Source organism: Orcinus orca, unplaced genomic scaffold (genome assembly GCF_937001465.1).
Source record: "Orcinus orca unplaced genomic scaffold, mOrcOrc1.1 scaffold_184, whole genome shotgun sequence".
NCBI classification, from domain to species: domain Eukaryota; kingdom Metazoa; phylum Chordata; class Mammalia; order Artiodactyla; family Delphinidae; genus Orcinus; species Orcinus orca.
Window position 1 is genome coordinate 143,371 of NW_026044100.1, and position 72,089 is coordinate 215,459.

Below are 72,089 nucleotides of genomic sequence, written 5' to 3' on the forward strand. Positions count from 1 at the left end.
CGTCCCTGTCCCCTAACCCTAACCGTAGCCCGAACCCTAACCCTAACACTTCCCCGAAGCCTGACCCTCACCCGTCCCCTAATCCTAAAGCGTACGCTAACCCTAACCCACGCCCTCACACTTACGCTCCCCCTAAAGCATTGTCGTACCCTCACCAGGACCCTAAACCGTCCCAGTCCCCTAACCCTAACCCTAGCCCGAACCCTAACCCTAACCCTTCCCCAAAGCCTGACCCTCACCCGTCCCCTAATCCTAACCCGTACGGTAACACTAACCCTCGCCCTCACACGTATGCTCACCCTAAAGCGTTGTCGTACCCTCACCCGGACCCTAAACCGTCCCCGTCCCCTAACCCTAACCCTAGCCTGAACCCTAACCCTAACCCTTCCCCGAAGACTGACCCTCAACCGACCCCTAATCCTAACCCGTACGCTAACACTAACCCGCCCCCTCACACATATGCTCCCCCTAAAGCGTTGTCGTACCCTCGCCCGGAACCTAAACCATCCCCGTTCCCTAACCATAAACCTAGCCCGAACCCTAACCCTAACCCTTCCCCGAAGCTTGACCCTCACCCGTCCCCTAATCCTAAACTGTACGCTAACACTAACCCGCGGCCTAACACGTACGCTCCCCCTAAAGCGTTTTCGTACCCTCACCTGGACCCTAAACCGTCCCCATCCCCTAACCCTAACCGTAGCCCGAACCCTAAACATTCCCCGAAGCCTGACCCTCACCCGTCCCCTAATCCTAACCCGTACGCAACACTAACCCGCACCCTGACACGTACGCTCCCCCTAAAGTGTTGTCGTACCCTCGCCCGGAACCTAAACCATCCCCGTCCCCTAACCCTAATACTAGCCCGAACCCTAACCCTAACACTTCCCAGAAGCCTGACACTCACCCGGCCCCTAATCCTAACCCGTACGCTATAACTAACACCCGCCCTCACACGTACGCTCCCCCTAAAGCTTCGTCGTACCCTAACCCGGAGCCTAAACCGTCCCCGTCCCCTAACCCTATCCGTAGCCCAAACCCTAACACTAACACTTCCCCGAAGCCTGACCCTCATCCGTCCCCTCATACTAACCCATACACTAACACTAACCCGCGCCCTCACACGTGCGCTCCCCCTAAAGTGTTGTCGTACCCTCACCCGGACCCTAAACCGTCCCCATCCCCAAACCCTAACCCTAGCCCGAACCCTAACCCTAACACTTCCCCGAAGCCTGACCCCTCACCCGTCCCCTAATCCTAACACGTACGCTAACACTAACCCGCGCCCTCACACGTTCGCTCCCCCTAAAGCGTTGTCGTACCCTCACCCGGACCGTAAACAGGCCCCGTCCCCTAAACCTAACCCTAGCCCGAACCCTAACCCTAACCCTTCCCCGAAGCCTGACTCTCACACGTCCCCTCATCCTAACCCGTACGCTAACACTAAACCGCGCCCTCACACGTACGCTCCCCCTAAAGCGTTGTCGTACCCTCGCCCGGACCCTAAACCGTCCCCGTCCCCTAACCCTAACCCTAGACCGAACCCTAAACCTAACCCTTCCCCGAAGCCTGACCCTCACCCTTCCCATAATCCTAACCCGTAGGCTAACACTAACCCGCGCCCTCACATGTACGCTCCCCCTAAAGCGTTGTCGTACCCTCACCGGGAACCTAAACCGTCCCCAACCCCTAAAACTAACCCTAGCCTGAACCCTAACCCTAACCCTTCCCCGAAGACTGACCCTCACCCGTCCCCTAATCCTAACCCGTACGCTAACACTAACCCGCACTCTCACACGTACGCTCCCCTAAAGCGTTGTCATACACTCGCCCGGACCCTAAACCGTCCCCGTCCCCTAAACCTAACCCTAGCCCGAATCCTAACCCTAACCCTTCCCCGAAGCCTGACGCACACCCGTCCCCTAATCCTAACCGGTACGCTAACACTAACCCGCTCCCTCACACATACGCTTCCCCTAAAGCGTTGTCGTACCCTCACCGGACCCTAAACAGTCCCCGACCCCTAACCCTAACCCTAGACCGAATCCTAACTCTAATCATTCCCCGAAGCCTGACCCTCACCCGTCCCCTAATCCTAACCCGTACGCTAACACTAACCCAGGGCCTCACACGTACGCTCCTCCTAAAGCGTTGTTGTACCATCGTCCGGACCCTAAACCGTCCCCGTCCCCTAACACTAACCCTAGCCCAAACCTAACCCTAACCCTTCCCCGAAGCCTGACCCTCACCCATCCCCTAATCCTAACCTGTACGCTAACACTAACCCACGTCCTCACACGTACGCTCCCCCTAAAGTGTTGTTGTACCCTCACCCGGACCCTAAACCGTCCCCGTCCCCTAACAGTAACCCTAGCCCGAACCCTAACCCTAACCCTTCCCCGAAGCCTGACCCTCACCCGTCCCCTAATCCTAACCCGGACGCTAAAACTAACCCACGCCCTCACACGTACACACCCCGTAAAGAGTTGTCGTACCCTCACCCGGACCCTAAACCGTACCCGTCCCGTAACCCTAACCCTAGCCCGAACCCTAACCTTAACCCTTCCCCGAAGCCTGAATCTCACCCTTCCCTTATCCTAACCCATACGCTAACACTCACCCGCGCCCTCACATGTATGCACCCCTTAAAGCTTTCTCGTACCCTCACCCGGACCCTAAACCATCCCCGTCACCTAACCCTAACCCTAGCCCGAACCCTAACCCTAATGCTTCCCCAAAGCCTGACCCTCACCCATTCCCTAATCCTAACCCGTACGCTAACACTAACCCTCACCCTCACATGTACGCTCCCCCTAAAGGGTTGTCGTATGCTCACCCGGACGCTAAACGGACCACGTCCCCTAACCCTAACCCTAACCCTAACCCTAACCCTAACCCTAAACCTAATCCTTCCCCGAAGCCTGACCCTCACCCATTCCCTAATCCTAACCCACACGCTAACACTAACCTGCGCCCTCACACGTACGCTTCCCCTAAAGCGTTGTCGTACCCTCGCCCGGACCCTAAACCGTCACCGTCCCCTAACACTAATCTTAGCCCGAACCCTAACCCTAACACTTCCCCGAAGCCTGACCCTCACCTGTCCCCTAATCCTAACCCGTACGCTAACACTAACCCTCACACTCACATGTACGCTCCCCCTAAAGCGTTGTCGTATGCTCACCCGGACCCTAAACCATCCCCGTGCCCTAACCCTAACCCTAGCCCGAACCCTAACCCTAACGCTTCCCCGAAGCCTGACCCTCACCCGTCCCCTAATCCTAACCCGTACGCTAATAATAACCCGCGCCCTCACACGTACGATTCCCCTAAAGCGTTGTCGTACCCTCACCCGGACCCTAAACCGTCCCCGACCCCTAACCCTAACCCTAGCCCGAACCCTAACCCTAACCCTTCCCCGAAGCCTTCCCCTCACCCGTCCCCTAATCCTAACCCGTACGCTAACAGTAACACGCACCCTCACACGTACGCTCCCCCTAAAGGTTTGTCGTACACTCGACCGGACCCTAAACCGTCCCTGTCCCGTAACCCTAACCCTACCCCGAACCCTAACCCTAAGCCTTCCCCGAAGCCTAACCCTCACCCGTCTCCTAATCCTAACCCGTACGCTAACACTAACCCGCTCCCTCACACGCAGGCTCCCCCTAAAACCTTGTCGTACCCTCAGCTGGATCCTAAACCGTCCCCGTCCCCTAACCCTAACCTAGCCCGAATCCTAACCCTAACCCTTACCCGAAGCCTGACCCTCACCCATCCCCTAATCCTAACCCGTACGCTAACACTAACCCGCGCCCTCACACGTACGCTCCCCCTAAAGCGTTGTCGTACCCTCGCCCGGAACCTCAACCGTCCCCATCCCCTAACACTAACCCTAGCCTGAACCCTAACCCTAACCCTTCCCCGAAGCCTGACCCTCACCCGTCCCCTAATCCTAACCCGGACGCTAACACTAACCCACGCCCTCACACGTACGCTCCCCCTAAAGTGTTGTCGTACCCTCACCCGTACCCTAAACCGTCCCCGTCCCCTAACCCTAACCCTAACCCGAACCCAAACCCTAACCCTTCCCAGAAGCCTGACCCTCAACCGTCCCCTAATCCTAACCGGTACGCTAACACTAACCCGCTCCCTCACACATACGCTCCCCCTAAAGCATTGTCGTACCCTCACCCGGACCCTAAACCGTCCCCGTCCCCTAACCCTAACCCTAGCCTGAACCATAACCCTAACGCTTCCCCGAAACCTGACCCTCAACCGTCCCCTAATCCTAACCCGTACGCTAACACTAACCTGCGCCCTCACCCGTACGCTCCCCCTAAAGCGTTGTCGTACCCTCGCCCGGACCCTAAACCGTCCCCGTCCCCTAACCATAACCCTAGCCCAAACCCTAATCCTAACCCTTCTCCGAAATCTGACTCTCACCCATCCTCTAATCCTAACCCGTACGCTAACACTAACCCGCGTCTTCACCCGTACCCTCCGCCTAAAGCGTTGTCGTACCCTCACACGGACCCTAAACAGTCCCCGACCCCTAACCCTAATCCTAGACCGAATCCTAACTCTAATCATTCCCCGAAGCCTGACCCTCACCAGTCCCCTAATCCTAACCCGTACGCTAACACTAACCCGGGCCCTCACACGTACGCTCCCCCTAAAGCGTTGTTGTACCATCGTCCGGACCCTAAACCGTCCCCGTCCCCTAACCCTAACCCTAGCCCGAGCCCTAACCCTAACCCTTCCCCGAAGCCTTCCCCTCACCCGTACCCTAATCCTAAGCCGTACGCTAACACTAACCCGTGCCCTCACACGTACGATCCCCCTAAAGCCTTGTTGTACCCTCACCCGGACCCTAAACCGTCCCCGTCCCCTAACCCTAACCCTAGCCCGAACCCTAACCCTAACCCTTCCCCGAAGCCTGACCCTCACCCGTCCCATAATCCTAACACGTACGCTAACACTAACCCGCGCCCTCACACGTACGCTCCCCCTAAAGCGTTGTCGTACACTCGCCCGGACCCTAAACCGTCCCCGTCCCCTAACACTAACCCTAGCCCGAACCCTAACCCTAACCCATCCCCGAAGCCTGACCCTCACCAGTCCCCTAATCCTAACCCGTACGCTAACACTAAGCTGCGCCCTCACACGTACGCTCCCCCTAAAGCGTTGTCGTACCCTCACCCGGACCCTTAACCTTCCCCGTCCCCTAACCCTAACCCTAGCCCGAACCCTAACCCTAACCCTTCGCCGAAGCCTGACGCTCACCCGTCCCCTAATCCTAACCCGTACGCTAACACTAACCCGCGCCCTCACACGTACGCTCCCCCTAAAGCGTTGTCGTACCCTCACCCAGACCCTAAACCGTCCCCATCACCTAACCCTAACCCTAGCCCAAACCGTAACCCTAACACTTCTCCGAAGCATGACCCTCACCCGTCCCCTAATACTAACCCGTACGCTAACACTAACCCGCGCCCTCACACGTTCGTTCCACCTAAAGCATTGTCGTACCCTCACCCGGACCCTAAACCGTCCCCGTTCCCTAACCCTAACCCTAGCCCGAACCCTAACCCTAACCCTTCCCCGAAGCCTGACCCTCACCCGTCCCCTAATCCTAACCCGGACGCTAAAACTAACCCACGCCCTCACACGTACACTCCCCCTAAAGCGTTGTCGTACCCTCACCCGGACCCTAAACCGTACCCGTCCCGTAACCCTAACCCTAGCCCGAACCCTAACCGTAACACTTCCCCGAAGCCTGAACCTCACCCGTCCCCTAATCCTAACCCATACGCTAACACTAACCCGCGCCCTCACACGTACGCACCCCTTAAAGCTTTCTCGTACCCTCACCCGGACCCTAAACCGTCCCCATCACCTAACCCAAACCCTAGCCCGAACCTTAACCCTAATGCTTCCCCGAAGCCTGACCCTCACCCATTCCCTAATCCTAACCCGTACATTAACACTAACCCGCGCCCTCACACGTACGCACCCCTTAAAGCTTTCTCGTACCCTCACCCGGATCCGAAACCGTCCCCGTCCCCTAACCCTAACCCTAGCCCGAACCCTAACAGTAACACTTCCCCGAAGCCTGACCCTCACCCATTCCCTAATCCTAACCCGTACATTAACACTACCCCGCGCCCTCACACGTACGCTGCCCCTAAAGCGTTGTCGTACACTCACCCGGACCCTAAACCGTCCCCGTCCCCTAACCCAAACCCTAGCCCGAACCCTAACCCTAACACTTCCCCGAAGTCTTCCCCTCACCCGTACCCTAATCCTAACACATACGCTAACACCAACGCGGGCCCTCACACGTACGCTCCCCCTAAAGCGTTGTCGTACCCTCACCCGGACCCTAAACCTTCCCCGTCCCCTAACCCTAACCCTAGCCCGTACCCTAACCCTAACACTTCCCCGAAGACTGACCCTCACCCGTCCCCTAATCCTAACCCGTAAGCTAACACAAATCCGCGCCCTCACACGTACGCTCCCCTTAAAGCGTTGTCGTACCATCAACCGGCCCCTAAACCGTCCCCGTCCCCTAACCCTAACCCTATCCCGAACCTAACCCTAAGCCTTCCCCGAAGCCTGACCCTCACCCGTCCCCTAACCCTAACCCGTACGCTAACACTAACCCACACCGTCGCACGTATGCTCCAACTAAAGCATTGTCGTACCCTCACCCGGACCCTAATCCGTCCCTGTCTCCTAACCGTTACCCTAGCTGAACCCTAAACCTAACACTTCCCCGAAGCCTGACCCTCACCCGTCCCCTAATCCTAACCTGTACGCTGACACTAACACGCGCCCTCACACGTACGCTCCCCCTATAGCGTTGTAGCACCCTCGCCGGACCGTAAACCGTCCCCGTCCCGTAACACTAACCCTAGCCCGAACCCCAACCCTAATCCTTCCCCGAAGCCTGAACCTCACCCGTCCCCTAATCCTAACCCGTACGCTAACACTAACCTGTGCCCTCACACGTACGCTCCCCCTAAAGCGTTGTCGCACCCTCGCCCGGACCGTAAACCGTCCCCGTCCCGTAACACTAACCCTAGCCCGAACCCCAACCCTAAGCCGTCCCCGAAGCCTGACCCTCACCCGTCCCCTAATCCTAACCCGTACGCTAACACTAACCCGTGCCCTCACACGTACGCTCCCCCTAAAGCGTTGTCGTACCCTAACCCGGACCCTAAACCGTCCCCGTCCCCTAACCCTAACCCTAACCCTAACCCTTACCCTTCCCCGAAGCCTGCCCTCACCCGTCCCCTAATCCTAACCGTACGCTAACACTAACCCGCGCCCTCACACGTACTCTCCCCCTAAAGCGTTGTCGTACCCTCACCCGGACCCTAAACCGTCCCCGTGCCCTACCCCTAGCACTAGCCCGAACCCTAACCCTAACAGTTCCCCGAAGCCTGACCCTCACCCGTCCCCTAATCCTAACACGTAGACTAACACTAACCTGCGCCCTCACACGTATGCTCCCCCTAAAGCGTTGTCGTACCCTCACCCGGACCCCAAACCGTCCCAGTCCCCTAACCCTAACCCTAACCCGAACCCTAACCCTAACACTTCCCGAAAGCCTGACCCTCACCCGTGCCCTAATCCTAACCCGTACGCTAACACTAAGCCACGCCCTAACATGTACGCTCCCCTTAAAGCGATGTCGTGCCCTCACCCGGACCGTAAACTGTCCTGGTCCCCTAACCCTAACCCTAGCCCGAACACTAACCCTAACTCTAACCCTTCCCCGAAGCTTGACCCTCACCCGTCCCCTAATCCTAACCCGTACGCTAACACTAACCCGCGCCCTCACACGTACGCTCCCGCTAAAGCGTTGTGGTACCCTCACCCGGACCCTAAACCGTCCTCATCCCCTAACCCTAACCCTAGCCCGAACCCTAACCCTAACCCTTCCCCGAAGCCTGACCCTCACCCGTCCCCTAATCCTAACCCGTACGCTAACACTAACATGCTCCGTCACACGTACGCTCCGCCTAAAGCGTTGTCGCACCCTCGCCCGGCCCGTAAACCGTCCCCGTCCCGTGACACTAACCCTAGCCCGAACCCCAACCCTAAGCCTTCCCCGAAGCCTGACCCTCACCCGTCCCCTAATCGTAAGCCGTACGCTAACACTAACCCGTGCCCTCACACGTACGCTCCCCCTAAAGCATTGTGGTACCCTCACCCGGACCCTAAACCGTCCTCATCCCCTAACCCTAACCCTAGCACGAACCCTAACCCTAACCCTTCCCCGAAGCCTGACCCTCACCCGTCCCCTAATCCTAAACCATACGCTAACACTAACCCGCGCCCTCACACGTACGCTCCCCCTAAAGCGTTGTCGTACCCTCGCCCGGACCCTAAACCACCCCCGTTCCCTAAACCTAAACCTAGCCCGAACCCTAACCCTAACACTTTCCCGAAGCCTGACCCTCACCCGTCCGCTCATCCTAACCCGTACGCTAACACTAACCCACGCTCTCACACGTACACTCCCCCTAAAGCGTTGTCATACAGTCACCCGGACCCTAAACCGTCCCCGTCCCCTAACCCTAAATCTAGCCCAAACCCTAACCCTAACACTTCTCCGAAGCCTGACCCTCACCCGTCCCCTAATCCTAACACGTACACTAACACTAACCCGCGCCCTCACACGTACGCTCCCCCTAAAGCGTTGTCATACGCTCGCCTGGACCCTAAATCGTCCCCGTCCCCTAACACTAACCCGAGCCCGAAACCTAAACCTAACGCTTCCCCGAAGCCTGACCCTCACCCGTCCCCTAATCTTAACGCATACGCTAACACTAACCCGCGTCCTCACACGTACGCTCCCCATAAAGCATTGTCGTACCCTCACCCGGACCCGAAACCGTCACCGTCCCCGTCCCCTAACCCTAACCCTAACCCTAACCCCCACCCGGACCCTAAACTGTCCCCGTGCGGTAACCCTAACCCTAGCCCGAACACTAACAATAACCCTTCCCCGAAACCTGACCCTCACCCGTCCCCTAATCGTAACCCGTACAGTAACACTAACCCGCGCCCTCACACGTACGCTCCCCCTAAAGCGTTGTCGTACCCTCACCCGGACCCTAAACCATCCCCATCCCCTAACCCTAACCCTAGCCCGAACCCTAACACTAACCCTTCCCCGAAGCCTGACCCTCACCCGTCCCCTAATCCTAACCCGTACGCTAACACCAACCCACGCCCTCACACGTACCCTCTCCCTAAAGCGTTGTCGTACACACACCCGGATCCTAAACCGTCACCATACCGTAACCCTAACCCTAGCCCGAACCGTAACCCTAACTCTTCCCCGAAGCCTGACCCTCACCCGTCCCTTAATCCTAACACGTACGCTAACACTAACCCGCGCCCTCACACGTACACTCCCCCTAAAGCGTTGTCATACCCTCGACCGGACCCTAAACCGTCCCCATCCCCTAACCCAAACCCTAGCCCGAACCCTAACCCTAACCCTTCCCCGAAGCCTGACCCTCACCTGTCCCCTAATCCTAACCCGTACGCTAACACAAACCCACGCCCTCACACGTACGCTCCCCCTAAAGCGTTGTCGTACACTCAACACGACCCTAAACCGTCCCCGTCCCCTAACCCCAACCCTAGCCTGAACCCCAACCCTAACACTTCCCCGAAGCCTGACCCTAACCGGTCCCCTAATCCTAACACGTACGCTAACACTAACCCGCGCCCTCACACGTACACTCCCCCTAAAGCGTTGTCGTACCCTCACCCGGAAATTAAACCGTCCCCGTCCCCTAACCCTAACCCTAGCCCGTACCCTAACCCTAACTTCCCCGAAGCCTGACACTCACCCGTCCCCTAATCCTAACCCGTACGCTAACACTACAACGCGCCCTCACACGTACGCTCCCCCTAAAGCGTTGTCGCACCCTCACCCGGACCCTAAACCGTCCCCGTCCCCTAACCCTAACCCTATCCCGAACCCTAACCCTTCCCCGAAGCCTGACAATCACCCGACCCCTAATCCTAACCCGTACGCAAACACTAACCCGCGCCCTCACACGTACGCTCCCCCTAAAGCGTTGTGGTACCCTCACCCGGACCCTAAACCGTCCTCATCCCCTAACCCTAAACCTAGCCTGAACCCTAACCCTAACCCTTCCCCGAAGCCTGACCCTCACCCGTCCCCTAATCCTAACCCGTACGCTAACACTAACCTGCGCCCTCACACGTACGCTCCCCCTAAAGCGTTGTCGTATCCTCACCCGGACCCTAAACCGTCGCCGTCCCCTAACCCTAACCCTAGCCCGAACCCTAATCCTAACACTTCCCCGAAGCCTGACACTCACCGGTCCCCTAATCCTTACCCGTACGCTGACACTAACCCACGCCTTCATACGTACGCTCCCCCTAAAGCGTTGTCGTACCCTCACCCCGACCCTAAACCGTCCCCGTCCCCTAACCCTAACCCTAGCCCGAACCCTAACCCTAACTCTTCCCCGGAGCCTGACCCTCAACCGTCCCATAATCCTAACACGTACGCTAACACTAACCCGCGCCCTCACACGTACGCTCCCCTTAAAGCGTTGTCGTACTCTCACCCAGACATTAAACCGTCCCCGTACCCTTACCCTAACCGTAGTCCGAACCCTAACCCTAACCCTTCCCCGAAGCCTGACCCTCACCAATCCGCTAATCCTAACCCGTACGCTAACACTAACCCACGACCTCACACGTACGCTCCCCCTAAAGCATTGTCCTACCCTCACCCGGACACTAAACCGTCCCCGTCCCCTAACCCTTACACTAGCCCGAACCCTAACACTAACCCTTCCCCGAAGACTGACCCTCAACCGGCCCCTAATCCTAACCCGTACGCTAACACCAACCCGCGCCATCCAACACGTACGCTCCCCCTAAAGCGTTGTCGTACCCTCACCCGGATCCGAAACCGTCCCCGTCCCCTAACCCTAACACTAGCCCGAACCCTAACCGTAACACTTCCCCGAAGCCTGACACTCACCCGGCCCCTAATCCTAAACCGTACGCTAACACTAACCCGCACCCTCACACGTACGCTGCCCCTAAAGCATTGTCGTACCCTCACCCGGACCCTAAACCGTCCCCGTCCCCTAAACCAAACCCTAGCCCGAACCCTAACCCTAACCCTTCCCCGAAGTCCTCCCCTCACCCGTACCCTAGTCCTAACACATACGCTAACACCAACGCGCGCCCTCACACGTACGCTCCCCCTAAAGCGTTGTCGTACCCTCACCCGGACCCTAAACCTTCCCCGTCCCCTAACCCTAACCCTAGCCCGTACCCTAACCCTAACACTCCCCGAAGACTGACACTCACCCTTCCCCTAATCCTAACCCGTACGCTAACACTAATCCGCGCCCTCCCACGTACGCTCCCCCTAAAGTGTTGTCGTACCCTCACCCGGACCCTAAACCGTCCCCGTCCCCTAAACCTAACCCTAGCCCGAACCCTAACCCTAACCCTTCCCAGAAGCCTGACCCTCACCCGTCCCCTAATCCTATTCCGTACGCTAACAGTAACCCACGCCCTCACACGTACGCTCCCCCTAAAGCGTTGTCGTACCCTCACCCGGACCCTAAACCGTCCCCGTCCCTTAACCCTAACCCTAGCCCGAACCCTAACCCTAACCCTTCCCCGAAGCCTTCCCCTCACCCGTCCCCTAATCCTAACCCGTACGCTAACACTAACCTGCGCCCTCACACGTACGCTCCCCCTAAAGCGTTGTCGTACCCTCGCCCGGACGGTAAACCGTCCCCGTCCCGTAACACTAACCCTAGCCCGAACCCCAACCCTAAGCCGTCCCCGAAGCCTGACCCTCACCCGTCCCCTAATCCTAACCCGTACGCTAACACTAACCCGTGCCCTCACACGTACGCTCCCCCTAAAGCGTTGTCGTACCCTAACCCGGACCCTAAACCGTCCCCGTCCCCTAACCCTAACCCTAACCCTAAGCCTTCCCCGAAGAATGCCCTCACCCGTCACATAATCCTAACCCGTACGCTAACACTAACCCGCACCCTCACACGTACGCTCCCCCTAAAGCGTTGTCATACCCTCACCTGGACCCTAAACCGTCCCCGTGCCCTAACCCTCACACTAGCCCGAACCCTAACCCTAACACTTCCCCGAAGCCTGACCCTCACCCGTCCCCTAATCCTAACACGTACGCTCACACTAACCTGCGCCCTCAAACGTATGCTCCCCCTAAAGCGTTGTCGTACCCTCACCCGGACCCTAAACCGTCCCCGTCCCCTAACCCTAACCCTAGCCCGAACCCTAACCCTAACACTTCCACAAAGCCTGACCCTCACCCGTGCCCTAATCCTAACCCGTACGCTAACACTAAGCCACGCCCTAACACGTACGCTCCCCCTAAAGCGATGTCGTACCCTCACCCGGACCCTAAACCGTCCCGGTCCCCTAACCCTAACCCTAGCCCGAACACTAACCCTAACTCTAACACTTCCCCGAAGCTTGACCCTCACCCGTCCCCTAATCCTAACCCGTACGCTAACACTAACCCGCGCCCTCACACGTACGCTCTCCCTAAAGCGTTGTGGTACCCTCACCCGGACCCTAAACCGTCCTCATCCCCTAACCCTAACCCTAGCCCGAACCCTAACCCTAACCCTTCCCCGAAGCCTGACCCTCACCCATCCCCTAATCCTAACCCGTACGCTAACACTAACATGCGCCCTCACACGTACGCTCCCCCTAAAGCGTTGTCGCACCCTCGCCCGGACCGTAAACCGTCCCCGTCCCGTAACACTAACTCTAGCCCGAACCCCAACCCTAAGCCTTCCCCGAAGCCTGACCCTCACCCGTCCCCTAATCGTAACCCGTACGCTAACACTAACCCGTGCCCTCACACGTACGCTCCCCTTAAAGCGTTGTCGCACCCTCGCCCGGACCCTAAACCGTCCCCGTGCCCTAACCCTAACACTAGCCCGAACCCTAACCCTAACACTTCCCCAAAGCCTGACCCTCACTCGTCCCCTAATCCTAACACGTACGTTAACACTAACCTGTGCCTTCAAACGTATGCTCCCCCTAAAGCGTTGTCGTACCCTCACCCGGACCGTAAACCGTCCCCGTCCCCTAACCCTAACCCTAGCCCGAACCCTAACCCTAACACTTCCCCAAAGCCTGACCCTCACCCGTGCCCTAATCCTAACCCGTACGCTAACACTAAGCCACGCCCTCACACGTACGCTCCCCCTAAAGCGTTGTTGTACCCTCACCCAGACCCTAAACCGTCCCCGTCCTGTAACCTTAACCCTAGCCCGAACACTAACCCTAACCCTTCCCCGAAACCTGACCCTCACCCGTCCCTTAATCCTAACCCGTACAGTAACACTAACCCGCGCCCTCACACGTACGCTCCCCCTAAAGCGTTGTCGTACCCTCACCCGGATCCTAAACCGTCCCCGTCTCGTAACCCTAACCCTAGCCCGAACCCTAACCCTAACCCTAACCCATCCCCGAAGCCTGACCCTCACCCGTCCCATAATCCTAACCCGTACGCTAACAGTAACCCACGCCCTCACACGTACGCTTCCCCTAAAGCGTTGTCGTACCCTCACCCGGACCCTAAACCGTCCCCGTCCCCTAAACCTAACCCTAGCCCGAACCCTAACCCTAACCCTTCCCCGAAGCCTGACCCTCACCCGTCCCCTAATCCTAACCCGTATGCTAACACTAACCCACGCCCTCACACGTACGCTCCCCCGAAAGCGTTGCCGTACCTTCACCCGGACCCTAAACGGTCCCCGTCCCCTAACCCTAACCCTAGCCCGAACCCTGACACTAACCCTTCCCCGAAGCCTTCCCCTCACCCGTCCCCTAATCCTAACCCGTACGCTAACACTAACCTGCGCCCTCACACGTATGCTCCCCCTAAAGCGTTGTCGTACCCTCACCCGGACCCTAAACCGTCCCCGTCCCCTAACCCTAACCCTAGCCCGAACCCTAACCCTAACACTTCCCCGAAGCCTGACCCTCACCCGTCCGCTAATCCTAACCCGGACGCTAAAACTAACCCGCGCCCACACACGTACGCTCCCCGTAAAGTGCTGTCGTACCCTCACCTGGAACCTAAACCGTCCCCGTAACCTAACCCTAACCCTAGCCCGAACCCTAACACTAACATTTCCCCGAAGCCTGACCCTCACCCGTCCCCTAATCCTAACCCGTACGTTAAAACTAACACGCGCCCTCACACGTACACTCCCCCTAAAGCGTTGTCATACACTCACCCGGACACTAAACCGTCCCCGTCCCCTAAACCTAACTTTAGCCCGAACCCTAACCCTAACACTTCCCCCAAGCCTGACCCTCACCCGTCCCCTAATCCTAACAAGTACACTAACACTAACCCGCGCCCTCACACGTACGCTCCCCCTAAAGCGTTGTCATACCCTCGCCCAGACCCTAAATCGTCCCCGTCCCCGTCCCCTAACCCTAGCCCAAACCCTAACCCTAACACTTCCCCGAAGCCTGACCCTCACCCGTCCCCTAATCCTAACCCGTACGCTAACACTAACCCACCCTCTCACACGTACGCTCCCCCTAAAGCGTTGTCGTACCCTCACCCGGACCCTAAACCGTCCCCGTCCCCTAACCCTAACACTAGCCCGAACCCTAACCGTAATCCTTCCCCGAAGCCTGACCCTCACCCATCCCCTAATCCTAACCCGTACGCTAACACTAACCCGCGTCCTCACACGTTCGCTCCCCCTAAAGCGTTGTCGTACCCTCGCCCGGACCCTAAACCGTGCCCGTCCACTAACCCTAACACTAACCCGAACACTTCCCCGAAGCCTGACCCTCACCCGTCCCCTAATCCTAACCCGTACGCTAACACTAACCCGCCCCCTCACACGTACGCACCCCCTAAAGCGTTGTTGTACCCTCACCCAGACCCTAAACCGTCCCCGTCCTGTAACCCTAACCCTAGCCCGAACACTAACCCTAACACTTCCCCGAAACCTGACCCTCACCCGTCCCCTAATCCTAACCCGTACAGTAACACTAACCCACGCCCTCACACGTACGCTCCCCCTAAAGCGTTTTTGTACCCTCACACGGATCCTAAACCGTCCCCGTCCCCTAACCCTAACCCTAGCCCGAACCCTAACCCTAACCCTTCCCCGAAGCCTGACCCTCACCCGTCCCCTAATCCTAACCCGTACGCTAACACTAACCCACGCCCTCACACGTACGCTCCCCCTAAAGCGTTGTCATACCCTAACCCGGACCCTAAACCGTCCCCGTCCCCTAACGCTAACCCTAGCCCGAACCCTAACCCTAACCCTTCCCCGAAGCCTGACCATCAACCGTACCCTAATCCTAACCTGTACGCTAACACTAACCCGCGCCCTCACACGTACGCTCCCCCTAAAGCGTTGCTGTACCCTCACCCGGATCCTAAACCGTCCCCATGCCCTAACCCTAACCCTAGTCCGAACCCTAACCCTAACCCTTCCACGAAGCCTGACCCTAACCAGTCCGCTAATCCTAACCCGTACTCTAACACTAACCCGCGCCATGACACGTACGCTCCGCCTAAAACGTTGTCGTACCCTCGCCCGGACCCTAAACCGTCCCCGTCCCCTAACCCTAACCCTAGCCCGAACCCTAACCCTAACACTTCCCCGAAGCCTGAAACTCACCCGGCCCCTAATCCTAACCCGTACGCTAACACTAACTCGCCCTCTCACACGTACGCTCCCCCTAAAGCGTTGTCGTACCCTGACCCGAACCCTAAACCGTCCCCGTACCCTAACCCTAACACTAGCACGAACCCTAACCCTAACCCTTCTCCGAAACCTGACCCTCACCCGTCCCCTAATCCTAACCCGTACACTAACACTAACCCGCGCCCTCACACGTACGATCCCCCTAAAGCGTTGTCGTACCCTCACCCGGACCCTAAACCGTCCCCGTCCCCTAACCCTAACCCTCGACTGAACCCTAAACCTAACCCTTCCCCGAAGCCTGACCCTCACCCGTCCCCTAATCCTAACCCGTACGCTAACACTAACACGCAACCTCACACGTACGCTAACCCTAAAGCGTTGTCGTACCCTCACCCAGACCCTAAACCGTCCCCGTCCCCTAATCCTAACCCTAGCCCGAACCCGAACCCTAACACTTCTCTGAAGACTGACCAACACCCGTTCCCTAATCCTAACCCGTACGCTAACACTAACCCGCGCCCTCACAGGTACGCTCCCCGTAAAGCGTTGTCGTACCCTCACCCGGATACTAAACCGTCCCCGTGCCCTAACCCTAACCCTAGCCCGAACCCTAACCCTAACACTTCCCCGAAGCCTGACCTTCACCCGTCCCCTAATCCTAACACGTATGCTAACACTAACCCGCGCCCTCACACGTATGCTCCCCCTAAAGCGTTGTCATACCCTCGCCCGGACCCTAAACCGTCCCCATCCCCTAACCCTAACCCTAGCCCGAACCCTAACCCTAACCCTTCCCCGAAGCCTTCTCCTCAACCGTCCCATAATCCTAAGGCGTACGCTAACACCAACCTGAGCCCTCACACTTACGCTCCCCCTAAAGCGTTGTCATACCCTCACCCGGACCCTAAACCGTCCCCGTCCCCTAACCCTAACCCTAGCCCGAACCCTAACCCTAACACTTCCCCGAAGTCTGACCCTCACCCGTCCCCTAATCCTAACCCGTACGCTAACACTAACCCGCGCCCTCACTCGTACGCTCCCCCTAAAGCGTTGTCGTACCCTCACCCGGACCCTAAACCGTCCCCGTCCCATAAACCTAACCCTAGCCCGAACCCTAACCCTAACCCTTCCCCGAAGAATGACCCTCAACCGTACCCTAATCCTATCCCGTACGCTAACACTAACACGCGCCCTCACATGTACGCTCCCCCTAAAGCGTTGTCGTACCCTCGCCTGGACCCTAAACCTTCCCCGTCCCCTAATCCTAACCCTAGCCCGAACCCGAACCCTAACCCTTCTCCGAAGCCTGACCCTCACCCGGCCCCTAATCCTAACCCGTACGCTAACACTAACCCGCGCCCTCACACGTATGATCCCCCTAAAGCGTTGTCGTACCCTCACCAGGACCCGAAACCGTCCCCGTCCCCTAACCCTAGTCCTAGCCCGAACCCTAACCCTAACCCTTCCCCGAAGCCTGAACCTCACCCGGCCCCTAATCCTAACCCGTACGCTAACACTAACCCGCCCTCTCACACGTACGCTCCCCCTATAGCGTTGTCGTACCCTGACCCGGACCCAAAACCGTCCCCATCCCCTAACCCTAACACTAGCCCGAACCCTAACCCTAACCCTTCCCTGAAGCCCGACCCTCACCCGTCCCTAATCCTAACCCGTACGCTAACACTAACCCGCGCCCTCACACGTACGCTCCCCCTAAAGCGTTCTCGTACCCTCACACGGACCCTAAACCGTCCCCGTCCCTTAACCCTAACCCTAACCCTAGCCCGAACCCTAACCCTAAACCTTCCCCGAAGCCTAACCCTCTCGGGTCCCCTAATCCTAAACCGTACGCTAACACTAACCCGCGCCCTCACACGTACGCTCCCCCTAAAGTGTTGTCGTACACTCACCCGGACCCTAAACCGTCCCCGTCCCCTAACCCTAAACCTAGACCAAACCCTAACCCTAACCCTTCCCCGAAGCCTGACACTCACCAGTCCCCTAATCGTAACCTGTACGCTAACAGTAAAACGCGCCGTCACACGTACGCTACCCCTAAAGCGTTGTCGTACCCTCGCCCGTACCCTAAGCCGTCCCCGTCCCCTAACCCTAATCCTAGCCCTAACCCTAACCCTAGCCCTTCCCCGAAGCCTGACCCTCAACCGTCACCTAATCCTAACCCGTACGCTAACACTAACCCACGCCCTCACACGTACGCTCCCCCTAAAGCGTTGTCGTACCCTCGCCCGGACCCTAAACCGTCCCCGTCCCCTATCGCTAACCCTAGCCCGAACCGTAACCCTTCTCCGAAGCCTGAACAACACCCGTCCCCTAATCTTAACCCGTACGCTAACACTAACCCGCGCCCTCACACGTACGCTCCCCGTAAAGCGTTGTCGTACCCTCACCCGGATCCTAAACCGTCCCCGTGCCCTAACCCTAACACTAGCCCGAACACTAACCCTAACCCTTCCCCGAAGCCTGACCATCACCCGTCCCCTAATCCTAACACGTACGCTAACACTAACCCACGCCCTCACACATACGCTCCCCCTAAAGCGTTGTCATACCCTCACACGGACCCTGAACCGTCCCCATCCCCTAACCTTAACGCTAGCCCGAACCCTAACCCTAACACTTCCCCGAAGCCTTCTCCTCACCCGTCCCCTAATCCTAACCCGTACGCTAACACCAACCCGCGCCCTCACACTTACGCTCCTCCTAAAGCGTTGTCATTCCCTCACCCAGACCCTAAACCGTCCCCGTCCCCTAACCCTAACCCTAGCCCGAACCCTAACCCTAACCCTTCCCAAAAGCCTGAAACTCACCCGGCCCCTAATCCTAACCCGTACGCTAACACTAACCCGCCCTCTCACACGTACGTTCCCCCTAAAGCGTAGTCGTACCCTGACCCGGACCCTAAACCGTCCCCGTCCCCTAACCCTAACACTAGCTCGAACCCTAACCCGAACACTTCTCCGAAGCCTGACCCTCACCCGTCCCCTAATCCTAACCCGTACGCTAACACTAACCCGCGCCCTCACACGTACGCTCCCCCTAAAGCGTTGTCGTACCCTCACCCGAACCCTAAACCGTCCCCGTCCCCTAACCCTAACCCTAGACCGAACCCTAAACCTAACCCTTCCCCGAAGCCTGACCCTCACCCGTCCCCTAATCCTAACCCGTACGCTAACACTAACCCGCACCCTCACACGTACGCTCCCCCTAAAGCGTTGTCGTACCCTCGCCCGGACCCTAAACCGCCCCGTCCCCTAACCCTAACCCTAGCCCGAACCCTAACCCTAACCCTTCCCCGAAGCCTGACCCTCACCCGGCCCCTAATCCTAACCCCTACGCTAATACTAACCCACGCCCTCACACGTACGCTCCCCCTAAAGCGTTGTCATACCCTCACCCGGACCCTAAACCGTCCCCGTCCCCTAATCCTAACCCTAGCCCGAACCCGAACCCTAACCCTTCTCTGAAGCCTGACCAACATCCGTCCCCTAATCCTAACCCGTACGCTAACACTAACCCACGCCCTCACACGTACGCTCCCCGTAAAGCGTTGTCGTACCCTCACCCGGATCCTAAACCATCCCCGTGCCCTAACCCTAACCCTAGCCCGAACCCTAACCCTAACCCTTCCCCGAAGCCTGACCCTCACCCGTCCCCTAATACTAACACGTACGCTAACACTAACCCACGCCCTCACACGTATGCTTCCCCTAAAGCGTTGTCATACCCTCGCCCGGACCCTAAACCGTCCCCATCCCCTAACCCTAGCCCGAACCCTAACCCTAACCCTTCCCCGAAGCCTTCTCCTCAACCGTCCCCTAATCCCAACGCGTACGCTAACACCAACCTGCGCCCTCACACTTACGCTCCCCCTAAAACGTTGTCATACCCTCACCCGGATCCTAAACCGTCCCCGTCCCCTAACACTAAACCTAGCCCGAACCCTAACCCTAACACTTCCCCGAAGCCTGACACTCACCCGTCCCCTAATCCTAACCCGTACGCTAACACTAACCCACGGCCTCACACGTACGCTCACCCTAAAGCATTGTCGTACCCTCACCCGGACCCTAAACCGTCCCCGTCCCCTAACCCTAACCCTATCCCGAACCCTAACCCTAACACTTCCCCGAAGCCTGACGCTCAACCGTACCCTAATCCTAACCCGTATGCTAACACTAACCCACGGCCTCACACGTACGCTCCCCCTAAAGCATTGTCGTACCCTCACCCGGACCCTAAACCGTCCCCGTCCCCTAACCCTAACCCTATCCCGAACCCTTACCCTAACCCTTCCCCGAAACCTGACCCTCACCCGTCCCCTAATCGTAACCCATACAGTAACACTAACCCGCGCCCTCACACGTACGCTCCCCCTAAAGCGTTGTGGTACCCTCACCCGGACCCTAAACCGTCCCCGTCCCCTAACCCTAACCCTAGCCCGAACCCTAACACTAACCCTTCCCCGAAGCCTTCCCCTCACCCATCCCCAAATCCTAACCCGCAAACTAACACCAACCCAGGCCCTCACACGTACGCTCTCCCTAAAGCGTTGTCGTACACTCACCCGGATCCTAAACCGTCACCGTCCCGAAACCCTAACCCTAGCCCGAACCCTAACCCTAACCCTTCCCCGAAGCCTGACCCTCACCCGTCCCTTAATCCTAACACGTACGCTAACACTAACCCGCGCCCTCACACGTACGCTCCCCCTAAAGCGTTGTCATACCCTCGCCCGGACCCTAAACCGTCCCCATCCCATAACCCTAACCCTAGCCCGAAACCTAACCCTAACCCTTCCCCGAAGCCTGACCCTCACCCGTCCCCTAATCCTAACCCGTACGCTAACACAAACCCACGCCTTCACACGTACGCTCCCCCTAAAGCGTTGTCGCACCCTCAACACGACCCTAAACCATCCCCGTCCCCTAACCCTAACCCTAGCCTGAACCCCAACCCTAACCCTTCCCCGAAGCCTGAACCTAACCCGTCCCCTAATCCTAACCCGTACGCTAACACTAACACGCGCCCTCACACGTACGCTACCCCTAAATCGTTGTCGTACCCTCGCCCGAACCCTAAACCGTCCCCGTCCCCTAATCCTAACCCTAGCCCGAACCCGAACCCTAACACTTCTCTGAAGCCTGACCAACACCCGTTCCCTAATCCTAACCCGTATGCTAACACTAACCCGCGCCCTCACACGTACGCTCCCCGTAAAGCGTTGTCGTACCCTCACCCGGATACTAAACCGTCCTCGTGCCCTAACCCTAACCCTAGCCCGAACCCTAACCCTAACCCTTCCCCGAAGCCTGACCTTCACCCGTCCCCTAATCCTAACACGTACGCTAACACTAACCTGCGCCCTCACACGTACGCTCCCCCTAAAGCGTTGTCGTACCCTCGCCCGGACCCTAAACCATCCCCGTCCCCTATCCCTAACCCTAGCCCGAACCCTAACCCGTCTCCGAAGCCAGAACAACACCCGTCCCCTAATCCTAAACCGTACGCTAACACTAACCCGTGCCCTCACACGTACGCTCCCCGTAAAGCGTTGTCGTACCCTCACCCGGATCCTAAACCGTCCCCGTGCCCTAACCCTAACACCAGCCCGAACCCTAACCCTAACCCTTCTCTGAAGCCTGACCAACACCAGTCCCCTAATCCTAACCCGTACGCTAACACTAACCCACGCCCTCACACGTACGCTCCCCGTAAAGCGTTGTCGTACCCTCACCCGGATCCTAAACCGTCCCCGTGCCCTAAACCTAACCCTAGCACGAACCCTAACCCTTCCCCAAAGCCTGACCCTCAACCGTACCCTAATCCTAACCCGTACGCTAACACTAACATGCGCCCTCACATGTACGCTCCCCCTAAAGCGTTGTCGTACCCTCGCCTGGACCCTAAACCGTCCCCGTCCCCTAACCCTAACCCTAGCCCGAACCCTATCCCTAACCCTTCCTCGAAGCCTGACCCTCACCCGTCCCCTAATTCTAACCTGTACGCTAACACTAACCCACAGCCTCACACGTACGATCCCCCTAAAGCATTGTCATACCCTCGTCCGGACCCTAAACCGTCCCCGTCCCCTAAGCCTAACCCTAGTCCGAACCCTAACCCTAACCCTTCCCCGAAGCCTGACCCTCACCCGGCCCCTAATCCTAACCCGTACGCTAACACTAACCCGCGCCCTCACACGTACGCTCCCACTAAAGCGTTGTCGTACCCTCACCCAGACCCTAAACCGTCCCCGTCCCCTAACCCTAACCCTAGCCCAAACCCTAACCCTAACACTTCCCAGAAGCCTGACCCTCACCCGTCCCCTAATCCTAACCCGTACGCTAACACTAACACGCACCCTCACACGTACGCTTCCCCTAAAGCATTGTCGTAGCCTCGTCCGGACCCTAAACCGTCCCCGTCCCCTAACCCTAACCCTAGCCCGAACCCTAAACCTAACCCTTCCCCGAAGCCTGACCCTCACCCGTCCCCTAATCCTAACCCGTACGCTAACACTAACCCGCGCCCTCACACGTACACTCCCCCTAAAGCGTTGTCGTACCCTCGCCCGGACCCTAAACCGTCCCTGTCCCCTAACGCTAACCCTACCCCGAACACTAACCCTAACCCTTCCCCGAAGCCTGACCCTCACCCGTGCCCTAATCCTAACCGGTACGCTATCAGTAACACACACCCTCACACGTACGCTCCCCCTAAAGCTTTGTCGTACCCTCGCCCGGACCCTAAACCGTCCCCGTCCCGTAACCCTAACCCTAGCCCGAACCCTAACCCTAAGCCTTCCCCGAAGTCTGCCACTCACCCATCCCCTAATCCTAACCCGTACGCTAACACTAACCCACGCCCTCACACGCAGTCTCCCCCTAAAGCGTTGTCGTACCCTCGCCTGGACCCTAAACCGTCACCGTCACCTAACCCTAACCCTAGCCTGAACCCTAACACTAACCCTTCCCCGAAGCCTGACCCTCACCCATCCCCTAATCCTAACCCGTACGCTAACACTAACCTGCGCCCTCACACGTACGCTCCCCCTAAAGCATTGTCGTACCCTCGCCCGGACCCTAAACCGTCCCCGTCCCCTAACCCTAACCGTAGCCCGAACCGTAACCCTAAACCTTCCCCGAAGCCTGACCCTCAACCGTTCCCTAATCCTAACCCGTACGCTAACACAAACCCGCGCCCTCACACGTACGATCCCCCTAAAGTGTTGTCGTACCCTCACCCGGACCCTAAACCGTCCCCGTCCCCTAACCCTAACCCTAGACCGAACACTAATCTTAACACTTCTCCGAAGCCTGACCCTCACCCATCCCCTAATCCTAACCCGTACGCTAACACTAACCGGCGCCCTCACACGTACGCTCCCCCTAAAGTGTTGTCGTACCCTCGCCCGGACCCTCAACCGTCCCCATCCCCTAACACTAACCCTAGCCTGAACCCTAACCCTAACCCTTCCCCGAAGCCTGACCCTCACCCGTCCCCTAATCCTAACCCAGACGCTAACACTAACCCACGCCCTCACACGTACGCTCCCCCTAAAGCGTTGTCGTACCCTCACCCGTACCCTAAACCGTCCCCGTCCCCTAACCCTAACCCTAACCCGAACCCTAACCCTAATCCTTCCCCGAAGCCTGACCCTCACCCGTCCCCTAATCCTAACCCGTACGCTAACACTAACCCGCGCCCTCACACGTACGCTCCCCCTAAACCGTTGTCGTACCCTCGCCCGGACCCTACACCGTCCCCGTCCCCTAAGCCTAACCCTAGCCCGAACCCTAATCCTAACACTTCCCCGAAGCCTGACCCTCACCTGTCCCCTAATCCTAACCCGTACGCTAACACTAACCCTCACCCTCACACGTACACTCCCCCTAAAGCGTTGTCGTATGCTCACCCGGACCCTAAACAGACCCCGTCCCCTAACCCTAACCCTAGCCCGAACTCTAACCCTAACCCTTCCCCGAAGCCTGACCCACACCCGTCCCCTAATCCTAACCCGTACGCTAACACTAACCTGCGCCCTCACACGTACGCTCCCCCTAAAGCGTTGTCGTACCCTCACTCGGATCCTAAACAGTCCCCGTCCCCTAACCCTAACACTAGCCCGAAACCTAACCCTAACCCTTCCCCGAAGCCTGACCTTCACCCGTCCCCTAATCCTAACCCATTCTCTAACATTAACCCGCGCCCTCACACGTATGCTCCCCCTAAAGCGCTGTCGTACACTCGCCCGGACCCTAAACCGTCCCCGTCCCCTAAACCTAACCCTAACCCAAACCCTAACCCTTCCCCGAAGCTTGACCCTCACCCGTCCCCTAATCCTAACCCGTACGCTAACACTAACCCGCACCCTCACACGTACGCTCCCCCTAAAGCGTTGTCGTACCCTCACCCGGAACCTAAACCGTCCCCATCCCCTAACCCTAACCCTAGACCGAACCCTAACCCTAGCCCTTCCCCGAAACCTGACCCTCACCCGTCCCCTAATCCTAACCCGGACGCTAACACTATCCCGCGCCCTCACATGTATGCTCCCCCTAAAGCGTTGTCGTACCCTCACCCGGACCCTAAACCTTCCCCGTCCCCTAACCTTAACCCTAGCCCGAACCCTAACCCTAAACCTTCCCCGAAGCCTGACCCTCACCCGTCCCCTAATCATAACCCGTTCGTTAACACTAACCCGCGCCCTCACATGTACACTCCCCTTAAAGCGTTGTCGTACCCTCCCCCGGACCCTAAACCGTCCCCATCCCCTAACCCTAACCCTAGGAAGAACCCTAACCCTAAACCTTCCCCGAAGCCTGACCCTCACCCGTGTCCTAATCCTAACCCGGAAGCTAACACCATCCCACGCACTCACACGTACGCTCCCCCTAAAGCATTGTCGTACCCTCACCCCGACCCTAAACCGTCCCCGTCCCCTAACCCTAACCCTAGACCGAACACTAATCTTAACACTTCTCCGAAGCCTGACCCTCACCCATCCCCTAATCCTAACCCGTACGCTAACACTAACCGGCGCCCTCACACGTACGCTCCCCCTAAAGTGTTGTCGTACCCTCGCCCGGACCCTCAACCGTCCCCATCCCCTAACACTAACCCTAGCCTGAACCCTAACCCTAACCCTTCCCCGAAGCCTGACCCTCACCCGTCCCCTAATCCTAACCCAGACGCTAACACTAACCCACGCCCTCACACGTACGCTCCCCCTAAAGCGTTGTCGTACCCTCACCCGTACCCTAAACCGTCCCCGTCCCCTAACCCTAACCCGAACCCTAACCCTAATCCTTCCCCGAAGCCTGACCCTCACCCGTCCCCTAATCCTAACCCGTACGCTAACACTAACCCGCGCCCTCACACGTACGCTCCCCCTAAACCGTTGTCGTACCCTCGCCCGGACCCTACACCGTCCCCGTCCCCTAAGCCTAACCCTAGCCCGAACCCTAATCCTAACACTTCCCCGAAGCCTGACCCTCACCTGTCCCCTAATCCTAACCCGTACGCTAACACTAACCCTCACCCTCACACGTACACTCCCCCTAAAGCGTTGTCGTATGCTCACCCGGACCCTAAACAGACCCCGTCCCCTAACCCTAACCCTAGCCCGAACTCTAACCCTAACCCTTCCCCGAAGCCTGACCCACACCCGTCCCCTAATCCTAACCCGTACGCTAACACTAACCTGCGCCCTCACACGTACGCTCCCCCTAAAGCGTTGTCGTACCCTCACTCGGATCCTAAACAGTCCCCGTCCCCTAACCCTAACACTAGCCCGAAACCTAACCCTAACCCTTCCCCGAAGCCTGACCTTCACCCGTCCCCTAATCCTAACCCATTCTCTAACATTAACCCGCGCCCTCACACGTATGCTCCCCCTAAAGCGCTGTCGTACACTCGCCCGGACCCTAAACCGTCCCCGTCCCCTAAACCTAACCCTAACCCAAACCCTAACCCTTCCCCGAAGCTTGACCCTCACCCGTCCCCTAATCCTAACCCGTACGCTAACACTAACCCGCACCCTCACACGTACGCTCCCCCTAAAGCGTTGTCGTACCCTCAGCCGGAACCTAAACCGTCCCCATCCCCTAACCCTAACCCTAGACCGAACCCTAACCCTAGCCCTTCCCCGAAACCTGACCCTCACCCGTCCCCTAATCCTAACCCGGACGCTAACACTATCCCGCGCCCTCACATGTATGCTCCCCCTAAAGCGTTGTTGTACCCTCACCCGGACCCTAAACCTTCCCCGTCCCCTAACCTTAACCCTAGCCCGAACCCTAACCCTAAACCTTCCCCGAAGCCTGACCCTCACCCGTCCCCTAATCATAACCCGTTCGTTAACACTAACCCGCGCCCTCACATGTACGCTCCCCTTAAAGCGTTGTCGTACCCTCCCCCGGACCCTAAACCGTCCCCATCCCCTAACCCTAACCCTAGGAAGAACCCTAACCCTAAACCTTCCCCGAAGCCTGACCCTCACCCGTGTCCTAATCCTAACCCGGAAGCTAACACCATCCCACGCACTCACACGTACGCTCCCCCTAAAGCATTGTCGTACCCTCACCCCGACCCTAAACCATCGCCGTCCCCTAAGCCTAACCCTAGCCCGAACCCTAATCCTAACCCTTCCCCGAAGCCTGACCCTCACCCGTCCCCTAATCCTTACCCGTACGCTGACACTAACCCACGCCCTCACATGTATGCTCCCCCTAAAGCGTTGTTGTACCCTCACCCAGACACTAAACCGTCCCCGTTCCCTTATCCTAACCCTATCCCGAACCCTAGCCCTAACTCTTCCCCGAAGCCTGACCCTCACCAATCCCCTAATCCTAACCCGTACGCTAACACTAACACGCGCCCTCACATGTACAATCCCCCTAAATCGTTTTCGTACCCTCACCCGGACCCTAAACCATCCCCGTCCCCTAACCCAATCCCTAGCCCGAACACTAACCCTAACCCTTCCCCGAAGCCTGACCCTCACCAATCCCCTAATCCTAACCCGTACGCTAACACTAACCCACGCCCTCACACGTACGCTCCCCCTAAAGCGTTGTCGTACCCTCACCCAGACCCTAAACCGTCCCCGTCCCCTAACCCTAACCCTAGCCCGAACCCTAACCCTAACCCTTCCCCGAAGCCTGACCCTCAACCGGCCCCTACTCCTAACCCGTACGCTAACACCAACCCGCGCCCTCACACGTACGCTCCCCCTAAAGCGTTGTCGTACCCTCACCCGGATCCGAAACCGTCCCCGTCCCCTAACCCTAACCCTAGACCGAACCCTAACCGTAACACTTCCCCGAAGCCTGACACTCACCCGGCCCCTAATCCTAAACCGTACGCTAACACCAACCCGCGCCCTCACACGTACGCTGCCCCTAATGCGTTGTCGTACCCTCACCCGGACCCTAAACCGTCCCCGTCCCCTAACCCAAACCCTAGCCTGAACCCTAACCCTAACTCTTCCACGAAGTCTTCCCCTCACCCGTCCCCTAATCCTAACACATACGACAACACCAACCCGCGCCCTCACACGTACGCTCCCCCTAAAGCATTGTCTTACCTTCACCCGGAACCTAAACTGTCCCCGTCCCCTAAACCTAACCCTAGAACGAACCCTAACCCTAACACTTCCCCGAAGCCTGACCCTCACCCTTCCCCTAATCCTAACCCGTACGCTAACACTAACCCGCACCCGCACACGTACGGTCCACCTAAAGCGTTGTCGTACACTCACCCGGACCCTAAACCATCCCTGTCCCCTAACCCTTACCCTAGCCCGAACCCTAAAGCTAACACTTCCCCGATGCCTGAACCTCACCCGTCCCCTAATCCTAACCCGTACGCTAACACCAACCCGTGCCCTCACACGTACGCTCCCCCTAAATCGTTGTCGTACCCTCACCCGGACCCTAAACCGTCGCCGTCCCCTAACCCGAACCCTAGCCCGAACCCTAATCCTAACCCTTCCCCGAAGCCTGACACTCACCGGTCCCCTAATCCTTACCCGTACGCTGACACTAACACACGCCTTCACACGTACGCTCCCCCTAAAGCGTTGTCGTACCCTCACCCCGACCTTAAACCGTCCCCGTCCCCTAACCCTAACCCTAGCCCGAACCGTAACACTAACCCTTCCCCGAAGCCTGACCCTCACCTGTCCCCTAATCCTAACACGTACGCTAACACTAACCCGCGCCCTCACACGTACGCTCCCCTTAAAGCGTTGTCGTACTCTCACCCAGATACTAAACCGTCCCCGTACCCTTACACTAACCCTAGTCCGAACCCTAACCCTAACCCTTCCCCGAAGCCTGACCCTCACCAATCACTTAATCCTAACCCGTACGCTAACACTAACACACGCCCTCACACGTACGGTCCCCCTAAAGCATTGTCGTACCCTCACCCGGACCCTAAACCGTCCCCGTCCCCTAACCCTAAACCTAGCCCGAACCCTAACCCTAACCCTTCCCCCAAGCCTGACCCTCAACCGGCCACTAATCCTAACCCGTACGCTAACACCAACCCGCGCCCTCACACGTACGCTCCCCCTAAAGCGTTGTCGTAACCTCACCCGGACCCTAAACCGTCCCCGTCCCCTAACCCTAACCCTAGCCCAAAACCTAACCCTAACCCTTCCCCAAAGTCTTCCCCTCATCCGTCCCCTAATCCTAACACATACGCTAACACCAACCCGCACCCTCACACGTACGCTCCCCCAAAGGGTTGTCGTACCCTCACCCGGACCCTAAACCGTCCCCGTCCCCTAAACCTAACCCTAGCTGTAACCCTAAACCTAACCCTTCCCCAAAGACTGACCCTCACCCGTCCCCTAATCCTAACCCCTACGCTAACACTAACCCGTGCCCTCACACGTACGCTCCCCCTAATGCGTTGTCGTACCCTCACCCAGACCCTAAACCGTCCCCTAACCCTAACCCTAACCCTAGCCCGAACCCTAACCCTAACCCTTCCCCGAAGCCTGACCCTCACCCGTCCCCTAAACCTAACACGTACGCTAACACTAACCCGCGTCCTCACACGTACGCTCCCCCTAAAGCGTTGTCGTACCCTCGCCCGGACCCTAAACCATCCCCGTCCGCTAACCCTAAACCTAGCCCGAACCCTAACCCTAACACTTCCCCGAAGCCTGACCCTCACCCGTCCCCTAATCCTACCCGTACGCTAACACTAACCCGCGCCCTCACACGTACGCTCCCCCTAAAGCGTTCTCGTACCCTCACCCGGACCCTAAATCGTCCCCGTCCCCTAACCCTAACCCTAGACGGAACCCTAACCCTAAACCTTTCCCGAAGCCTGACCCTCACCCGTCCCCTAATCCTAACCCGGACGCTAAAACTAACCCACGCCCTCACACGTACACTCCCCCTAAAGCGTTGTCGTACCCTCACCCGGACCCTAAACCGTACCCGTCCCGTAACCCTAACCCTAGCCCGACCCCTAACCCTAACCCTTCCCGGAAGCCTGAACCTCACCCGTCCCGTAATCCTAACCCGTACGCTAACACTAACCCGCGCCCTCACATGTACGCACCCCTTAAAGCTTTCTCGTACCCTCACCCGGACCCTAAACCATTCCCGTCACCTAACCCTAACCCTAGCCCGAACCCTAACCCTAATGCATCCCCGAAGCCTGACCCTCACCCATTCCCTAATCCTAACCCGTATGCTAACACTAACACTCACCCTCACATGTACACTCCCCCTAAAGGGTTGTCGTATGCTCACCCGGACGCTAAACCGACCACGTCCCCTAACCCTAACCCTAACCCTAACCCTAACCCTAACCCTAAACCTAATCCTTCCCCGAAGCCTGACCCTCACCCATTCCCTAATCCTAACCCACACGCTAACACTAACCCGCGCCCTCACACGTACGCTCCCCCTAAAGCGTTGTCGTACCCTCGCCCGGACCCTAAACCATCCCCGTCCCGTAACCCTAACCCTACCCCGAACCCTAACCCTAACTCTTCCCCGAAGCCTAACCCTCACCCGTCCCCTAATCCTAACCCGTACGCTAACACTAACCCGCTCCCTCACACGCAGGCTCCCCCTAAAGCGTTGTCGTACCCTCAGCTGGACCCTAAACCGTCCCCGTCCCCTAACCCTACCCTAGCCCGAACCCTAACCCTAACCCTTCCCCGAAGCCTGACCCTCACCCATCCCCTAATCCTAACCCGTACGGTAACACTAACCGGTGCCCTCACACGTACGCTCCCCCTAAAGCGTTGTCGTACCCTCGCCCAGATCCTCAACCGTCCCCATCCCCTAACACTAACCCTAGCCTGAACCCTAACCCTAACCCTTCCCCGAAGCCTGACCCTCACCCATCCCCTAATCCTAACTCGTACGCTAACACTAACCCTCACCCTCACATGTACACTCCCCCTAAAGGGTTGTCGTATGCTCACCCGGACGCTAAACCGACCACGTCCCCTAACCCTAACCCTAACCCTAACCCTAACCCTAAACCTAATCCTTCCCCGAAGCCTGACCCTCACCCATTCCCTAATCCTAACCCACACGCTAACACTAGCCCACGCCCTCACACGTACGCTCCCCCTAAAGCGTTGTCATACCCTCACCCGGACCCTAAACCGTCCCCATCCCCTAACACTAACCCTAGCCCGAACCCGAACCGTAACACTTCCCCGAAGCCTGACACTCACACGGCCCCTAATCCTAAAGCGTACGCTAACACTAACCCGCGCCTTCACCCGTACCCTCCGCCTAAAGCGTTGTCGTACCCTCACCCGGACCCTAAACAGTCCCTGACCCCTAACCCTAACCCTAGACCGAATCGTAACTCTAAACATTCCCCGAAGCCTGACCCTCACCCGTCCCCTAATCCTAACCCGTACGCTAACACTAACCCGGGCCCTCACACGTACGCTACCCCTAAAGCTTTGTTGTACCATCGTCCGGACCCTAAACCGTCCCCGTCTCCTAACTCTAACCCTAGCCCGAACCCTAACCCTAACCCTTCCCCGAAGCCTTCCCCTCACCCGTCCCCTAATCCTAAGCCGTACGCTAACACTAACCCACGCCCTCACACGTACGCTCCCCCTAAAGCCTTGTTGTACCCTCACCCGGACCCTAAACCGTCCCCGTCCCCTAACCCTAACCCTAGCCCGAACCCTAACCCTAAACCTTCCCCGAAGCCTGACCCTCACCCGTCCCATAATCCTAACACGTACGCTAACACTAACACGCGCCCTCACACGTACGCTCCCCCTAAAACGTTGTCATACCCTCGCCCGGACCCTAAAGCGTCCCTGTCCCGTAACCCTAACCCTAGCCCGAACCCTAACCCTAACCCTTCCCCGAAGCCTGAGGCTCACCCGTCCCCTAATCCTAACCCGTACGCTAACACTAACCCACGCCCTCACACGTACGCTCCCCCTAAAGCGTTGTCGTACACTCGCCCGGACCCTAAACCGTCCCCGTCCCCTAACACTAACCCTAGCCCGAACCCTAACCCTAACACTTCCCCGAAGCCTGACCCTCACCAGTCCCCTAATCCTAACCCGTATGCTAACACTAAGCTGCGCCCTCACACGTACGCTCCCCCTAAAGCGTTGTCGTAACCTCACCCGGACCCTTAACCTTCCCCGTCCCCTAAACCTAACCCTAGCCCGAACCCTAACCCTAACACTTCCCCGAAGCCTGACCCTCACCAGTCCCCTAATACTAACCCGTACGCTAACACTAACCCGCGCCCTCACACGTTCGCTTCACCTAAAGCATTGTCGTACCCTCACCCGGACCCTAAACCGTCCCCGTTCCCTAACCCTAACCCTAGCCCGAACCCTAACCCTAACGCTTCCCCGAAGCCTGACCCTCACCCGTCCCCTAATCCTAACCCGTACGCTAACACTAACCCACGTCCTCACACGTACGCGCCCCCTAAAGTGTTGTTGTACCCTCACCCGGACCCTAAACCGTCCCCGTCCCCTAACCCTAACCCTAGCCCGAACCCTAACCCTAACCCTTCCCCGAAGCCTGACCCTCACCCGTCCCCTAATCCTAACCCGGACGCTAAAACTAACCCACGCCCTCACACGTACACTCCCCCTAAAGCGTTGTCGTACCCTCACCCGGACCCTAAACCGTACCCGTCCCGTAACCCTAACCCTAGCCCGAACCCTAACCCTAACACTTCCCCGAAGCCTGAACCTCACCCGTCCCCTAATCCTAACCCGTACGCTAACACTAACCCGCGCCCTCACACGTACGCACCCCTTAAAGCTTTCTCGTACCCTCACCCGGACCCTAAACTGTCCCCATCACCTAACCCTAACCCTAGCCCGAACCCTAACCCTAATGCTTCCCCGAAGCCTGACCCTCACCCATTCCCTAATCCTAACCCGTACGCTAACACTAACCCTCACCCTCACATGTACGCTCCCCCTAAAGGGTTGTCGTATGCTCACCCGGACGCTAAACCGACCACGTCCCCTAACCCTAACCCTAACCCTAACCCTAAACCTAATCCTTCCCCGAAGCCTGACCCTCACCCATTCCCTAATCCTAACCCACACGCTAACACTAGCCCATGCCCTCACACGTACGCTCCCCCTAAAGCGTTGTCGTACACTCGCCCGGACTCTAAACCTTCCCCGTCCCCTAACCCTAACCCTAACCCGAACCCTAACCCTAACCCTTCCCCGAAGCCTGACCCTCACCCGTCCCCTAATCCTAACCCGTACGCTAACACTAACCCGCACTCTCACACGTACGCTCCCCCTAAAGCGTTGTCGTACACTCGCCCGGACCCTAAACCGTCCCCGTCCCCTAAACCTAACCCTATCCCTAAACCTAACCCTAACCCTTCCCCGAAGCCTGACCCACAGCCGTCCACTAATCCTAACCGGTACGCTAACACTAACCCGCTCCCTCACACATATGCTCCCCCTAAAGCTTTGTCGTACCCTCACCCGGACCCTAAACCGTCCCCGTCCCCTAACCCTAACCCTAGCCCGAACCCTAACCCTAACGCTTCCCCGAAACCTGACCCTCTACCGTCCCCTAATCCTAACCCGTACGCTAACACTAACCCGCGCCCTCACACGTACGCTCCCCCTAAAGCGTTGTCGTACCCTCGCCCGGACCATAAACCGTCCCCGTCCCCTAACCATAACCCTAGCCCAAACCCTAATCCTAACCCTTCTCCGAAACCTGACCCTCACCCATCCCCTAATCCTAACCCGTACGCTAACACTAACCCGCGCCTTCACCCGTACCCTCCGCCTAAAGCGTTGTCGTACCCTCACCCGGACCCTAAACAGTCCCCGACCCCTAACCCTAACCCTAGACCGAATCGTAACTCTAATCTTTCCCCGAAGCCTGACCCTCACACGTCCCCTAATCCTAACCCGTACGCTAACACTAACCCGGGCCCTCACACGTACGCTACCCCTAAAGCGTTGCTGTACCATCGTCCGGACCCTAAACCGTCCCCGTCCCCTAACCCTAACCCTAGCCCGAACCCTAACCCTAACCCTTCCCCGAAGCCTTCCCCTCACCCGTCCCTTAATCCTAAGCCGTACGCTAACACTAACCCACGCCCTCACACGTACGCTCCCCCTAAAGCCTTGTTGTACCCTCACCCGGACCCTAAACCGTCCCCGTCCCCTAACCCTAACCCTAGCCCGAACCCTAACCCTAAACCTTCCCCGAAGCCTGACCCTCACCCGTCCCATAATCCTAACACATACGCCAACACCAACCCGCGCCCTCACACGTATGCTCCCCCTAAAACGTTGTCATACCCTCGCCCGGACCCTAAAGCGTCCCTGTCCCGTAAACCTAACCCTAGCCCGAACCCTAACCCTAACCCTTCCCCGAAGCCTGAGGCTCACCCGTCCCCTAATCCTAACCCGTACGCTAACACTAACCCACGCCCTCACACGTACGCTCCCCCTAAAGCGTTGTCGTACACTCGCCCGGACCCTAAACCGTCCCCGTCCCCTAACACTAACCCTAGCCCGAACCCTAACCCTAAGACTTCCCCGAAGCCTGACCCTCACCAGTCCCCTAATCCTAACCCGTACGCTAACACTAAGCTGCGCCCTCACACGTACGCTCCCCCTAAAGCGTTGTCGTGCCCTCACCCGGACCCTAAACCGTCCCCGTCCCCTAAACCTAACCCTAGCCCGAACCCTAACCCTAACCCTTCCCCGAAGGCTGACCCTCACCTGTCCCTTAATCCTAAACCGGACGCTAACACTAACCCACGCCCTCACACGTACGCTCCCCCTAAAGCGTTGTCGTACCCTAACCCGGACCCTAAACCGTCCCCGTCACCGTCCCGTAACCCTAGCCCGAACCCTGACCCTTCCCCGAAGCCTGACCCTCACCCGTCCCCTAATCCTAACCCGTACGCTAACACTAACCCGCGCCCTCACACGTACGCTCCCCCTAAAGCGTTGTCGTACCCTCCCCAAGACCCTAAACCGTCCCCATCCACTAACCCTAACCCTAGGCCGAACCCTAACCCTAACCCTTCCCCGAAGCCTGACCCTCACCCGTGCCCTAATCCTAACCTGGAAGCTAACACCATCCCACGCACTCACACGTACGCTCCCGCTAAAGCGTTGTCGTACCGTCACCTGGAACCTAAACCATCCCCATACCCTAACCCTAACACTAGCCCGAACTCTAACCCTAACCCTTCCCCGAAGCATGAGTCTCACCCTTCCCCTAATCCTAACCCGTACGGTAACACTAACCCGCACCCTCACATGTACACTCCTCCAAAAGCGTTGTCGTACGCTCACCCGGACCCTAAACCGACCCCGTCCCCTAACCCTAACCCTCGCCCGAACTCTAAACCTAACCCTTTCCCGATGCCTGAACCTCACCCGGCCCCTAATCCTAACCCATACGCTAACACTAACCCACGCCCTCGCACGTACGCTCTACCTAAAGCGTTGTCGTACCCTCGCCCGGACCCTAAACCGTCCCCGTCCCCTAACCCTAACCCTAGCCCGAACCCTAACCCTAACCCTTCCCCGAAGCCTGACCCTCACCTGACCCTTAATCCTAACCCATACGCTAACACTAACCTGCGCCCTCACTCGTACGCTCCCCCTAAAGCGTTGTCGTACCCTCACCCGGACCCTAAACGATTCCCGTCCCCTTACACTAACCGTAGCCCGAACCCTAACCTGAACCCTTCCCCGAAGGCTGACCCTCACCCGTCCCAAAATCCTAACCCGTACGCTAACACTAACCCGCGCCCTCACACGTACGCTCTCCCTAAAGCGTTGTCGTACACTCACCCGGACTCTAAACCGTCCCCGTCCCCTAACGCTAACCCTAGCCCGAACCATAACCCTAACCCTTCCCCGAAGCCTGACCTTCACCCGTCCCCTAATCCTAACCCATACGCTAACACTAACCTGTGCCCTCACACGTACGCTCCCCCTAAAGCGTTTTCGTACACTCTCCCGGACCCTAAACCGTTCCCATCCCCTAACCCTAACCGTAGCCCGAACCCTAAGCCTATACCTTCCCCGAAGCCTGACCCTCACCCGTCCGCTAATCCTAACCTGGACGCTAACACTAGCCCACGCCCTCACACGTACGCTCCCCCTAAAGCGTTGTCATACCCTCACCCGGACCCTAAACCGTCCCCATCCCCTAACCCTAACCCTAGCCCGAACCCGAACCGTAACACTTCCCCGAAGCCTGACACTCACCCGGCCCCTAATCCTAAAGCGTACTCTAACACTAACCCACGCCCTCACACGTACGCTCCCCCTAAAGCGTTGTCGTACCCTCACACGGACCCTAAACCGTCGCCGTCCCCTAACCCTAACCCTAGCCCGAACCCTAATCCTAACCCTTCCCCGAAACCTGACCCTAACCCGTCCCCTTATCCTTACCCGTACGCTGACACTAACCCACGCTCTCACACATACGCTCCCCCTAAAGCATTGTTGTACCCTCACCCAGACACTAAACCGTCCCCGACCCCTTACCCTAAAACTAGCCCGAACCCTAACCCTAAACCTTCCCCGAAGCCTGACCCTCACCCGGCCCCTAATCCTAACCCGTACGCTAACACCAACCAACGCCCTCACCCGTACGCTCCCCCTAAAGCGTAGTCGTACCCTCACCCGGACCCTAAACCGTCCTCGTCCCCTAACCCTAACCCTAGCCCGAACCCTAACCCTAACACTTCCCCGAAGCCGGACACTCACCCGTCCCCTAATCCTAACACATACGCTAACACTAACCCGCACCCTCACACGTACGCTCCCCCTAAAGCGTTGTCGTACCCTCACCCGGACCCTAAACCGTCCCTGTCCCCTAACCCTTATTCTAGCCCGAACCCTAACCCTAACACTTCCCCGAAGCCTGAACCTCACCCATCCCCTAATCCTAACCCGTAGGCTAACACCAACCCATGCCCTCACACGTACGCTCCCCCTAAAGCGTTGTCGTACCCTCACCCGGACCCTAAACCGTCGCCGTCCCCTAACCCTAACCCTAGCCCAAACCCTAATCCTAACCCTTCCCCGAAGCCTGACACTCACCGGTCCCCTAATCCTTACCCGTACGCTGACACTAACCCACGCCTTCACACGTACGCTCCCCCTAAAGCGTTGTCGTACCCTCACCCCGACCTTAAACCGTCCCCGTCCCCTAACCCTAACCCTAGCCCGAACCCTAACACTAACCCTTCCCCGAAGCCTGACCCTCACCTGTCCCCTAATCCTAACCCGGACGCTAACACTATCCTGCGCCCTGAAACGTACGCTCCCCATAAACCGTTGTCGTACCCTCTCCCGGACCCTAAACCGTCCCCATCACCTAACCCTAAGCCTAGCCGGAACCCTAAGCCTATCCCTTCCCCGAAGCCTGACCCTCACCCGTCCCCTAATCCTAACACGTACGCTAACACTAACCCGCACCCTCACACGTACGCTCGCCCTAAAGCGTTGTCGTACCCTCACCCGGACCCTAAACCGTCCCTGTCCGCTAACACTTATCCTAGCCCGAACCTTAACCCTAACACTTCCCCGAAGCCTGAACCTCACCCGTCCCCTAATCCTAACCCGTACACTAACACCAACCCGCGCCCTCACACGTACGCTCCGCCTAAAGCGTTGTCGTACCCTCACCCGGACCCTAAACCGTCGCCGTCCCCTAACCCTAACCCTAGCCCGAACCCTATTCCTAATCCTTCCCCGAAGCCTGACCCTCACCCGTCCCCTCATCCTTACCCGTACGCTGACACTAACCCACGCCCTCACACGTACGCTCCCCCTAAAGCGTTGTCGTACCCTCACCCTGACCTTAAACCATCGCCGTCCCCTAACCCTAACCCTAGCCCGAACCCTAATCCTAACCCTTCCCCGAAGCCTGACCCTCACCCGTCCCCTAATCCTTACACGTACGCTGACACTAACCCGTGCCCTCACATGTACGCTCCCCCTAAATCGTTTTCGTACCCTTACCCGGACCCTAAACCGTCCCCGTCCCCTAACCCAAACCCTAGCCTGAACACTAACCCTAACCCTTCCCCGAAGCCTAACCCTCACCCGTCCCCTAATCCTAACCCGTACGCTAACACTAACCCGCGCCCTCACACATACCCTCCCCCTAAAGCGTTGTCGTACCCTCACCCGGACCCTAAACCGTCCCCGTCCCTTAACCCTAACCCTAGCCCGAACCCTAACCCTAACCCTTCCCCGAAGCCTGACACTCACCCGGCCCCTAATCCTAACCCGTACGCTAACACCAACCCACGCCCTCACACGTACGCTCCCCCTAAAGCATTGTCGTACCTTCACACGGAACCTAAACCGTCCCCATCCCCTAACACTAACCCTAGCCCGAACCCTAACTCTAACACTTCCCCGAAGCCTGACCCTCACCCTTCCCCTAATCCTAACCTGTACGCTAACACTAACCCGCACCCGCACACGTACGGTCCACCTAAAGTGTTGTCGTACACTCACCCGGACCCTAAACCATCCCTGTCTCCTAACCCTTACCCTAGCCCGAACCTTAAAGCTAACACTTCCCCGATGCCTGACCCTCACCTGTCGCCTAATCCTAACACGTACGCTAACACTAACCCACGCCCTCACACGTACGCTCCCCTTAAAGCGTTGTCGTACTCTCACCCAGACACTAAACCGTCCCCGTACCCTTACCCTAACCCTAGTCCGAACCCTAACCCTAACCCTTCCCCGAAGCCTGACCCTCACCAATCCCCTAATCCTAACCTCTACGCTAACACTAACCCACGCCCTCACACGTACGCTCCCCCTAAAGCATTGTCGTACCCTCACCCAGACCCTAAACCGTCCCCGTCCCCTAACCCTAACCCTAGCCCGAACCCTAACCGTAACACTTCCCCGAAGCCTGACACTCACCCGGCCCCAAATCCTAAACCGTACGCTAAGACTAACCCGCGCCCTCACACGTACGCTGCCCCTAAAGCGTTGTCGTACCCTCACCCGGACCCTAAACCGTCCCCGTCCCCTAACCCAAACCCTAGCCCGAACCCTAACCCTAACACTTCCCCGAAGCCTGACCCTCACCCGTCCCCTAATCCTAACCCGTACGCTAACACTAACGTGCGGCCTCATACGTATGCTCCCCCTAAAGCGTTGTCGTACCCTCACCCGGACCCTAAACCGTCCCCGTCCCCTAATCCTAACCCTAGCCCGAACCCTAACCCTAACACTTCCCCAAAGCCTGACCCTCACCCGTGCCCTAATCCTAACCCGTACGCTAACACTAAGCCACGCCCTCACACGTACGCTCCCCCTAAAGCGATGTCGTACCCTCACCCGGACCCTAAACCGTCTCCGTCCCCTAAACCTAACCCTATCCCGAACCCTAACCCTAAACTTCCCCGAAGCCTGACCCTCACCCGTCCCCTCATCCTAACCCATACGCTAACACTAAGCCGCGCCCTCACACGTACACTCCCCCTAACGCGTTGTCATACACTCACCCGGACCCTAAACCGTCCCCGTCCCCTAACCCTAACTCTAGCCCGAACCGTAACCCTAACACTTCCCCGAAGCCTGACCCTCACCCGTCCCCTAATCCTAACACGTACATTAACACAAACCCGTGCCCTCACACGTAGGCTCCGCCTAAAGCATTGTCATACCCTCGCCCGGACCCTAAATCGTCCCCGTCCCCTAACACTAACCCTAGCCCGAAACCTAACCCTAACCCTTCCCCGAAGCCTGCCCCTCACCCGTCCCCTAATCCTAACCCGTACGCTAACACTGACCAGCCCTCTCACACTTACGCTCCCCCTAAAGCGTTGTCGTACCCTCACCCGGACCCTAAACCGTCCCCGAACCCTAACCCTAACACTAGCCCGAACCCTAACCCTAATCCTTCCCCGAAGCCTGACCCACACCCGTCCCCTAATCCTAACCCGTACGCTAACACTAACACATGCCCTCACACGTATGCTCCCCCTAAAGCGTTGTCATACCCTTACCCGGACCCTAAACCGTCCCCATCCCCTAACCCTAACACTAGCCTGAACCCTAACCCTAACCCTTCCCTGAAGCCTGACCCTCACCCGTCTCCTAATCCTAACCCGTACAGTAACACTAACCCGCGCCCTCACACGTACGCTCCCCCTAAAGCGTTGTCGTATCCTCACCCGGATCCTAAACCGTCCCCGTCCCCTAACCCTAACCCTAGCCCGAACCCTAACCCTAACCCTTACCCGAAGCCTGACCCTCACCCGTCCCCTAAACCTAACCCGTACGCTAACACTAACCCACGCCCTCACACGTACGCTCCCCCTAAAGCGTTGTCATAACCTCACCCGGACCCTAAACCGTCCCCGTCCCTTAACCCTAACCCTAGCCCGAACCCTAACCCTAACCCTTCCCCAAAGTCTTCCCCTCACCCGTCCCCTAATCCTAACACATACGCTAACACCAACCCGTGCCCTCACACGGACGCTCCCCCAAAGAGTTGTCGTACCCTTATCCGGACCCTAAACCGTCCCCGTCCCCTAAACCTAACCCTAGCTGGAACCCTAACCCTAACCCTTCCCCGAAGACTGACCCTCACCCGTCCCCTAATCCTAACCCCTACGCTAACACTAACCCGTGCCCTCACACGTACGCTCCCCCTAAAGCGTTGTCGTACCCTCGTACGGACCCTAAACCTTCCCCGTCCGCTAACCCTAAACCTAGCCCGAACCCTAACCCTAACACTTCCCCGAAGCCTGAACCTCACCCGTCCCCTAATCCTAACCCATACGCTAACACTAACCCACGCACTCACACGTACGCTGCCCCTAAAGCGTTGTCCTACCCTCACCCGGACCCTAAACCGTCCCCGTCCCCTACACTAACCCTAGCCCGAACCCTAACCCTAACCCTTCCCCGAAGCCTGACCCTCACCCGTCTCCTAATCCTAACCCGTACGCTAACACAAACCCACGCCCTCACATGTACGCTCCCCCTAAAGCGTTGTCGTACCCTCAACACGACCCTAAACCGTCCCCGTCCCCTAACCCTAACCCTAGCCTGAACCCCAACACTAACCCTTCCCCGAATCCTGACCCTAACCCGTCCCCTAATCCTAACACGTACGCTAACACTAACCCGCGCCCTCACACGTACGCTCCCCCTAAAGCGTTGTCGTACACTCGCCCGGACCCTAAACCGTCCCCGTCCCCTAACCCTAACCCTAGCCCAAACCCTAACCCTGACCCTTCCCCGAAGCCTGACCCTCACCCGTCCCTAATCCTGACCCATACGCTAACACTAACCCGCGCCCTCACACGTACGCTCCCCCTAAAGCATTGTCGTACCCTTACCCGGACCCTAAACCGTCCCCGTCCCGTAACCCTAACCCTAGCCCGAACCCTAACCCTAACCCTAACCCTTCCCCGAAGCCTGAGCCTCACCCGTCCCCTAATCCTAACCCATACGCTAACACTAACCTGCGCCCTCAAACTTATGCTCCCCCTAAAGCGTTGTCGTACCCTCACCCGGACCCTAAACTGTCCCCATCCCCTAACCCTAACCCTAGCCCGAACCCTAACCCTAACTCTTCCCCAAAGCCTGACACTCACCCGTCCCCTAATCCTAACCCGTACGCTAACACTAACCCACACCCACACACGTACGCTCCCCCTAAAGCGTTGTCGTACCCTCACCCGGACCCTAAACCGTCCCCGTCCCCTAACCCTAACCCTAGCCTGAACCCTAACCCTAAAATTTCCCCGAAGCCTGACCCTCACCCGTCCCCTAATCCTAACCCGTACGCTAAAACTAACATGCGCCCTCACACGTACACTCCCTCTAAAGCGTTGTCATACACTCACCCGGACCCTAAACCGTCCCCGTCCCCTAACCCTAACTCCAGCCCGAACCCTAGCCCTAACACTTTCCCGAAGCCTGACCCTCACCCGTCCCCTAATCCTAACACGTACACTAACACTAACCCGCGCCCTCACACGTACGCTCCCCCTAAAGCGTTGTCATACCCTCGCCCAGACCCTAAATCGTCCCCGGCCCCTAACCCTAACCCTAGCCCGAACCCTAACCCTAACCCTTCCCCGAAGCCTGACACTCACCCGTCCCCTAATCCTAACCCGTACGCTAACACTAACCCACCCTCTCACACGTACGCTCCCCCTAAAGCTTTGTCGTACCCTCACCCGGACCCTAAACAGTCCCCGTCCCCTAACCCTAACCCTATCCCGAACCCTAACCCTAACCCTTCCCCGAAGCCTGACCCTCAACCGTACCCTAATCCTAATCCGTACGCTAACACTAACACGCGCCCTCACACGTACGCTCCCCCTAAAGCGTTGTCGTACCCTCGCCTGGACCCTAAACCGTCCCCGTCCCCTAACCATAACCCTAGCCCGAACCCTAACCCTAACCCTTCCTCGAAGCCTGACCCTCACCAGTCCCCTAATCCTAACCCGTACGCTAACACTAACCCGCGCCCTCACATGTACAATCCCCCTAAAGCATTGTTGTACCCTCACCCGGACACTAAACCGTCCTGTCACCTAACCCTAACCCTAGCCCGAACCCTAAACCTAACACTTACGCGAAACCTGACCCTCACCCGTCCCCTAATCCTAACCCGTACGCTAACACTATCCCCCGCCCTCACACGTATGCTCCCCCTAAAGCGATGTCGTACACTCAGCCGGAGCCTAAACCGTTTCAGTCCCCTAACCCTAACCCTAGCCCGAACCCTAACCCTAACACTTCCCAGAAGCCTGACCCTCACCCGTCCCCTAATCCTAACTCGTACGCTAACACTAACCCGCGCCCTCACACGTATGCTCCCCCTAAAGCGTTGTCGTACCCTCGCCCGGACCCTAAACCGTCCCCGTCCCCTAACCCTAACCCTAGACCGAACCCTAACCCTAACCCTTCCCCGAAGCCTGACCCTCACCCGTCCCCTAATCCTAACCCGTACGCTAACACTAACCCGCGCCCTCACACGTACGCTCCCCCTAAAGCAATGTCGTACCCTCACCCGGACCCTAAAGCGTCCCGTCCCCTAACCCTACCCCTACCCCGAACCCGAACCCTAACCTTTCTCCAAAGCCTGACCAACACCCGTCCCCTAATCCTAACCCCTACGTTAACACTAACCCACGCCCTCACACGTACGCTCCCCCTAAAACGTTGTCATACCCTCACCGGGATCCTAAACCGTCCCCGTCCCCTAACCCTAACCCTAGCCCGAACACTAACCCTAACCCTTCCCCGAAGCCTGAACCTCACACATCCCTAATCCTAACACGTACGTGAACACTAACCCGCACCCTCACACGTACGCTCCCCCTAAAGCGTTGTCGTACCCTCACCCGGACCCTAAACCGTCCCCATCCCCTAACCCAAACCCTAGCCCGAACCCTAACCCTAACCCTTGCCTGAAGCCTGACCCACACCCGTCACCTAATCCTAACCCGTACGCTAACACTAACCCGCGCCCTCACACGTACGATCCCCCTAAAGCGTTGTCGTACCCTCACCCGGACCCTAAAACGTCCCCGTCCCTTAACCCTAACCCTAGCCTGAACCCTAACCCTAACCCTTCCCCGAAGCCGGACCCTCACCTGTCCCCTAATCCTAACCCGTACGCTAACACTAACCCGCGCCCTCACATTACGTTCCCACTAAAACGTTGTCGTACCCTCACCCGGACCCTAAACGGTCCATATCCCCTAACCCTAACCCTAGCCCTAACCCTAACCCTTCCCCGAAGCCTGACCCTCACCCGTCCCCTAATCCTAACCCGTACGCTAACACTAACCCGCGCCCTCACACGTACGATCCCCCTAAAGCGTTGTCGTACCCTCACCCGGACCCTAAACTGTCCCTGTCCCCTAACCCTAACCCTAGCCTGAACCCGAACCCTAACCCTTCCCCGAAGCCTGAACCTCACCCGGCCCCTAATCCTAACCCGTACGCTAACACTAACCCGCCCTCTCACACGTACGCTCCCCCTATAGCGTTGTCGTACCCTGACGCGGACCCTAAACCGTCCCCGTCCCCTAACCCTAACACTAGCCCGAACCCTAACACTAACCCTTCCCTGAAGCCCGACCCTCACCCGTCCCCTAATCCTAACCCGTACGCTAACACTCACCCGCGCCCTCACACGTATGCTCCCCCTAAAGCGTTGTCGTAACCTCACACGGACCCTAAACCGTCCCCGTCCCCTAACCCTAACCCTAGCCCGAAACCTAACCCTAAACCTTCCCCGAAGCCAAACTCTCTCGGGTCCCCTAATCCTAAACCATACGCTAATACTAACCCGCGCCCTCACACGTACGCTCCCCCTAAAGTGTTGTCGTACCCTCACCCGGACCCTAAACCGTCCCTGTCCCCTAACCCTAACTCTAGACCAAACCCTAACCCTAACCCTTCCCCGAAGCCTGACCCTCACCAGTCCCCTAATCGTAACCCGTACGCTAACACTAAAACACGCCGTAACACGTACGCTACCCCTAAAGCGTTGTCGTACCCTCGCCCGGACCCTAAACCGTCCCCGTCCCTTAACCCTAACCCTAGCCCTAACCCTAACCCTAGCCCTTCCCCGAAGCCTGACCCTCAACCGTCCCCTTATCCTATCCCGTACGCTAACACTAACCCATGCCCTCACACATACGCTCCCCCTAAAGCGTTGTCGTACCCTCGCCCGGACCCTAAACCGTCCCCGTCCCCTATCACTAACCCTAGCCCGAACCATAACCCTTCTCCGAAGCCTGAACAACACCCGTCCCCTAATCCTAACCCGTACGCTAACACTAACCCGCGCCCTCACACGTACGCTCCCCGTAAAGCGTTGTCGTACCCTCACCCGGATCCTAAACCGTCCCCGTGCCCTAACCCTAACACTAGCCCGAACCCTAACCCTAACACTTCCCCGAAGCCTGACCATCACCCGTACCCTAATCCTAACACGTACGCTAACACTAACCCGTGCCCTCACACATACGCTCCCCCTAAAGCGTTGTCATACCCTCACCCGGACCCTGAACCGTCCCCATCCCCTAACCTTAACGCTAGCCCGAACCCTAACCCTAACCCTTCCCCGAAGCCTTCGCCTCACCCGTCCCCTAATCCTAACCCGTACGCTAACACCAACCCGCGCCCTCACACTTACGCTCCCCCTAAAGCGTTGTCATTCCCTCACATGGACCCTAAACCGTCCCCGTCCCCTAACCCTAACCCTAGCCCGAACCCTAACCCTAACCCTTCCCCGAAGCCTGACCCTCACCCGTCCCCTAATCCTAACACGTATGCTAACACTAACCCGCGCCCTCACACGTATGCTCCCCCTAAAGCGTTGTCATACCCTCGCCCGGACCCTAAACCGTCCCTACCCCTAACCCAAACCCTAGCCCGAACCCTAACCCTAACCCTTGCCTGAAGCCTGACCCACACCCGTCACCTAATCCTAACCCGTACGCTAACACTAACCCACGCCCTCACACGTACGATCCCCCTAAAGCGTTGTCGTACCCTCACCCGGACCCTAAAACGTCCCCGTCCCTTAACCCTAACCCTAGACCAAACCGTAACCCTAACCCTTCCCTGAAGTCTTCCCCTCACCCGTCCCCTAACCCTAACACATACGCTAACACCAACCCGCGCCCTCACACGTACGCTCCCCCTAAAGCGTTGTCATACCCTCACCCGGAACCTAAACCGTCCCTGTCCCCTAACCCTAACCCTAGCCGGAACCCTAACCCTAACCCTTCTCCGAAAACTGACCCTCACCCGTCCCTTAAACCTAAACCGTACGCTAACACTAACCCACGCCCTCACACGTACGCTCCCCCTAAAGCGTTGTCGTACCCTCGCCCGGACCCTAAACCGTCCCCGTCCCCTAACCCTAACTCTAGCCCGAACCCTAAGCCTAACCCTTCCCCGAAGCCTGACCCTCACCCGTCCCCTAATCCTAATCCGTACGCTAACACTAACCCGCGCCCTCACACGTACGCTCCCCCTAAAGCGTTGTCGTACCCTCACCCGGACCCTAAACTGTCCCCGTGCCCTAACCCTAACCCTAGCCCGAACCCTAACCCTAACCCTTCCCCGAAGCCTGACCCTCACCCGTCCGCTAATCCTAACCCGTACGCTAACACTAACCCACGCCCTGACACGTACGCTCCGCCTAAAGCGTTGTCGTACCCTCGCCCGACCCTAAACCGTCCCCGTCCCCTAACCCTAACCCTAGCCCGAACCCTAACCCTAACCCTAACCCTAACACTAACCCACGCCCTCACACGTATGCTCCCCCTAAAGCGTTGTCGTACCCTCACCCGGACCCTAAACCGTCTCCATCCCCTAACCCTAACCCTAGCCCGTACCCTAACCCTAACACTTCCCCGAAGCCTGACCCTCACCCGTCCCCTAATCCTAACCCGTACGCTAACACTAACCCGCGCCCTCACACGTACGCTCACCCTAAAGCGTTGTCGTACCCACACCCGGACCCTAAACCGTCCCCGTCCCCTAACGCTAAACCTAGCCCGAACCCTAACCCTTCCGGGAAGCCTGACAATCACCCGACCCCTAATCCTAACCCGAACGCTAACACTAACCCGCGCCCTCACACGTACGCTCCCCCTAAAGCGTTGTCGTACCCTCGCCCGGACCCTAAACCGTCCCCGTCCCCTAACCCTAACCCTAGACCGAACCCTAACCGTAATCCTTCCCCGAAGCCTGACCCTCACCCGTCCCCTAATCCTAACCCGTACGCTAACACTAACCCGCGCCCTCACACGTACGCTCCCCCTAAAGCGATGTCGTACCATCACCCGGACCCTATAGCGCCCCGTCCCCTAACCCTACCCCTAGCCCGAACCCTAACCCTACCCTTTCTCCAAAGCCTGACCAACACCCGTCCCCTAATCCTAACCCCTACGTTAATACTAACCCGCGCCCTCACACGTACGCTCCCCCTAAAGCATTGTTGTACCCTCACCCGGATCCTAAACCGTCCCCGTCCCCTAACCCTAACCCTAGCCCGAACACTAACCCTAACCCTTCCCCGAAGCCTGAACCTCACCCGTCCCTAATCCTAACACGTACGCGAACACTAACCCGCGCCCTCACACGTACGCTCCCCCTAAAGCGTTGTCTTACCCTCACCCAGACCCTAAACCGTCCCCGTCCCCTAACCCAAACCCTAGCCCGAACCCTAACCCTAACACTTGCCCGAAGCCTGACCCTCACCCGTCACCTAATCCTAACCCGTACGCTAACACTAACCCGCGCCCTCACACGTACAATCCCCCTAAAGCGTTGTCGTACCCTCACCCGGACCCTAAACCGTCCCCGTCCCTTAACCCTAACCCTAGACCAAACCGTAACCCTAACCCTTCCCTGAAGTCTTCCCCTCACCCATCCCCTAATCCTAACACATACGCTAACAACAACCCGCGCCCTCACACGTACGCTCCCCCTAAAGCGTTGTCATACCCTTACCCGGACCCTAAACCGTCCCCGTCCCCTAACCCTAACCCTAGCCGGAACCCTAACCCTAACCCTTCCCCGAAAACTGACCCTCACCCGTCCCCTAAACCTAAACCGTACGCTAACACTAACCCGCGCCCTCACACATACGCTCCCCCTAAAGCGTTGTCGTACCCTCACCCGGACCCTAAACCGTCCCTGTCCCCTAACCCTAACCCTAGCCCGAACCCAAACCCTAAACCTTCCCCGAAGCCTGACCCTCACCCGTCCCCTAATCCTAACCCGTACGCTAACACTAACCCACGCCCTCACACATACGCTCCCCTTAAAGCGTTGTCGTACCCTCGCCCGGAACCTAAACCATCCCCGTTCCCTAACCCTAAACCTAGCCCTAACCCTAACCCTAACACTTCCCCGAAGCCTGACCCTCACCCGTCCCCTAATCCTAACCCGTACGCTAACACTAACCCTCGCCCTCACACGTACGCTCCCCCTAAGGCGTTGTCGTACCCTCACCCAGACCCTAAACCATCCCCGTCCCCTAAACATAACCCTAGCCCGAACCCTAACACTAACACTTCCCCGAAGCCTTCCCCTCACCCGTCCCCTAATCCTAACCCGTACGCTAAAACTAACACGCGCCCTCACACGTACACTCCCCCTAATACGTTGTCATACACTCACCCGGAACCCTAAACCGTCCCCGTCCCCTAACCCTAACTCTAGCCCGAACCCTAACCCTAACACTTCCCCGAAGCCTGTCCCTCACCCGTCCCCTTATCCTAACAAGTACAATAACACTAACCCGCGCCCTCACATGTACGCTCCCCCTAAAGAGTTGTCATACCCTCGCCCAGACCCTAAATCGTCCCCTTCCCCTAACCCTAACCCTAGCCCGAACCCTAACCCTAACACTTGCCCGAAGCCTGACCCTCACCCGTCCCCTAATCCTAACCCGTACGCTAACACTAACCCGCACCCTCACACGTACGCTCCCCCTAAAGCGTTGTCGTACCCTCACCCGGACCCTAAACCGTTCCCTTCCCCTAACCCTAACACTAGCCCGAACCTTAACCGTAATCCTTCCCCGAAGCCTGACCCTCACCCGTCCACTAATCCTAACCCGTACGCTAACACTACCCCACGCCCTCACACGTACGTTCCCACTAAAGCGTTGTCATACCCTCACCCGGACCCTAAACCGTTCCTGTCCCCTAACACTAACCCTAGCCCGAACCCTAACCCTAACCCTTCCCCGAAGCCTGACCCTCACCTGTCCCCTAATCCTAACCCGTACGCTAACACTAACCCGCGCCCTCACACGTACGTTCCCACTAAAACGTTGTCGTACCCTCACCCGGACCCTAAACGGTCCATATCCCCTACCCTAACCCTAGCCCTAACCCTAACCCTAACCCTTCCCCGAAGCCTGACCCTCACCCGTCCCCTAATCCTAACCCGTACGCTAACACTAACCCGCGCCCTCACACGTACGATCCCCCTAAAGCGTTGTCGTACCCTCACCCGGACCCTAAACTGTCCCCGTCCCCTAACCCTAACCCTAGCCTGAACCCGAACCCTAACCCTTCCCCGAAGCCTGAACCTCACCCGGCCCCTAATCCTAACCCGTACGCTAACACTAACCCGCCCTCTCACACGTACGCTCCCCCTATAGCGTTGTCGTACCCTGACGCGGACCCTAAACCGTCCCCGTCCCCTAACCCTAACACTAGCCCGAACCCTAACACTAACCCTTCCCTGAAGCCCGACCCTCACCCGTCCCCTAATCCTAACCCGTACGCTAACACTCACCCGCGCCCTCACACATACGCTCCCCCTAAAGCGTTGTCGTAACCTCACACGGACCCTAAACCGTCCCCGTCCCCTAACCCTAACCCTAGCCCGAAACCTAACCCTAAACCTTCCCCGAAGCCTAACCCTCTCGGGTCCCCTAATCCTAAACCATACGCTAATACTAACCCGCGCCCTCACACATACGCTCCCCCTAAAGTGTTGTCGTACCCTCACCCGGACCCTAAACCGTCCCTGTCCCCTAACCCTAACCCTAGATCAAACCCTAACCCTAACCCTTGCCCGAAGCCTGACCCTCACCAGTCCCCTAATCGTAACCCGTACGCTAACACTAAAACACGCCGTAACACGTACGCTACCCCTAAACCGTTGTAGTACCCTCGCCCGGACCCTAAACCGTCCCCGTCCCTTAACCCTAACCCTAGCCCTAACCCTAACCCTAGCCCTTCCCCAAAGCCTGACCCTCAACCGTCCCCTTATCCTAACCCGTACGCTAACACTAACCCACGCCCTCACACGTACGCTCCCCCTAAAGCGTTGTCGTACCCTCGCCCGGACCCTAAACCGTCCCCGTCCCCTATCACTAACCCTATCCCGAACCATAACCCTTCTCCGAAGCCTGAACAACACCCGTCCCCTAATCCTAACCCGTACGCTAACACTAACCCGCGCCCTCACACGTACGCTCCCCGTAAAGCGTTGTCGTACCCTCACCCGGATCCTAAACCGTCCCCGTGCCCTAACCCTAACACTAGCCCGAACCCTAACCCTAACCCTTCCCCGAAGCCTGACCATCACCCGTCCCCTAATCCTAACACATATGCTAACACTAACCCGCGCCCTCACACATACGCTCCCCCTAAAGCGTTGTCATACCCTCACCCGGACCCTGAACCGTCCCCATCCCCTAACCTTAACGCTTACCCGAACCCTAACCCTAACCCTTCCCCGAAGCCTTCTCCTCACCCGTCCCCTAATCCTAACCCGTACGCTAACACCAACCCGCGCCCTCACACTTACGCTCCCCCTAAAGCGTTGTCATTCCCTCACATGGACGCTAAACCGTCCCCGTCCCCTAACCCTAACCCTAGCCCGAACCCTAACCCTAACCCTTCCCCGAAGCCTAACCCTCACCCGTCCCCTAATCCTAACACGTATGCTAACACTAACCCGCGCCCTCACACGTATGCTCCCCCTAAAGCGTTGTCATACCCTCGCCCGGACCCTAAACCGTTCCCATCCCCTAACCCTAACCCAATCCCGAACCCTAACCCTAAACCTTCCCCGAAGCCTGACCCTCAACCGTACCCTAATCCTAACCCGTACGCTAACACTAACCCGCGCCCTCACACGTACGCTCCCCCTAAAGCGTTGTCGTACCCTCACCCGGACCCTAAACCGTCCCCATCCCCTAACCCTAACCTTAGCCCGAAACCTAAAACTAACCCTTCCCCGAAGCTTTCCCCTCACCCGTCCCCAAATCCTAACCCGCAAACTAAAACCAACCCAGGCCCTCACACGTACGCTCTCCCTAAAGCGTTGTCGTACCCTCAACACGACCCTAAACCGTCCCCATCCCCTAACCCTAACCCTAGCCTGAACCCCAACCCTAACCCTTCCCCGAAGCCTGACCCTAACCTGTCCCCTAATCCTAACACGTACGCTAACACTAACGCGCGACCTCACACGTACGCTCCCCCTAAAGCGTTGTCGTACCCTCACCCGGACCCTAAACCGTCTCCATCCCCTAACCCTAACCCTAGCCCTTACACTAACCCTAACACTTCCCCGAAGCCTGACCCTCACCCGTCCCCTAATCCTAACCCGTATGCTAACACTAACCCGCGCCCTCACACGTACGCTCACCCTAAAGCTTTGTCGTACCCACACCCGGACCCTAAACTGTCCCCGTCCCCTAACGCTAAACCTAGCCCAAACCCTAACCCTTCCGGGAAGCCTGACAATCACCCGACCCCTAATCCTAACCCGAACGCTAACACTAACCCGCGCCCTCACGTACGCTCCCCCTAAAGCGTTGTCGTACCCTCACCCGGACCCTAAACCGTCCCCGTCCCCTAACCCTAACCCTAGCCCGATCCCTAACCCTAATCCTTCCCCGAAGCCTGACCCACACCCGTCCCCTAATCCTAACGCTTACACTAACACTAACCTACGCCCTCACACGTACGCTCCGCCTAAATCGTTGTCGTACCCTCGCCCGGACCCTAAACCGTCCCCGTCCCCTAACCCTAACCCTAGACCGAACCCTAACCGTAATCGTTCCCCGAAGCCTGACCCTCACCCGTCCCCTAATCCTAACCCGTACGCTAACACTAACACGCGCCCTCACACGTACGCTCCCCCTAAAGCGATGTCGTACCCTCACCCGGACCCTATAGCGCCCCGTCCCCTAACCCTACCCCTAGCCCGAACCCGATCCCTACCCTTTCTCCAAAGCCTGACCAACACCCGTCCCCTAATTCTAACCCCTACGTTAATACTAACCCGTGCCCTCACACGTACGCTCCCCCTAAAGCATTGTTGTACCCTCACCCGGATCCTAAACCGTCCCCGTCCCCTAACCCTAACCCTAGCCCGAACACTAACCCTAACCCTTCCCCGAAGCCTGAACCTCACCCGTCCCTAATCCTAACACGAACGCGAACACTAACCCACGCCCTCACACGTACGCTCCCCCTAAAGCGTTGTCGTACACTCACCCGGACCCTAAACCGTCCCCGTCCCCTAACCCAAACCCTAGCCCGAACCCTAACCCTAACACTTCCCCGAAGCCTGACCCTCACCCGTCACCTAATCCTAACCCGTACGCTAACACTAACCCGCACCCTCACACGTACGATCCCCCTAAAGCGTTGTCGTAACCTCACACGGACCCTAAACCGTCCCCGTCCCTTAACCCTAACCCTAGACCAAACCGTAACCCTAACCCTTCCCTGAAGTCTTCCCCTCACCCGTCCCCTAATCCTAACACATACGCTAACACCAACCCACGCCCTCACACGTACGCTCCCCCTAAAGCGTTGTCATACCCTCACCCGGACCCTAAACCGTCCCCGTCCCCTAACCCTAACCCTAGCCGGAACCTTAACCCTAACCCTTCCTCGAAAACTGACCCTCACCCGTCCCATAAACCTAAACCGTACGCTAACACTAACCCGCGCCCTCACACATACGCTCCCCCTAAAGCGTTGTCGTACCCTCACCCGGACCCTAAACCGTCCCTGTCCCCTAACCATAACCCTAGCCCGAACCCAAACCCTAAACCTTCCCCGAAGCCTGACCCTCACCCGTCCCTTAATCCTAACACGTACGCTAAAACTAACACGCGCCCTCACACGTACACTCCCACTAAAACGTTGTCATACACTCACCGGAAACCCTAAACCGTCCCCGTCCCTTAACCCTAACTCTAGCCCGAACCCTAACCCTAACACTTCCCCGAAGCCTGACCCTCACCCGTCCGCTAATCCTAACCCGTACTCTAACACTAACCCACGCCCTGACACGTACGCTCTGCCTAAAGTGTTGTCGTACCCTCGCCCGGACCCTAAACCGTCCCCGTCCCCTAACCCTAGTCCGAACCCTAACCCTAACCCTTCCCCAAAGCCTGACCCTCACCCGTCCCCTAATCCTAACCCGTACGCTAACACTAACCCGCCCTCTCACACGTACGCTCCCACTAAAGCGTTGTCGTACCCTCACCCAGACCCAAAACCTTCCCCGTCCCCTAACCCTAGCCCGAACCCTAACACTAACACTTCCCCGAAGCCTGACCCTCAACCGTACCCTAATCCTAACCCGTAGGCTAACACTAACACGCGCCCTCACACGTACGCTCCCCCTAAAGCGTTGTTGTACCCTCGCCTGGACCCTAAACCGTCCCCGTCCCCTAACCCTAACCATAGCCCGAACCCTAACCCTAACCCTTCCTCGAAGCCTGACCCTCACTCGTCCCCTAATCCTAAACCGTACGCTAACACTAACCCGCGCCCTCACACGTACGCTCCCCCTAAAGCGTTGTCGTACCCTCACCTGGACCCTAAACCGTCCCCGTCCCCTAAGCCTAACACTAGGCCAAACCCTAACCCTAACCCTTCCCCGAAGCCTGACCCTCACCCGGCCCCTAATCCTAAACCGTACGCTAACACTAACCCGCGCCCTCACACGTACGCTCCCCCTAAAGCGTTGTCGTACCCTCACCCGGACCCTAAACCTTCCCCGTCCCCTAAGCCTAACCCTAGGCCGAACCCTAACCCTAACCCTTCCCTGAAGCCTGACCCTCACCCGGCCCCTAATCCTAAACCGTACGCTAACACTAACCCGCGCCCTCACACTTATGCTCCCCCTCAAGCGTTGTTGTACCCTCACCCGGACCCTAAACCGTCCCCGTCCCGTAACCCTAACCCTAGCCCGAACACTAATAATAACCCTTCCCCGAAACGTGACCCTCACCCGTCTCCTAATCCTAACCCGTACAGTAACACTAACCCGCCCCCTCACTCTTATGCTCCCCCTAAAGTGTTGTCGTACACTCACCCGGACCCTAAACCGTCCCCGTCCCCTAACCCTAACTCTAGCCCGAACCCTAACCCTAACCCTTCCCCGAAGCCTGACCCTCACCCGTCCCCTAATCCTAACCCGTACGCTAAAACTAACCCGCGCCCTCACACATACGCTCCCCCTAAAGCGTTGTGGTACCCTCGCCCCAACCTAAACCGTCCCCGTCCCCTAACCCTAACCCTAGCCCGAACCCTAACCCTAACCCTTCCCCGAAGCCTGACCCTCACCCGTCCCCTAATCCTAACCCGTACGCTAACACTAACCCGCGCCCTCACACATACGCTCCCCCTAAAGCGTTGTCGTACCCTCACCCAGACCGTAAACCATCCCCGTCCCCTAACCCTAACCCTAGCCCGAAATCTAACCCTAACCCTTCCCCGAAGCCTGACCCTCACCCGTCCCCTAATCCTAACCCGTACGTTAACACTAACCCACGCCCTCACACGTACGTTCCCGCTAAAGCGTTGTCGTACCCTCACTCCGACCCTAAATGTCTCCGTCCCCTAACCCTAACCCTAGCCCGAACCCTAACTCTAACACTTCCCCGAAGCCTGACCCTCACCCGTCCCCTAATCCTAACCCGTACGCTAACACTAACCCGCGCCGTCACACTTACGCTCCACCTACAGCATTGTCGTACCCTCACCCGGACCCTAAACCGTCCCCGTCCCCTAACCCAAACCCTAGCCCAAACCCTAACCCTAACCCTTCCCCGAAACCTGACCCTCACCCGGCCCCTAATCCTAACCCGTACGCTAACACTAACCTGCACCCTCACACGTACGCTCCGCCTAAAGCGTTGTCGTACCCTCACCCAGACCCTAAACTGTCCCCATCCCCTAACCCTAACTCTAGTCCAAACCCTAACCCTAAAACTTCCGCGAAGCCTCACCCTCACCCATCCCCTAATCCTAACCCGTACGCTAACACTAACCCACGCCCTCAGACGTACGCTCCCCCTAAAGCGTTGTCGTACCCTCACACGGACCCTAAACCGCCCCCGTCCCCTAACCCTAACCCTAGCCAGAACCCTAACCCTAACCCTTCCCCAAAGCCTGACCTTCATCCGGCCCCTAATCCTAACCCGTACGCTAACACGAACCCACGCCCTCACACGTACGCTCCCCCTAAACCGTTGTCGTACCCTCACCCAGACCCTAAACCGTCCCCGTCCCGTAACCCTAAACCTAGCCCGAACCCTAACCCTAACACTTCCCTGAAGCCTTCCCCTCACCCGTCCCCTAATCCCAACCCGTACGCTAACACCAACCCACGCCCTCACATGTACGCTCCCCCTAAAGCGTTGTCGTACCCTCGCCCAGACCCTAAACCGTCTCCGTACCCTAACCCTAACCCTAGCCCGAACCCTAACCCTAACACTTCCCCGAAGCCTGACCCTCACCCGTGCCCTAATCCTAACCCGTACGCTAACACTAACCAGCGCCCTCACACGTACGCTCCCCCTAAAGCATTGTCGTACCCTCAACCCCACCCTAAACCGTCCCCGTCCCTTAACCCTAACCCTAGCCCGAACCCTAACCCTAACACTTCCCCTAAGCCTGACACTCACCCGTCCCCTAATCCTATGCCGTACACTAACACTATCCCATGCCCTCACATGTACGCTCGCCGTGAACCATTGTCGTACCCTCACCTGGACCCTAAACCGTCCCCTAACCCTAACCCTAACCCTAGCCCGAAAACTAACCCTAACCCTTCCCCGAAGCCTTCACCTCACCCTTCCCCTAATCCTAACCCGTACGCTAACACTAACCCGTGCCCTCACACGTACGCTCCCCCTAAAACGTTGTCGTATCCTCAGCTGGACCCTAAACCGTCCCCGTCCCCTAACCCTAACCCTAGCCCGAACCCTAACCCTAACACTTCCTCGAAGCCTGACCCTCACCCGGCCCCTAATCCTAACCCGTACGCTAACACTAACCCGCGCCCTCACACGTACGCTCCCCCTAAAGCGTTGTCGTACCCTCACCCGGACCCTAAACCGTCCCCGTCCCCTAACCCTAACCCTAGCCCGAACCCTAATCCTAACCCTTCCCCGAAGCCTTCCCTCACCCGTCCCTTAATCTAACACGTACGCTAACACCAACCCGCGCCCTCACACGTACGCTCCCTCTAAAGCGTTGTCGTACCCTCACCCGGACCCTAAACCGTCCCCGTCCCCTAACCCTAACCCTAGCCCGAACCCTAACCCTAACCCTTCCCCTCACCCGTCCCGTAATCCTAACCCGTACGCTAACACTAACCCGTGCCCTCACACGTATGCTCCCCCTAAAGCGTTGTCGTACCCTCACCCGGACCCTAAACCGTCCCCGTCGCCTAACCCTAACCCTAGCCCGAACCCTAAACCTAACCCTTCCCCGAAGCCTGACCCTCACCCGTCCCCTAATGCAAAGCCGTACGCTAACACTAACCCGTGCCCTCACACGTACGCTCCCACTAAAGCGTTGTCGTACGCTCACCCGGACCCTAAACTGTCCCCATCCCCTAACCCTAACCCTAGTCCAAACCCTAACCCTAACACTTCCGCTAAACCACACCCTCACCCGTCCCCTAATCCCAACCCGTACGCTAACACTAACCCACGCCCTCACACGTACACTCCACCTAAAGCGTTGTCGTACCCTCACCCGGACCCTAAACCGCCCCCGTCCCCTAACCCTAACCCTAGCCCGAACCCTAACCCTAACCCTTCCCCGAAGCCTGACCCTCAGCCGGCCCCTCATCCTAACCCGTACGCTAACACTATCCCGCGCCCTCACACGTACGCTCCCCCTAAAGCGTTGTCGTACCCTCACCCAGACCCTAAACCGTCCCCGTCCCCTAACCCTAACCCTAGCCCGAACCCGAACCCTAACCCTTCTTCGAAGCCTGGCCCTCACCCGTCTCCTAATCCTAACCCGTACGCTAACACTAACCCGCGCCCTCACACGTACGCTCCCCCTAAAGCGTTGTCGTACCCTCACCCGATCCTAAACCGTCCCCGTCCACTAACCCTAACCCTAGCCCGAACCCTAACCCTAACCCTTCCCCGAAGCCTGACCCTCACCCGTCCCCTAATGCTAACACGTACACTAACTCTAACCCGCGCCCTCACACGTACGCTCCCCCTAAAGCGTTGTCGTAACCTCACCCGGATCCTAAACCGTCCCCGTCCCCTAACCCTAACCCTAGCCCGAACCCTAACCCTAATCCTTCTCCGAAGCCTGACCCTCACCCGTCCCCTAATCCTAACCCGTACGTTAACAACAACCCGCGCCCTCACACGTACGCTCCCCCTAAAGCGTTATCGTACCCTCACCCGGACCCTAAACCGTCCCCATCCCCTAACGCTAACCCTAGCCGGAACCCTAACCTTAACCCTTCCCCGAAGCCTGACCCTCACCCGTCCCCTAATCCTAACCCCTACGCTAACAATAACCCACGCCCTCAGACGTACGTTACCCCTAAAGTGTTGTCGTACCCTCACCCGGACCCTAAACAGTCCCCGTCCCCTAACCCTAACCCAAGCCCGAACCCTAACCCTAACACTTCCCCGAAGACTGACCGTCAGTCGTCCCCTAATCCTAACCCGTACGCTAACACTAACCCACACCCTCACAGGTACCCTCCCCCTAAAGCGTTGTCGTACCCTCACCTGGACCCTAAACCGTCCCCGTCTCTTAAACCTTACCCTAGCCCGAACCCTAACCGTAACACTTCCCCGAAGCCTCACCCTCACCCGTCCCATAATCCTAACACGTACGTTAACACTAACATGCTCCCTCACAAGTACGCTCCCCCTAAAGCGTTTTCGTACCCTCACCCGGACTCTAAACCGTCCCCGTCCCCTAACGCTAACCCTAGCCCGAACCCTAACCCTAACTCTTCCCCGAAGCCTGACCCTCACCCGTCCCCTAATCCTAAACCGTACGCTAACACTAACCCGCGCCCTGACACGTACGCTCCCCCTAAGCGTTGTCGTACACTCACCCGGACCCTAAACCGTCCCCGTCCCCTAACCCTAACCCTAACCTGAACACTAACCCTAACATTTCCCCGAAGCCTTCCCCTCACCAGTCCCCTAATCCTAACCCGTACGCTAACACTAACCCGCACCCTCACACGAACACTCTCACTAAACCGTTGTCGTACCCTCACGCGGACCCTAAACCGTCCCCGTCCCCTAACCCTAACCCTAGCCCGAACACTAACCCTAACCCTTTCCCGAAGCCATACCCTCACCCGTCCCCAATCCTAACCTGTACGCTAACACTAACCCACGCCCTCACACGTACGCTCCCCCTAAAGTGTTGTCGTACCCTCACCCGGACCCTAAACCATCCCCGTCCCCTAACCCAAACCCTAGCCCGAACCCTAACCCTAACCCTTCCCCGAAGCCTTTCTCTCACCCGTTCCCTAATCCTAACCCGTATGCTAACACTAACCCTTGCCCTCACACTTACGCTCCCCCTGAACCGTTGTCGTACCCTCACCTGGACCCTAAACCGTCCCCGTCCCCTAACCGTAACCCTAGCCCGAACCCTAACCCTATCACTTCCCCGAAGCCTTCCCCTCACCCGTCCCCTAATCCTATCCCGTACGCTACCACCAACCCATGCCCTCACACGTACGCTCCCCCTAAAGCGTTGTCGTACCCTCACCCGGACCCTAAACCGTCCCCGTTCCCTAACCCTAACCCTAGCCCGAACCCTATCCCTAACCCTTCCCCGAAGCCTGACCCTCACCCGTCCCCTAAGCCTAACCCGTACGCTAATACTAACCCACGCCCTCACACGTACGCTCCCCCTAAAGCGTTGTCGTACCCTCGCCCGACGCTAAACCGTCCCCGTCCCCTAACCCTAAACCTAGAACGAACCCTAACCCTAACCCTTCCCCGAAGCCTGACCCTCACCCGTCCCTAATCCTAACCCGTACGCTAACACTATCCCGTGCCTCACACGTACGTTCCCCCTAAAGCATTGTCGTACCCTCGCCCGGACCCTAAACCGTCCCCGTCCCCTAACCCTAACCCTAGCCCGAACCCTAATCCTAACCATTCCCCAAAGCCTGACCATCACCCGTCCCCTAATCCTAACCCGTACGCTAACACTAACCCGCTCTTTCACACGTACGCTCCCCCTAAAGCGTTGTCGTACCCTCACCCGGACCCTAAACCATCCCCGTCCCCTAACCCTAACACTAGCCCGAACCCTAACACTAACGCTTCCCCGAAGCCTAACCCTCACCCGTCCCCTAATCCTAACCCGTACAGTAACACTAACACGCGCCCTCACACGTACACTCCCACTAAAGCGTTATCGTACCCTCACCCGGACCCTAAACCGTCCCCGTCCCCTAACCCTAACCCTAGCCCGAACCCTAACCCTAACTCTTCCCCGAAGCCTGACCCTCACCCGTCCCCTAATCCTAACCCGTACGCTAACACTAACCTGTGCTCTCACACGTACGCTCCCCCTAAAGCATTGTCGTACCCTCACCCGGACCCTAAACCGTCCCCGTCCCTTAACCCTAAACCTAGCCCGAACCCTAACCCTAAACCTTCCCCGAAGCCTTGCCCTCACCCGTCCCCTAATCCTAACCCGTACGCTAACACTAATCCGCGCCCTCACAAGTACGCTCCCCCTAAAGCGTTGCCGTACCCTCGCCCGACCCTAAACCATCCCCGTCCCCTAACCCTAATCCTAGAACTAACCCTACCCCTAAGCCTTCCCCGAAGCCTGACCCACACCCGTCCCCTAATCCTAACCCGTACGCTAACACTAACCCGCACTGTCACACGTACGCTCCCACTAAAGCGTTGTCGTACCCTCGCCCGGACCCAAAACCGTCCCCGTCCCCTAACCCTAACCCTAGCCTGAACCCTAACCCTAACCCTTCCCCGAAGCCTGACCCTCACCCGTCCCCTAATCCTAACCCGTACGCTAACACTAACCCGCGCCCTCACACGTACGCTCCCCCTAAAGCGTTGTCGTACCCTCACCCGGACCCTAAACCGTCCCCGTCCCCTAACCCTAACCCTAGCCCGAACCCTAACCCTAACCATTCCCCGAAGCCTGACCCTCACCTTTGCCCTAATCCTTACCCGTACGCTAACACTAACCTGCGCCCTCACACGTACGCTCCCCCTAAAGCGTTGTCGTACCCTCACACGGACCCTAAACCGTCCCCGTCCCCTAACCTTAACCCTAGCCCGAACCCTAACCCTAACCCTTCCCCGAAGCCTGACCCTCACCCGTCCCCTAATCCGTACGCTAACACTAACCCGCGCCCTCACACATATGCTCCCCCTAAAGCGTTGTCGTACCCTCATCTGGACCCGAAACCGTCCCCGTCCCCTAACCCTAACCCTAGCCCGAACCCTAACCCTAACCCTTCCCCGAAGCCTGACCCTCACCCGGCCCCTAATCCTAACCCGTACGCTAACACTAACCCACGCCCTCACACGTACGCTCCCCCTAAAGCGTTGTCGTACCCTCACCCGGACCCTAAACCGTCCCCATCCCCTAACCCTAACCCTAGCCCGAACCCTAACCCTAACCCTTCCCCGAAGCCTTCCCCGCACCCCTCACCTAATCCTAACCCATAAGCTAACACTATCCCGTGCCCTCACACTTACGCTCACCCTAAACCGTTGTCGTACCCTAACCTGTCCCCTTAACCTTCCGCGTCCCCGTCCCCTAACGCTTACCCGAAGCCTTACCCTAACCCGTCCCCTAATCCTAACCCATACGCTAACAGTAACCAGTGCCCTCACATGTACGCTCACCCTAAACCGGTGTCGTACCCAAACCTGTCCCCTAAACCGTCCCCGTCCCCTAACCCTAACCCTAAACCTAACCCTTACCCGAAGCCTTACCCTAACCCGTCCCCTAATCCTAACCCGTACACTAACACTAAACCATGCCCTCACGCATACGCTCACCCTAAACCGTTGTCGTATCCTACCCTGTCCCCTAAACCGTCCCCGTCCCCTAACCCTAACCCTAACCCGTTTCCTAATCCTAACCCTTACACTAACACTAACCCGTGCCCTCACATGTATGCTTACCCTAAACCATTGTCGTACCTTAACCTGTACCCAAAACCGTCCCTGTCCACCTAACCCTAACAGTAACCCTATCCCTTACCTAACCCTAACCCCTACCCAAAGCCTTACCCTAACCCGTCCCCTAATCCTAACCCGTAAGATAACACTAACCCGTGCCCTCACACTTACGCGCACCCTAAACCGTTGTCGTACACTTACCTGTCCCCTAAACTGTCACCGTCCCCTAACCCTAACCCTAACCCTTACCCGAAGCCTTACCCTAACCCGTCCCCTAATCCTAACCAGTACATTAACACTAACCCATACCCTAACACATACACCTCACCCTAAACCTTTGTCGTACCCTAACCTGTACCATAAACCATCCCCATCCTCTAACCGTAACCCTAACCCTTACCGAAGCCTTACCCTAACCCGTCCCCTAATCCTAACCCGTACGCTAACACTAACCCATACCCTAACACTTATTCTCACCCTAAACCGTTGTTGTACCCTAACCTGTGCCCTAAACCGTCTCCATTGCCTAACCCTAACCGTACCCCTTACTGGAAGCCGTACCCTAAACTTTCCCCTAATCCTTACCCGTATGCTGACACTATCCTGTACCCTAACACGTACGCTCACCCTTAACCATTGTCGTACCATAAACTGTACCCTAATCCGACCCTGTCCCCTAACCCTAACACTTACCCGAGGCCTTACCCTAACTCGTCCCCTAATCCTAAGCCATACCCTAACACTAACCTGTACTCTAATACCTATGGTCACCCTAAACCGTTGTTGTACCCTAACATGTACCCTAAACCGTCCCCATCCCATAAGCCTAACCCTAACACTTACCCGAAGCCTTATCCCATCCTGTCCCCTCATCCTAACCCGTACGCTAACACTAACTCTTATCCTAACACGTACACTCACCCTAAACCGTTGTAGTACCCTAATCTGTACCCTAAACCGTCCCCATCCCTTAACCCTAACCCTAACCCTTACCTGAAGCCTTACCCTAACCCGTCAACTAATCCTAACCCGTACGCTAACACTAACCCATACCCTAACACGTACGGTCACCCTAAACCGCTGTCACACCCTAACCTGTACCCTAAACTGTCCCCCTCTCCTAACCCTAACCCTTACCTGAAGCCTTACCCTAACCCGTTCCCTAATCCTAATCCGTACGCTAAACTAAGCCATACCCTAACACGTACACTCACCCTAAACCATTGTCGTACCCTAAACTGTACCCTAAACCTTCCCCGTCCCCTAACCCTAACCCTAACCTTTACCCGAAGCCTTACCTTAACCTGTCCCCTAATCCTAACCCGTATGCTAACACTAACCCATGCCCTAACATGTACACTCACCCTAAACCATCGTCGTTCCCTAACCTGTACCCTAAACCTTCCCAGTCCCCTAATCCTAACCTTAAACTTTACCTGAAGCCTTACCCTAACCCGTCCCCTAATTCTAACCCGTATTCTAACACTAACCCATACCCTAACACGTACGCTCACCCTAAACTCTTGTCGTACCCTAACGTGTACCCTAAACTTTCCCCGTCCCCTAACCCTATCCCTAACCCTTACCCGAAGTCTTACCCTATCCGGTCCCCTAATCCTAACCCATACGCTAACTCTAACTCATACCTTAACACAAATGCTGACTCTCAACCATTGTCATACCCTAACCTGTTCCCTAAATGGTCACCATCCCCTATCCCTAACGCTAACCCTAACCCTTACCCGAAGCCTTACCTTAACCCGTCCCCTAATCCTAACCCGTATGCTAACACTAACCCTTACCCTTACATGTACGCTATCCTTAAACTGTTGTCGTACCCTAACCTCTACCCTAAACCATCCCCATTCCCTAACCATAACCCTAACCTGAAGCATTACCCTAACACTTACCCTAATCCTAAACGGTACACTAACACTGACCTGTACCCTAACACTTTCGCTTACCCTAAACCATTGTCACATCCTAAACCATACCCGTTCCCTAACCCTAACCTTAACCCTAACCCTAAACCTACTTATAGCACTATAACTCAGGAAAATTAAAATAACAAGAAACAACCACCCCAAAGTTTAGGGCTGCTCTGTTTACAAGAGTCTCGACTACGGTACAAATTAAATATCCTTGAAAGAGAGAAATGGATAAAGAAGTTTTCATACTTACGTACAATGGAACATCACTCAGCAATGAAATCAATTGCGTCCAGCCCGTACAAGCATAATGAATGGATTTAGGTACAATGATTCAAAGGAAATAAGTCACACAGAAAAAGAAACTTATCATAAGATATCACTTATAGAGGGACTGTAAACTTGGCTACACATGAACTGAATTACAAAACAGAACAGAGTCTCACATTTAGAAAACAAACTTATGCTTTCTTAAGGGGAATGATGAGTTGGGGTGCTATGTAAAACCAGAGATTGAAATTAGCACAGATACTATTCCATAAGCCAAATATGTAATAGACGAGATATACTCCTTGCTCAACGAATTAGACTCAACACCGCCTATTCACTGCAGAGGAATATATCTGACAATAAGAATATTAAAACATATGTATTTATATGTCTCCGTAAGAGAATCAAGTGTGTGTAGAGCAGTATACACAGCCATGAAAATCAACTAAACCCCATTATTAAAATAAATTTCAAAAACAAAGACAGGGAAGGAGAGAAAGTTCTTAAATAATTCGTTCAGGGCTTGTGATGAAACTTGGATTTACCACATCTACACCCACAGCTGGGTGAGACATAAGGCAGGACATTTGGGGCTGAGAGGATTGGTGAGGTTCGGTGAGCAAATGGAGACCCTTTGAAGTAATACTGTATGCTACCCATTCCATGGGTCCCAACTCTCCTGGTTTAAGGGATTCTTCCTACAGCTAAAACATGCATGGGAAACCCAGAGGATTGTACACCATGTGATCGGGCAACGTTTCTAAAACGCATCTCATTTTTTGTCCCTTGGTACACGGGTTCGCCATTCCAGATGCTTTACTAAAAATCTCCCCACGTGGAGAGTCTGTGCCTTAAAACTCCTGTTTAGCACAGTTAGCAGTTTCTGCAGAGGTTGAACGAAAATAGGGAGAATCAATGAGAGACTAGCTGGAGGTGTTTGGACGGTCACATTTCACTCTAATTTCCCACCAGGAAGAGGAATTAACAAAAGGCTCAGCGTGCCGTGCCGGAACCAGATTAGGGCCTGAAGCAATCCTGCGGTGTTGCGGCCAGCTCACAAGAAAGCGAGTTGAAGAAAGGGCCTTAGGGGCACTGTAATTGATAAACCTGCAGAGTTATAAATGACAGCTATCGTCCAAAAATATATTGAGGTAAGGCTGCAAAGAGGACTTGAAAGCATGGCACAATTGCAGGAAATATATTTCAGGAGGTAGATGGAAACTGCATTTAAAGCATATGAAAAGCGGCAGAACTTCGACAATGATGCACTTGGCCAAAGAATGCATATGCCTTTTTTCCTGAATATATCCAGGAAAAAACGCATACCGCCTTTTTTGCCAACCAAGGAAGCGTGCAATGGAAATCCGCACTACAATGAAGTCTCACTTCCCACCGGTCAAATGGGCCATCTGAAAAAAGTGTAAAAACCAGAAAGGCAGGACAGGCCATGGAGAACAGGGAGCCTTGTTATGCTGATGGGCGGGATGTAAATGGCCAACAGCCACTCGGGAGAAGTGTATGGTGTTTCCTGAAACATCTAAAAAACAAAGCTACAGAGACTCGGGCACTTCCACCTATGGCCCTATAGCTTAGGAAAATTGAAATCAAAAAGACACAGGCACCCAAAAATTTGGGACGGCTCTGTTTACAAGAACCTCGTATACGGTAGAAGTTCAATATCACAGAAAGCGAAAAATGGATAAAGAAGTTGTGGTATTTACGTACAATGCAATATCCCTCAGCAATGACATCTATGTCGTAAGGCCCGTAGCAGCATAATGAGTGGATTCAGGTATGATTATTCTAACTGAAATAAGTCACACAAAAAAGAAACATCATAAGATATCACTAATACACGGAATGTAAACTTGGCTACACAGGAACTGGATTACAAAACAGAACAGGGTCTCAAATTTAGAAAACCAACTTATGCTTGCTTAAGGGGAAAGGTGAGTTGGGGTGCTGCATAAAACCAGAGATTGAAATGAGCACAGATAAAGTTCCTTAAGCCAAATATGTAATAGACAAGAGCTACTCCTTGCTCAACGAAATGGACTCAACACCACATATTAAACGCCTAAGAATGTACCTGACTAGTAAGCATCTGAAAACCTATGGATTGCTATGTCTCCGAAAGAGAATCAAGCGTGTGTACAGGGGCATAAACGCAGCAGTGATAGGATTGGAGAGGTTCGCTGAGCAAACGGAGACCCTTTGAAGTCATATTGCATGGTACCCATTCCACGGGTCTCAACTCTCCAGGTTTAAGGGATTCTTCCTTCAGCTAAAACATGCATGTGGAACCCAGAGTATGATCAACCATGTGATCGGGAGATGTGTTCCAATATGTCTCAGTTCTCGTCCCCTGGTACTCGGGTGCAACATTCCAGACGCTTAACTAACACTCTCCCGACTTGGAGAGTCAATGCCTTTAACCTCCAGTTTGGCCCAGTTTGCAATTTCTGCGGAAGATGAACAGGAATAGGGAGAACCAATGAGAGACAAGCTGGAGGTGTCTGGACGGGCAAATTTAACTCTCATTTCCCACCAGGAAGAGGAATTAACCAAAGGCTCAGCGTGCTGTGCCGGAACCAGATTAGGGCCTGAAGCACTCCTGCGGTGTTGCGGCCAGCTCACAAGAAAGCGAGTTGAAGAAAGGAGCTCAGGGGCACTGTAATTCACAAACTTGCAGAGTTATAAATGACAGCTATCGTCCAAAAATATACTGAAGTAAGCCTGCCAAGAGGACTTGAAAGCGGGGCAGAATTGCAGGAAACCGATTTCAGGAGGTAGACTGGAATTGCATTTAAAGCATAGGAAAAGAGGCAGAACGTCCACAATGATGCACTTGGCCAAAAAGTGTGTATGCGTTTTTTCCTGAATATATTCAGGAAAAAACGCATATGCCCTTTTTGGCGAACTAAGCAAGCTTGCAAAGGAAATCTGCACTACAATGGAGTCTCACTTCCCCCGGTCAAAAGGGCCATCTGAAAAAAGTGTAAAATCCAGAAAGGCAGGACAGGCCATGGAGAACTGGGAGCCTTGTTATGCTGATGGGCGGGATGTAAATTGCCAACAGCCACTGGGGAGAAGTGTATGGTGTTTCCTGAAACATCTAAAAAACAAAGCAACAGAGCCTAGGACACTTCCACTTATGGTCCTATAGCTTAGGGAAATTAAAATCAAAAAGACACAGCCACCCCAAAGTTTGGGATGGCTCTGTTTACAAGAACCTCGTTTACGGGACAAGTTCAATATCGCAGAAAGTGAAAAATGGATAAAGAAGTTGTGGTACTTACATACAATGCAATATCACTCAGCAATGAAATCTATGTCATCAGGCCCGTAGCAGCATAATGAGTGGATTCAGGTATGATGATTCTAACTGAAATAAGTCACACAGAAAAAGAAACATCATAAGATATCACTAATACACGGAATGTAAACTTGGCTACACAGGAACTGGATTACAAAACAGAACAGGGTCTCAAATGTAGAAAACCAACTTATGCTTGCTTAAGGGGAAAGGTGAGTTGGGGTGCTGCATAAAACCAGAGATTGAAATGAGCACAGATAAAGTTCCTTAAGCCAAATATGTAATACACAAGAGCTACTCCTTGCTCAACGAAATGGACTCAACACCCCATATTAAATGCCAAAGAATATACCTGACTAGTAAGTATCTTAAAAGCTATGGATTGCTATGTCTCCAAAAGAGAATCAAGAGTGTATACAGGGGCATAAACGCAGCAGTGATAGGATTGGAGAGGTTCGGTGAGCAAATGAAGACCCTTTGAAGTCATATTGCATGGTACCCATTCCACGGGTCTCAACTATCCAGGTTTAAGGGATTCTTCCTTCAACTAAAACATGCATGTGAAACCCAGAGTATGATCAACCGAGTTATCGGGAGACGTGTTCCAATATGTCTCAGTTCTCGTCCCCTTGTACTCGGGTGCAACATTCCAGATGCTTTACTAACACTCTCCGACTTGGAGAGTCAGTGCCTTTAACCTCCTGTTTGGCCCAGTTTGCAATTTCTGCGGAAGATGAACAGGAATAGGGAGAACCAATGAGAGACTAGCTGGAGGTGTCTGGACGGGCAAATTTAACTCTCATTTCCCACCAGGAAGAGGAATTAACCAAAGGCTCAGCGTGCCGTGCCGGAACCAGATTAGGGCTTGAAGCAATCCTACGGTGTTGCGGCCAGCTCACAAGAAAGCGAGTTGAAGAAAGGAACTCAGGGGCACAGTAATTCTCAAACCTGCAGAGTTATAAATGACAGCTATCATCCAAAAATATACTGAAGTAAGGCTGCCAAGAGGACTTGAAAGCGGGGCAGAATTGCAGGAAACCAATTTCAGGAGGTACACTGGAATTGCATTTAAAGCATAGGAAAAGAGGCAAAACGTCGACAATGATGCCCTTGGCCAAAAAGGGCGTATGCGTTTTTTCCTGAATATATTCAGGAAAAAACGCATACGCCCTTTTTGGCCAACCAAGCAAGCTTGCAAAGGAAATCTACACTACAATGAAGTCTCACTTCCCCCCGGTCAAAAGGGCCAACTGAAAAAAGTGTAAAATCCAGAAAGGCAGGACAGGCCATGGAGAACTGGGAGCCTTGTTATGCTGATGGGCGGGATGTAAATTGCCAACAGCCACTCGGGAGAAGTGTATGGTGTTTCCTGAAACATCTAAAAAACAAAGCAACAGAGCCTAGGGCACTTCCACTTATGGCTCTATAGCTTAGGGAAATTAAAATCAAAAAGACACAGCCACCCCAAAGTTTGGGACGGCTCTGTTTACAAGAAACTCGTTTACGGGACAAGCTCAATATCACAGAAAGTGAAAAATGGATAAAGAAGTTGTGGTACTTACGTACAATGCAATATCACTCAGCAATGAAATCTATGTCATCAGGCCCGTAGCAGCATAATGAGTGGATTCAGGTATGATGATTCTAACTGAAATAAGTCACACAGAAAAAGAAACATCATAAGATATCACTAATACACCGAATGTAAACTTGGCTACAGAGGAACTGGATTACAAAACAGAACAGGGTCTCAAATTTAGAAAACCAACTTATGCTTGCTTAAGGGGAAAGGTGAGTTGGGGTGCTGCATAAAACCAGAGATTGAAATGAGCACAGATAAACTTCCTTAAGCCAAATATGTAATAGACAAGAGCTACTCCTTGCTCAACGAAAGGGACTCAACACCCCATATTAAACGCCTAAGAATGTACCTGACTAGTAAGTATCTTAAAACCTATGGATTGCTATGACTCCGAAAGAGAATCAAGCGTGTGTACAGGGGCATAAACGCAGCAGTGATAGGATTGGAGAGGTTCGGTGAGCAAACGAAGACCCTTTGAAGTCATATTGCATGGTACCCATTCCACGGGTCTCAACGCTCCAGGTTTAAGGGATTCTTCCTTCAGCTAAATCATGCATGTGGAACCCAGAGTATGATCAACCGTGTAATCGGGAGACGTGTTCGAATATGTCTCAGTTCTCGTCCCCTGGTACTCGGTTGCAACATTCCAGATGCTTTACTAACACTCTCCCGACTTGGAGAGTCAGTGCCTTTAACCTCCTGTTTGGCCCAGTTTACAATTTCTGCGGAAGATGAACAGGAATAGGGAGAACCAATGAGAGACTAGCTGGAGGTGTCTGGACGGGCAAATTTAACTCTCATTTCCCACCAGGAAGAGGAATTAACCGAAGGCTCAGCGTGCCGTGCCGGAACCAGATTAGGGCCTGAAGCAATCCTGCGGTGTTGCGGCCAGCTCACAAGAAAACGAGTTGAAGAAAGGAGCTCAGGGGCACTGTAATTCACAAACCTGCAGAGTTATAAATGACAGCTATCGTCCAAAAATATACTGAAGTAAGGCTGCCAAGAGGACTTGAAAGCGGGGCAGAATTGCAGGAAACCAATTTTAGGAGGTACACTGGAATTGCATTTAAAGCATAGGAAAAGAGGGAAAACATCGACAATGATGCACTTGGCCAAAAAGGGCGTATGCGTTTTTTCCTGAATATATTCAGGAAAAAACGCATACGCCCTTTTTGGCCAACCAAGCAAGCTTGCAAAGGAAATCTGCACTACAATGAAGTCTCACTTCCCCCCAGTCAAAAGGGCCAACTGAAAAAAGTGTAAAATCCAGAAAGGCAGGACAGGCCATGGAGAACTGGGAGCTTTCTTATGCTGATGGGCGGGATGTATATTGCCAACAGCCACTGGGGAGAAGTGTATGGTGTTTCCTGAAACATCTAAAAAACAAAGCAACAGAGCCTAGGGCACTTCCACTTATGGTCCTATAGCTTAGGGAAATTAAAATCAAAAAGACACAGCCACCCCAAAGTTTGGGACGGCTCTGTTTACAAGAAACTCGTTTACGGGACAAGTTCAATATCACAGAAAGTGAAAAATGGATAAAGAAGTTGTGGTACTTACGTACAATGCAATATCACTCAGCAATGAAATCTATGTCATCAGGCCCGTAGCAGCATAATGAGTGGATTCAGGTATGATGATTCTAACTGAAATAAGTCACACAGAAAAAGAAACATCATAAGATATCACTAATACACGGAATGTAAACTTGGCTACACAGGAACTGGATTACAAAACAGAACAGGGTCTCAAATTTAGAAAACCAACATATGCTTACTTAAGGGGAAAGGTGAGTTGGGGTGCTGCATAAAACCAGAGATTGAAATGAGCACAGATAAAGTTCCTTAAGCCAAATATGTAATAGACAAGAGCTACTCCTTGCTCAACGAAATGGACTCAACACCCCATATTAAACGCCTAAGAATGTACCTGACTAGTAAGTATCTTAAAACCTATGGATTGCTATGTCTCCGAAAGAGAATCAAGCGTGTGTACAGGGGCATAAACGCAGCAGTGATAGGATTGGAGAGGTTCGGTGAGCAAACGAAGACCCTTTGAAGTCATATTGCATGGTACCCATTCCACGGGTCTCAACGCTCCAGGTTTAAGGGATTCTTCCTTCAGCTAAATCATGCATGTGGAACCCAGAGTATGATCAACCATGTGATCGGGAGACGTGTTCCAATATGTCTCAGTTCTCGTCCCCTGGTACTCGGGTGCAACATTCCAGACGCTTTACTAACACTCTCCCGACTTGGAGAGTCAGTGCCTTTAACCTCCTGTTTGGCCCAGTTTGCAATTTCTGCGGAAGATGAACAGGAATAGGGAGAACCAATGAGAGACTAGCTGGAGGTGTCTGAATAGGCAAATTTAACTCTCATTTCCCACCAGGAAGAGGAATTAACCAAAGGCTCAGCGTGCTGTGCCGGAACCAGATTAGGGCCTGAAGCAATCCTGCGGTGTTGCGGCCAGCTCACAAGAAAGCGAGTTGAATAAAGGAGCTCAGGGGCACTGTAATTCACAAACCTGCAGAGTTACAAATGACAGCTATCGTCCAAAAATATACTGAAGTACGGCTGCCAAGAGGAGTTGAAAGCGGGGCAGAATTGCAGGAAACTGATTTCAGTATGTAGACTGGAATTGCATTTAAAGCATACGAAAAGAGGCAGAACATCGACAATGATGCACTTGGCCAAAAAGGGTGTATGCGTTTTTTCCTGAATATATTCAGGAAGAAACTCATACGCCCTTTTGGGCCAACCAAGCAAGCTTGCAAAGGAAATCCGCACTACAATGAAGTCTCACTTCCCCCCGGTCAAAAGGGCCATCTGAAAAAAGTGTAAAATCCAGAAAGGCAGGACAGGCCATTGAGTACTGGGAGCCTTGTTGTGCTGATGGGCGGGATGTAAATTGCCAACAGCCACTCGGGAAAGTGTATGGTGTTTCCTGAAACATCTAAAAAACAAACCAACAGAGCCTAGAGCACTTCCACTTATGGTCCTATAGCTTAGGGAAATTAAAATCAAAAAGACACAGCCACCCCAAAGTTTCGGACGGCTCTCTTTACAAGAACCCCGTTTACGGTACAAGTTCAATATCACAGAAAGCAAAAAATGGATAAAGAAGTTGTGGTACTTACGTACAATGCAATATCACTCAGAAATGAAATCTATGTCATCAGGCCCATAGCAGCATAATGAGTGGATTCAGGTATGATGATTCTAACTGAAATAAGTCACACAGAAAAAGAAACATCATAAGATATCACTAATACATGGAATGTAAACTTGGCTACACAGTCACTGAATTCCAAAACAGAACAGGGTCTCAAATTTAGAAAACCAACTTATGCTTGCTTAAGGGGAAAGGTGAGTTGGGGTGCTGCATAAAACCAGAGATTGAAATGAGCACAGATAAAGTTCCTTAAGCCAAATATGTAATAGACAAGAACTACTCCTTGCTCAACGAAATGGACCCAACACCCCATATTAAACACCTAAGAATGTACCTGACTAGTAAGTATCTTAAAACCTATAGATTGCTATGTCTCCGAAAGAGAATCAAGCATGTGTACAGGGGCATAAACGCATCAGTGATAGCATTGGAGAGGTTCGGTGAGCAAACGAAGACCCTTTGAAGTCATATTGCATGGTACCCATTCCACGGGTCTCAACTCTCCAGGTTTAAGGGATTCTTCCTTTAGCTAAAACATGCATGTGGAACCCAGAGTATGATCAACCGTGTGATCGGGATGTGTGTTCAAATATGTCTCCGTTCTCATACCCTGGTACTCGGGTACAACATTCCAAACGCTTTACTAACACTCTCCCGACTTGGAGAGTCAGTGCCTTTAACCTCCTGTTTGGCCCAGTTTTCAATTTCCGCGGAAGATGAACAGGAATAGGGAGAACCAATGAGAGACTAGCTGGAGGTGTCTGGAAGGGCAAATTTAACTCTCATTTCCCACCAGGAAGAGGAATTAACCAAAGGCTCAGCATACCGTGCCGGAACCAGATTAGGGCCTGAAGCAATCCTGCGGTGTTACGGCCAGCTCACAAGAAAGCAAGTTGAAGAAAGGAGCTCAGGGGCACTGTAATTCACAAACCTGCAGAGTTATAAATGACAGCTATCGTCCAAAAATATACTGAAGTAAGGCTGCCAAGAGGACTTGAAAGAGGGGCAGAATTGCACTAAACCGATTTCAGTAGGTAGACTGGAATTGCATTTAAAGCATAGGAAAAGAGGCAGAACGTCCACAATGATGCACTTGGCCAAAAAGGGTGTATGCGTTTTTTCCTGAATATATTCAGGAAAAAACGCATACGCCCTTTTTGGCCAACCCAGCAAGCTTGCAAAGGAAATCTGCACTACAATGAACTCTCACTTCCCCCCGGTCAAAAGGGCCATCTGAAAAAAGTGTAAAATCCAGAAAGGCAGGACAGGCCATGGAGAACTGGGAACCTTGTTATGCTGATGGGCGGGATGTAAATTGCCAACAGCCACTGGTTAGAAGTGAATGGTGTTTCATGAAACATCTAAAAAACAGATGAACAGAGCCTAGGGCACTTCCACTTAAGGTCCTATAGCTTAGGGAAATTAAAATCAAAAAGACACAGCCACCCAAAAGTTTCGGATGGCTCTGTTTACAAGAACCTCGTTTATGGTACATGTTCAATATTGCAGAAAATGAAAAATGGATAAAGAAGTTGTGGTACCTACGTACAATGCAATATCACTCAGCAATGA

The 72,089-nt window shown here is 55.7% G+C and overlaps 1 long non-coding RNA gene across 1 annotated transcript; it reads right to left on the bottom strand.

Moving 5' to 3' along the window:
- Nucleotides 1–17,717: 17,717 nt before the first annotated feature.
- On the bottom strand, nt 17,718–31,583 carry LOC125963365 (uncharacterized). Its single transcript, XR_007475229.1, has 3 exons — nt 31,562–31,583; nt 31,015–31,057; nt 17,718–17,770 (listed from the first exon to the last, which is right to left on the bottom strand). It is a non-coding gene; the product is annotated as an uncharacterized LOC125963365 (long non-coding RNA).
- Between the last annotated feature and the right edge of the window lie 40,506 nt (nt 31,584–72,089).